Source organism: Esox lucius, chromosome 9 (assembly GCF_011004845.1).
Source record: "Esox lucius isolate fEsoLuc1 chromosome 9, fEsoLuc1.pri, whole genome shotgun sequence".
Classification (NCBI taxonomy): Eukaryota; Metazoa; Chordata; class Actinopteri; order Esociformes; family Esocidae; genus Esox; species Esox lucius.
The window spans coordinates 14736045-14808133 of NC_047577.1; the positions used below are offsets into that span (position 1 = coordinate 14736045).

The 72089-nt window shown below is 42.5% G+C and overlaps 3 protein-coding genes across 6 annotated transcripts; 1 reads left to right on the forward strand and 2 right to left on the reverse strand.

The window, feature by feature from the left end:
• Window positions 1–4000: 4000 nt before the first annotated feature.
• On the reverse strand, window positions 4001–12008 carry LOC105012297 (C-X-C motif chemokine 11-like). Of its 2 annotated transcripts, XM_034294072.1 has the most exons (5): window positions 11812–12008; window positions 5647–5731; window positions 5194–5311; window positions 4984–5067; window positions 4001–4689 (listed from the first exon to the last, which is right to left on the reverse strand). In XM_034294072.1, exons 2-5 carry the CDS (start codon window positions 5717–5719, stop codon window positions 4635–4637), a joined length of 330 nt encoding a protein of 109 aa, XP_034149963.1. In that variant the 5' UTR covers window positions 5720–5731; window positions 11812–12008; the 3' UTR covers window positions 4001–4634. The 2 variants fall into 2 exon arrangements, with proteins under 2 accessions (XP_034149963.1, XP_010871325.2); XM_010873023.4 differs by lacking the exon at window positions 11812–12008 and having other exon boundaries at window positions 5647–5734.
• Window positions 10201–11975, reverse strand: LOC105012296 (C-X-C motif chemokine 11). Of its 2 annotated transcripts, none has more exons than XM_010873021.4 (4): window positions 11727–11975; window positions 11276–11399; window positions 11049–11132; window positions 10201–10754 (listed from the first exon to the last, which is right to left on the reverse strand). In XM_010873021.4, exons 1-4 carry the CDS (start codon window positions 11797–11799, stop codon window positions 10700–10702), a joined length of 336 nt encoding a protein of 111 aa, XP_010871323.1. In that variant the 5' UTR covers window positions 11800–11975; the 3' UTR covers window positions 10201–10699. The 2 variants fall into 2 exon arrangements, with proteins under 2 accessions (XP_010871323.1, XP_010871324.1); XM_010873022.5 differs by having other exon boundaries at window positions 11276–11393; window positions 11727–11900.
• Window positions 12009–50991: 38983 nt separating the features above from the next.
• Window positions 50992–58107, forward strand: caly (calcyon neuron-specific vesicular protein). 2 transcript variants are annotated; one of them, XM_020049480.3, is made up of 5 exons: window positions 50992–51368; window positions 53935–54170; window positions 54565–54684; window positions 54824–54937; window positions 56627–58107. In XM_020049480.3, exons 2-5 carry the CDS (start codon window positions 54042–54044, stop codon window positions 56864–56866), a joined length of 603 nt encoding a protein of 200 aa, XP_019905039.1. In that variant the 5' UTR covers window positions 50992–51368; window positions 53935–54041; the 3' UTR covers window positions 56867–58107. The 2 variants fall into 2 exon arrangements, with proteins under 2 accessions (XP_019905039.1, XP_010871317.1); XM_010873015.5 differs by having other exon boundaries at window positions 50992–51302.
• The last annotated feature ends 13982 nt before the right edge of the window (window positions 58108–72089 follow it).

A 72089-nucleotide genomic window follows, 5' to 3' on the forward strand; every position in this document is an offset into this window, starting at 1 on the left:
ACCTGCGCGTGTGTCCATGCATGTGTGCGCTGACACTAAAGGGAGCGTAGCAGCACCAGAACTCTGGTCTCAGTTTATCGAGGATCCATACTCTCCCACACTCTTCAGCTCCCTCTGACCATCACAAGGCCTTTGATTTCCCACGGGTGAAAAGCCCAGTTCTGATATTCCCCCTCAAAGTCTCTACATCAAAGTAATGGTCAAAACTCAAGACATGCTGGCTCAGGACTCATCACACAACAGGGTCCTAAAATGGCGTCCTGTTCCCTTTGAACAGGGCTCTTCTCATCTGCAGTGCACTACCTAGAGAACAGAGAGCTCTTCTGGAAGATTCCAGAACTGGGCTGCCGACTTTTAGAGGGAAGTTTTTCGACGTCCCATTCTGAAGGCTACATTTTCTTGATTTCATTAGATAAATAAGCATTTTTTAGTACAAAGGTAAAATGAAGTTGTGTGGTGACACTGTTCAAATCAATATTATAACTTGAGTTAAGTGAAATAAATGCACTGCTCAAAATAATTACTTCCCTGTTTTCCAAGTTAATGTTTCATGTCCTGTCTTTTTAATTTCATCTGTTCCAACAGTTGAGGCATCATGCACACATTTTTTCTATAATCCTATTCAGCTCTTGACTTCCTTGGAAATTTGTCATTTGTTTCTCGGCCAGCCACTGCAGATGTTCAATAGATAATTTTTTCTGATATTCTCCATCTTTGGGTAATTTCTGGAGTCAAGTCCAACAGTGGCTTTCAAATTTTACATCGAGGTGAGATTGGAACTTTGGACTGTTCTGTTGGGGGACTTTTAGGGGCAGAATTGGCAGATATGATAGTTACGAAGGTTCAAGAACAAATAAGACATCATAGTAGAATATTGGGATGTACTGCAAAAGGAAAAAATGCCAAAATAGAATCCTGAAAATTGTCTGTCCGTTAAGATTAATTTGGTTAATTATAAATGCAACAAATGTTGGTCCCAGGAACTAAACTAAATGATCTTGTGCAAAAAGTTTGTAGAAATGGACAAGAGTACCAATGTTTATGTGCCTGTTAGTGTGCATTACTTCTTAGCCAAGTTAGTCCATTCAACTGACAGGTGTGGTGTATCAAGAAGCTGATTAAATAGCGTGATAATTGCACCTTGTGCTGGGGACAATAAAAGGCCACCCTAAAATGTTTTGCCACAAAACACAGTGCGGCAGTACCGCATATGCCACCAATGTAAAATATGCATACTTCCTTGTTCAGTTCACCTAGAGCACAGAAAGCTTATTAAATGTCCCTTGTAGTCTCTCCCTGTCTTTGGTAACCTTATAAAAAAAGTTTAAGCAAGCTTTAGCGCCAGTAATGTGCACAGGGTTTAGGTTGTTGGCCTACCAGGACAATTGGCTGGTGGTAGCCTAGTCACAAAAACAGGGGTGACTAACACCTCAGAGTCGCATTCTTATGCTCAATCTCAGGGTTTTACTGTAAACGAAGAGAGGAGTTGCGTATTCTTTTTCCTTAAATTGCAACCACATGTACATTTCCAAACAGAACAGGAATGAGTTTCGCTTTACCTTAGCTAACTTGTGGGGCTGTAGTGCATTTTCACATCTGCCTCTGTCAGTTGTGGTAGATGGCATCTATGATTGCTGTCATTTCCAGGGGCTGTTATGGTTGCGAACAGATCACTTCTGATTGGTTCTTACACGCTTGAACAAATCGCACCACCTACATCGGAGGCGCCGGGCACAGTTTTTACTGGGTGCTGTGATGTGCACAACAGATGCTTCTGTCAAGTGGTGGGCATTAGAGGTCTTCTTGGATATTCAGATGTAGTCCAATTATTCACACCACTGATTTCAATAATTCCTCATTTAATTCAAAATACATTGAAAGTGGTGAAAAGGTTGTGTTCACAGGTGTTTTGGTATGAAGACCAGAAATTCTCCACTGCTGAAAGAGAGACATAAACCCCATTGAACTTTGCTGAAAGAAAATCAACTTTGAACAAGCCCATATCCTTTCTGGGAAAATTGTCTATGGATAGATGATGCACAACTGGAGCTCTTTCAGAAAGGCTGATCAGCAAAACACACAACTAAATTAAATGTTAAAATAACACCCAGTCTAGTCAATGTGGGTGATGTTTGGTAATGTTGTGTGGTTGCTTTGTTGCCTCTGGTGCTGGGGCTTTTGAATGTGTACAAGGCATCATTAAATGAGTTGATTATCAAGGGGTTTGAATTTTTAACCCACAGCTGTTTCCAACAGTAGGCCGAGTGGCCTGCCAAGTAGTTCAGGAAACCTACTGATGAAACATCCATTTAACTGCAGTTATCTTTGCTAAGGATGTGCAACCAAATAATAAAGTCCTGACAGTGGCATGTATTCTTGGAAGGGAAGCCCAAATGACAAATAAAAACATAATTTAACATGTTTATTTTATTGTGTTTGTGTTTCAGAAGTGGAGATCATCCAATCTCACAAAACTACACTTCTCTGTTGAAGTATGTGCTGGCTATGTATTTGAAGTTGCCTGGCTAAAAACAGTTGAGTGATTGAAGCAAAGTTGCGTTTGCTAAACAGCCTTATGCTGAGCTCAACACAAACAAGTCCAAATGTCACTGGCAGAAATATATGTATATAACTCCTCAGTAACATTGTTCTCCCACAGTGGCTAGCTAGATAAAAGTTGCCTTTTCGTAAATAGCCATGATGATTTGGACACATGGTTTAAGCTAATGTTCCATAATGGCCAGTGATTTAATTATATCCTGTTGTGCCCAGGGCCTGGGGAAATGGGTGTTCTTGGCAAAAAAAAATGTGTTTCTCTCTTATGATATCACTGGTCGACAAGAAAACATAAAAATCTGTCAGCATCGCAAGGTAACATGCATCCCGTACGTGTTCCTCCGATTTGATGGCCTATAGCGGAATAATGCGAAGGCCTAGTGGTCGAAGAAACTGCGTTTTGCAGATGTCATCCTCACCTGGGACTCTGTGTAAGCTGCCGTTGTGCACGGACTTACTATGCCAGGTGCGCAAGCAGACATTTAGCTAGCTTAAGAGATGTATCTGCCCGTATATAAGTGGCATGTTAGGGAGATGCCCTTGGCTACATTTTAATATCTAGCGATCTGGCCAGAGGTCCATTTGGTGCACGGCAGCAGGGTGTGAAGCACAAAGGTTTTGTGTTCGACTCCCATGGGGACCAATATTGGCAACGTTTAGAATACCTCACTACTACATGAATGTTCAAAAGCTCTGGGAACAGGGCCATTGGTTCTCTACTTTAAAGCACAAATCATGTCTATGCCTTTTGGGACTCTGGCCTTCCCTTCTCTGTGTAATCTCGTTTGGGTCCAAGGAACGACGCTACGGAAGTGAAATGCCGTGTGCCAGATGTGTATGTTTCTCACATCCCAAGAGTTCCTGTTCTACAAACAGCTCTGCCTGCCTTGCCAAAGAAGCTCCGGTAGGGCACTATATGAGCAACATCTATCTCGTTTGGCATTTGACAGCAAGTGGGGCAAATCTGGGGCACTTTTCAAAGGGTTGACTCTGGTGCATATTTGTGCTGCAATGAGCTGGGAATCAAACAAACACTTTTTTGAGGATTTCTTGTCTCGATGTCACAGCTCCTAGACTGGCACATAATAATCTCTTCCTCACATTTATTCAGCTGTGCACCTTGATTGTGTAGGCACTCGTTATGTCATGCCTTTGTTCCCTGCTTCAGGGGAACCAGGCATTCCCTACTTATGGGAACGAGATACAGCACAATGAGAGCCACATGCCATCAAGGGATGAGTTGTTTGTCACCGGAAAGGCGGGGCTTCCAGTCTGGCTCGATCACTTATCAAACTTTGAAAGGCAGGATTCAATGTTCATTGTGTTGTATCTCTATCAAAATAAGATAATGTTGTTTTTGGGTTAGAGTTTGTTTAGTTATTTCAGTCACAGTTCAAATGAACATTTAATTAAGTTAAAACATACTGTGTGAAACAGTGTTGTATACATGCCTGCATTGTGTACATTTACAGTAGCAATCGAAAACATTGTTACTCTGTACTTCAATAAAGTGCATACTTTTAGATAAACAGCGGTTATTTGCATTTGTTACATTATTTTCCCATTTTATTTCCATTATTTTTCCATTTATATTTACAATGTTATTCATTTAGTGCCATTCATCAATCACAAGCACCATTCAATTTTTTTTGTTGCATTACAGCCTGAAATCAGGCTTTATTAAACCACAATATCAACATGAAAATAAAATCCTAAAAGGAAAGTGGTTCATGTTTCAACATGACAGTTAACCAAAGCAATGTGGATAGAGAATCTGTGGAATGACATGAAGAGGGCAGTCCATAAGCTGTTACCATGCAATTTGACTGAGCTTGAACAATTTTGCAAGGAAGAATGGCACAGTCTTGGTATGTAAAGTTAGTACAGACCTATTAAAAGACTGATGGCGGTAATCGTAATTCAAGCTAATGGTGGTTCCACCTATCCACATAGGGTATTTTACTGTTTTAATTAGAATTCAAAGTCAAAGTCAAGCATTCCATTCCTTTCTGCTTGTTTGGTCACATGACTTCTGGGAAAATCCATCCCAGTTTAGGCCTCCTCCTTCTCAGCCACTTTCACTCTTTTTTCTTCTTGAGACATCTTTTCTTTTGCTTGCCGTCCTTGTTTATCCTATTTGGAATAAAGAACAGTCGGTGTCAGGCTCAGAAAAGACTAATGCAATATTGTTTAGTGTGTGTCCAATGCTAATGGTCGTGCATGCAACTTAAGTACACATTCTACAGAATTCTGCTTTTCTATGTTTTAGTCTGCATGTCTGCAACTCATGGCACTGCTCTGTTTCAACATTGGATCTCTGTCATTGTCATTAGACTTTAATGTGCACCTATTGCAGTTATAACTAGAAGATAGGACTGCTGCCTATGCTTTTATACAGTGGTAATGATTGTGATTGTTTCATCTTACTTGTTCCAGCACTGGATAAAAAACCTGCCCTTCTGTCCCTCAGGGTTCAGGCAGCGTTTTGCTCCGTCTTCCTCTAGTGTTACACTAAAAAATACAAAACATATTTGCACACGATGAGTGCTTGGGTCACACAACTGAAATAAGTGCTTTTGTTTGTTAACATTGGAAGTTATACAAAAAGCATTCATATTAAATGTGTCCAGTACCTACATGACTTCAACATTGTCGCAATAAAAGGTATTTTCAATGATTTCAAAATCCACAATGGTTTCTGAGGTATGCATGATGGTTCCTGGACAAATGCATCTGGCTCCTGGAACATACTGAGCTGTTATTTGAGACATAAATATCATTAGCATGGTCGCACATTTCGCATCAAAAATATATTTTTGTAAAGACGTGTTTTCTAAATTGGAATTTGGATAACAAGTCATATGAAGGGATTTCTGCACAATGCTTGTTCTGACAAGAAACTGTAAATCCAGTTGCTACACTCTTATAGCCAGCTAAGTTAATGGTATTGGACATTCATAGGCATGTCAGTATACAGCTGGCTATAATGTTACAGTGACTGTACCACACAGCTAGTCAATCAGGTAACCGGTAAACCATACATAGCAGACAATGTGTCTCATATTATAGGAAAAGAAGTTGAGTTCTTACCTCCGTCGAGTTGTATGCAAACACCAAGCAGAAAGACCACCAAAAGACTGGAGACTGTAGGTACGAAGGCCATTGTGACTCTTAGTTTAGAAAGGTGAGATTATGTAGAGCCAAGCAGGCTGTAAGTTCCACTAGAAGTGTACATGAAGAAGTGAAGACTCGGTGGGATGTATTTCCCTTTTATACACTGCTGACAGGCAATTCCCAAAAAGACCATGTGTTTACCAGGTATTAGAGATAATCAGTCATTTATCTGGAATTTGTTGTAATATGGATATTTTCTTTTCTTGCCTAGATGTTTTCCAGGCCCATTGCCAATAACCAACCAGCTCTGCCTTGGGTGCCAATATTTTTCTGTATAACAACAATAGACAGGAGTTTTAGTAAGATAAAGTCATCCTGCAAACATGAATTCTAATGTGTAGTATTAATTAAATGGGAATACATTTTTCAATAGTGCTGGGGTGTGTGTAACCCGTAGTTGACCCTCGTGACCCTTGGATCTTGGGTTAGTTATAACACTTTGTTGACCCTCGTGACCCTCAGATCTTGGGTTAGTTATAACACGTTGTTGACCCTCGTGACCCTTGGATCTTGGGTTAGTTATAACACGTTGTTGACCCTTGTGACCCTCAGATCTTGGGATAGTTATAACACGTTGTTGACCCTCGTGAGCCTCAGATCTTGGGTTAGTTATAACACGTTGTTGACCCTCGTGACCCTCAGATCTTGGGATAGTTATAACACGTTGTTGACCCTCGTGACCCTCAGATCTTGGGTTAGTTATAACACGTTGTTGACCCTCGTGACCCTCAGATCTTGGGATAGTTATAACACGTTGTTGACCCTCGTGACCCTCAGATCTTGGGTTAGTTATAACACGTTGTTGACCCTCGTGACCCTTGGATCTTGGGTTAGTTATAACACGTTGTTGACCCTCGTGAGCCTCAGATCTTGGGTTAGTTATAACACGTTGTTGACCCTCGTGACCCTCAGATCTTGGGTTAGTTATAACACGTTGTTGACCCTCGTGACCCTTGGATCTTGGGTTAGTTCTAACACGTTGTTGACCCTCGTGACCCTTGGATCTTGGGTTAGTTATAACACGTTGTTGACCCTCGTGACCCTCAGATCTTGGGTTAGTTATAACACGTTGTTGACCCTCGTGACCCTCAGATCTTGGGTTAGTTATAACACGTTGTTGACCCTCGTGACCCTTGGATCTTGGGTTAGTTATAACACGTTGTTGACCCTCGTGACCCTCGGATCTTGGGTTAGTTATAACACGTTGTTGACCCTCGTGACCCTTGGATCTTGGGTTAGTTATAACACGTTGTTGACCCTCATGACCCTCAGATCTTGGGTTAGTTATAACACGTTGTTGACCCTCGTGACCCTCGGATCTTGGGTTAGTTATAACACGTTGTTGACCCTCGTGACCATCAGATCTTGGGATAGTTATAACACGTTGTTGACCCTCGTGACCCTCAGATCTTGGGTTAGTTATAACACGTTGTTGACCCTCGTGACCCTCAGATCTTGGGTTAGTTATAACACGTTGTTGACCCTCGTGAGCCTCAGATCTTGGGTTAGTTATAACACGTTGTTGACCCTCGTGACCCTCAGATCTTGGGTTAGTTATAACACGTTGTTGACCCTCGTGACCCTCAGATCTTGGGTTAGTTATAACACGTTGTTGACCCTCGTGACCCTCAGATCTTGGGTCAGATATAACACGTAGAGTTGACCCTCCTGACTCTCCGATCTTGGGTCAGATCACAATCTGTGGCCATACATTTCTGATCTTTTTCATAAAATGAGAATCTGAAAAATACTAACCGAATCTTCAGCAACATATACAAATAAAAAAGATTTAAATATGACTGATCATGAAAATAAAACAATCTTTTATTTATGGATAGTGATCATATGAAGCCATTTATTATCACATAGTTGTTTGGCTCCTGTGTAAATCATAATGATAACAGAAGTCACCCAAATGGCCCTGATCAAAAGTTTACATACCCTTGAATGTTTGGCCACACACAGGTGAAAATTACAATTAAAGATGAATTTCCCACCCCTGTGGCTTTTTAAATTGCAATTAGTCTCTGTGTATAAATAGTCAATGAGTTTGTTAGCACACATGTGGATGCACTGAGTAGGCTAGACACTGAGCCATGGGGAGCAGAAAAGGACTGTCAAAAGACCTGTGTAACAAGGTAATGGAACTTTATAAAGATGGAAAAGGATATAAAAAGATATCCAAATCTTTGCAAATGCCAGTCAGTATTGTTCAATCACTTATTAAAAAGTGGAACATTCAGGGTTCTCTTGATACTAAGCCAAAGTCAGGTAGACCAAGAAAGATTTCAGCCAAAACTGCCAGATGAATTGTTCGGGATACAAAGAAAAACCCACAGATAACCTCAGAAGAAATACAGGCTGCTCTGGAAAAAGAGGGTGTGGTTGTTTAAAGGAGCACAATACGACGATACTTGAACAAAATGAGCTGCATGGTCAAGTTGCCAGAAAGAAGCCTTTACTGTGCCAATGCCACAAAAGCCAGGTTACAATATGCCTGACAACACACTGTAATTTGGAGTGATGAGTCCAAAATAGAGCTTTATGGTCACAACCATAAGCGCTATGTTTGGACAGGGGTCAGTAAGGCCTATAGTGAACAGAATACCATCCCCACTGTGAAGCATGGTGGTGGCTCACTGATGTTTTAGGGGGGCTGTGACCACTAAAGGCACTGGGAATCTTGTGAAAATGTATGGCAAGATGAATGCAGCATGTTATGCACAAAACCTGCGCATGGGATGCCCTTGGACCTTCCAGCACAACAATGACCCTAAGCACAATGCCAAGTTGACCCTCCAATGGTTACAGCAGAAAAAGATGACGTTTCTGGAATGGCCATCACAGTCTCCTGACCTTAATATTATCGAGCCACTCTGGGGAGATCTCAAACGTGTGGTTCATGCAAGACGACCAAAGACTTTGCATGACCTGGAGGCATTTTGCCAAGACGAATGGGCAGTTATACCACCTGCAAGAATTCAGGGCCTCATAGAAAACTATTACAAAAAACTGCACGCTGTCATTGATGCTAAAGGAGGCAATACACAGTATTAATAACTAAGGGGATTCAGACTTCTGAACAGGGGTTCAGTCAATTATTTTCTTTTTTGCCACGTTTTGTTTTATGATTATGCCATTCTGTTATGACCTACAGTTAAATGTGAAACCAAAAAGAAATAAAAGACGTGTTTTGCCTGCTCACTCATGTTTTCTTTACAAATAGTACATCCAGCTCCAGAAAAAAGACCACTGCACCTTTTTCTTTCCTTTCCAAAAAAGTTGAAAAGGAAGGTTTTGAGTGTGGAACAGAAGTGTATAATTTGTAGTGGTCTCTTAGGAAAGAAAAAGTCCCAGTGGTCTCTTAATTTCTTCCGGAGCTTTATATTACCAATTCTCCAAGTGTATGCAAACTTTTGAGCACAACTGTACATTTCATATCATGTTCTTTTAGATTATGTTTTTAAAATTGCTATGAACAGTGTTACCATAAACAATTTTTAACTAGCTGGTGCCAGGATTTTCAGTGTGGGGACCAGAATTAGAAAAGTTCAGAATATCTCGCATCTACGTGGTTCAAAGCACAACTGCAAGACAACTATATAGTTTGTCTTTTACAGGACACTTGCATTCCAGTTATTTCCCTTAGCATCATACTCGTTTCCGTCCAAGGACAGACGCAATGGAAGTGACATGCCGTGTGCCAGGTGCGAATGTTTCTCTCATATACATGGACCAGACCCAGGAGTTCCTCTTCTACAAACAGCTGTGCCTGCCTTGCAGCTCTGCCTGATTTGTTGGTCTAGGACTGGGCTTAACCTGCATCTGTGAAACCAGCGTTTATAGTATTGTAAACACTTTTGTTCTGTACTTCAGTACAGTGCATACTTTTAGATACACCCATGTTGATTGCCTGTGTTGCAATTATTATTATTTTACCATTCATATTTATAATGTCATTCATAAATATGATGCCACCATCATCCATTTATCACAAGAAGGCTGTTATTTGTTTTAGCAATATATTAGAGTTTAGCCACTTTTTGGAAGTATCCTTTATGCACTTTGTGAATGTTTTGAAATTGGAAATGTGAACACATCTGTATTGCTTTATTTACAAAGGGCAGCATTTCGAACAGGTATCCATTTTCACTTTGCTAAATATGCTTGGTTTTTACTGCAGAAACCTTTTTAAAACACTGATTGTGACTTTATTAGTAGCCTGCTGGAAACCCAGTTTGAATTATATTAATGTAATATGATATTGGTATCACCGTGGGAATTTAAAAGCTTTGATATTTTAGAAAGTTTGTCCTCCACCAATGTACTCGTTATATTAATAGGTGTGTTTTATTTGATCTGGTTTAGTATATAAATGTAAATTGTTTTACAACAGGCTCTCCTTGAGTTATTAAAGCAATACATATGTAAATTGCGATATAATCAGTGAATCAGGGTAATTGTCTCATATTTGGAATATCTCAGTAGTTTATTACTCCATGGTTTCAGACATACACTACTACAGTCATTCAAAATATGCTGAGAGTTTAAAGACAGGATAACTTAGAGTTGTTTAAAAAAGAAAAGAAAGTTGTATTTGAGTGTTATAAAAAATATATATTTTTGAACCAACACAAACTATTTAAATAGCAAAATGAACATCAATTATAAATTAAAACTTTTAAATAAGTTATCCACCGGACTTCATAAAACATACATAGTGCTGAATACATTCAATCCTGCAACAGTACAGTCCATCTTCATAATATCGCACACAATACAAACATTTTCAAAGGATTATGGGAAGATATTATTAAAGGAATATCTCTTTTCTTTCATCCTTCCTCTCACATTCTTGTGCTCTCCTTCTCTGAAGGGCAGAGTCATGCATTCCATTCTGGTCACATGACTTCTGGGAAAATCCATCCCAGAGGGTCTTCCATTTAGGCCTCCTCCTTCTCAGCCACTTTCACTCTTTTTTCTTCTTGAGACATCTTTTCTTTTGCTTGCCGTCCTTGTTTATCCTATTTGGAACAAAGAACAGTCGGTGTCAGGCTCAGAAAAGACTAATGCAATATTGTTTAGTGTGTGTCCATTTCTAATGGTCGTGCATGCAACTTAAGTACACATTCTACAGAATTCTGCTTTTCTATGTTTTAGTCTGCATGTCTGCAACTCATGGCACTGCTCGGTTTCAACATTGGATCTCTGTCATTGTCATTAGACTTTAATGTGCACCTATTGCAGTTATAACTAGAAGATAGGACTGCTGCCTATGCTTTTATACAGTGGTAATGATTGTGATTGTTTCATCTTACTTGTTCCAGCACTGGATAAAAAACCTGCCCTTCTGTCCCTCAGGGTTCAGGCAGCGTTTTGCTCCGTCTTCCTCTAGTGTTACACTAAAAAATACAAAACATATTTGCACACGATGAGTGCTTGGGTCACACAACTGAAATAAGTGCTTTTGTTTGTTAACATTGGAAGTTTTAAAGTTATCCAAAAAGGAAAAAAAGCATTCATATTAAATGTGTCCAGTACATACATGACTTCAATTTTGTCGCAATAAAAGGTCTTTTCAATGATTTCAAAGTCCACAATGGTTTCTGAGGTATGCATGATGGTTCCTGGACAAATGCATCTGGCTCCTGGAACATACTGAGCTGCAACTGAGACATTAATATCATTAGCATGGTTGCACATTTTGCATCAAAAATATAATTTGTAAAAACATGTTTTCTAAATTGGAATTTGGATAACAAGTCATATGAAGGGATTTCTGCACAATGCTTGTTCTGACAAGAAACTGTAAATCCAGTTACTACACTCTTATAGCCAGCTAAGTTAATGGTATTGGACATTCATAGGCATGTCAGTATACAGCTGGCTATAATGTTACAGTGACTGTACCATACAGCTAGTCAGTCAGGTAACCGGTAAACCATACATAGCAGACAATGTATCTCATATTATAGGAAAAGAAGTTGAGTTCTTACCTCCGTCGAGTTGTATGCAAACACCAAGCAGAAAGACCACCAAAAGACTGGAGACTGTAGGTACGAAGGCCATTGTGACTCTTAGTAGCAAGAGGTTTAGAAGATGACAGAAAAGTGTAGTCGAACAGGCAGTAAGAGCCACTCGAAGCTAATGTGAAGAAGTGAGGACTTAGTGGGATCCATTTCCCTTTTATACACTGCTGGCAGACGCTTCCCAAAAAGTCCATATGTTTCCCAGTCATCCGAGGACAACTGGAATTTCCCAGTCCACCAGGGAGGGAATGTTGTACTACCCACAGTTAGAGAAGTGGGAGGAGGGGGCGTATGACGGCTCTGAGGCTGCTGGAAACTGAAGGCTTAACTCTTAGCTTTTCTAACTGTGAAAGTGAATGCCTGTTGTATGCGGTCAGCGTAGCAGGTCATACAGGCAGGGCTGTCTGTGAACCTGTTATTTGAGATAATTTACAGCAGGGCATGTGGATGCCTCAGAATTTCTAGGAACTGCTCTTTACGACATCTCAAATCGGGGGGGTCAAACGTAAGTGGTTCTTCTGAAGATGGTCTTGTATTTTAACGTCTGAGCGGTCAAAAAACAAAAACCCCAAACGGGACCAGTGGTAAAATAAATGAGCAAAACTGTGAGAAAGCAGCATCTCTGTCTTTTGTTTATAGCTTTCTTGTCTTGGTTTACACTGAGCACTGCAGTGTTCCAAGCCTCCCTGACCAGATATAATAACAAAGGCTTATAGAGAAAAAAAGTGTCAACAACTAACAATGATACATGGTCAAAATCCAAAAGGATCTAACACAGTATTTATTTCTTCAGCAAAATTTTTAAAACTGGTGACTGGGACAGTTAGAAAAGCTGGGACATTGGCTAAAAGCTTGAGGTTACATAAACAGACGTCAGGAGCTTGTGGAATTATAAGTCCGCAAATGATGCAACAATCCGCGTCTGGAGACGTCCTGACTGGGAAGTGGCTGTTCTTCCCTAACATTCCAGTAGCTCCTCTTAACCGAGAGGGATGTTCTTTACCTCAGGAAGGGGTTCAATCCCAGTACTCACCATCCAGACTGGAGTTGTGTACGGGGAGACAATTTCACCAGGCCACCCCAAGAGCTCCCATGACTCTCCCCAAAGCGTGACAGAAGAACGTCGCAAACACTAATAATAAGGTTACACTCCTTTGTCCCATTTTCTGTTTGGTTGTATTTTTCGATTATCTTGAGTTGCTTTTCAATGCTGGTTTCATGTTGTTTGCATTGCATTGAAGTTTGTGTGAATCGTTCCCACACAATATGAAAGTGCAGTAGTGTAAAATTCTTATGCCACCTGAGAAGAATTGTTTATTGCTTTTTACCTGTGTTGTGTTTATTTCTTCATAAAAACACTACGTAACAATAGAATAAATACAATAAACATTACAGCAATAAATGGACGTCCCTTTCAGCCAATGGTATAGGGTCCTGGTAAAAATGTATGAAATAAAAAATGCTAAACAATACACAGTTATTTAGATTTATTATGCTGTAACTTTGGAAGTAGCAATAATGACTCCAAACACTGCAAATACAATTAAGTCTGATGATTACAGTATTAGACCTCAAGAAGATACAAACAAGCAGTAACTATAAGCAGCCAAAGTCAAAAGATGAGTTATGGCAAAGTCTATAAACACTGTAAAGAATACTTGGAAGAAAATCGACCAAAGCAACTTGGTGTAGTTATTCATTCTAACAGTGGTCAAACTAAATAATGTCTTGTCTTAAAAACACAAAACAGTTACAGTGATTATTAATACAACATATTTTATTCATGTTTATTTGTATTTACTTCTAAGTTATGTCTTTTTTTTTCATGCCAAGGGGTTAGCTGTTCTAGCCAACAGTTACTGTTTAGGTCAATAGTTTCAATTTACAATTTACAACTCTCTATAGTCTTCAGTTTTGTGAAAACAGCGTGGATCAGACAGGATGGGTAGGGCCAGTGGCAACAGCGCTGAGAGCAGCAGTAGAATCATGATGACACAATGAACAGCTATGCATAATTATATCTCAAATGCAACTCACACTAACACATATCTGGATACTGGCACCCGTTTTAGCAGACTTGATGATGGTGATGATGAATAATGATTAATAATGACTGGGCTAAACACTCAGAATCTCTCTGGTGTTTAGGTTTCTATGGGTCTTACCAGGAGCCCATTTCCATTCTTAAGTCCTCATTTCAGTTCCTTGAAGAAAGTCTGTCAGAAGAATGAGTTGCGAATGAGCATGGAATACGGCCCACAGGGACCCCATCAGTTTTGCCTGGGTTTTCTGTTTTCTTTTTACTGTCAGATGTTGAACTAATTACATTCTAAGCTGACATTTTATTAAAATTATGTATAAAATTATAAAATCTATCACACTATCTAGACCAGGCAAAAAGAAAGCACATTATTTCTGAGAGATATAGCATTTCCTTAAATAAAAGACAGAACAACAAGATGCTGTTCAAATGCTATTCTACCATGCAATAATATGCTTGGTTTAAATGTAATCTGGCACCTCATGACATGAGTGTGTGTTGTGATCCCATGTTCAAAGTTGACCTGCATTCATGGCATGTCCGTGCAGTTCATTAGGATGTTGTTCAAAACAGCCCCACATTCCGAATGGCATTCTCTGATATGTACAGAATTGAATAAGACCTGATGATTATGGTCGACAGGAAAAGCTGGTGCATGTGTTGTTGCTTTTTGTAGAATAATGTACATTGTATACCTACATTACCCAAATAATGGGACAAATAACAGATAATCACACAAATTACATGAGACAATTCAACCGTTCATAGTATACACAATACGTATTCTGTTTCACATGCAGGGGAGTCATTTCATGTTGTTGACCACTGCATAACATTAACTTATATATAAAGGTTGGATGCTTTAGTTGAATCTGGGCCAGTTTTGGGAGAGATTGTTATTTATTGTGTGGGTGTGCTGCTCAAACGATAGTTATCAATTGTAAAATCACAAAAGTTATTTCCACTTGACCCTCCCATAGTTTATAAAAAATAATATACATTTGTATATGTGTGTATATATATATATATATATATATATATATTATACACTCACCTAAAGGATTATTAGGAACACCTACTCAATTTCTCATTAATGCAATTATCAAATCAACCAATCACATGGCAGTTGCTTCAATGCATCCAAACTGAATGTCAGAATGGGAAAGAAAGGTGATTTAAGCAATTTTGAGTGTGGCATGGTTGTTGGTGCCAGACGGGCCGGTCTGAATATTTCACAATCTGCTCAGTTACTGGGATTTTCACGCACAACCATTTCTAGGGTTTACAAAGAATGGTGTGAAAAGGGAAAAACATCCAGTATGCGGCAGTCCTGTGGGCGAAAATGCCTTGTTGATGCTAGAGGTCAGAGGAGAATGGGCCGACTGATTCAAGCTGATAGAAGAGCAACTTTGACTGAAATAACCATTCGTTACAACCGAGGAATGCCGCAAAGCATTTGTGAAGCCACAACACGCACAACCTTGAGGCGGATGAGGCTACAACAGCAGAAGACCCCACCGAGTACCACTCATCTCCACTACAAATAGGAAAAAGAGGCTACAATTTGCACGAGCTCACCAAAATTGGACAGTTGAAGACTGGAAGAATGTTGCCTGGTCTGATGAGTCTCGATTTCTGTTGAGACATTCAGATGGTAGAGTCAGAATTTGGGGTAAACAGAATGAGAACATGGATCCATCATGCCTTGTTACCACTGTGCAGGCTGGTGGTGGTGGTGTAATGGTGTGGGGGATGTTTTCTTGGCACACTTTAGGCCCCTTAGTGCCAATTGGGCATCGTTTAAATGCCACGGCCTACCTGAGCATTGTTTCTGACCATGTCCATCCCTTTATGACCACCATGTACCCATCCTCTGATGGCTACGTCCAGCAGGATAATGCACCATGTCACAAAGCTCGAATCATTTCAAATTGGTTTCTTGAACATGACAATGAATTTACTGTACTGAAATGGCCCCCACAGTCACCATATCTCAACCCAATAGAGCATCTTTGCGATGTGGTGGAACGGGAGCTTCGTGCCCTGGATGTGCATCCCACAAATCTCCATCAACTGCAAGATGCTATCCTATCAATATGGGCCAACATTTCTGAAGAATGCTTTCAGCACCTTGTTGAATCAATGCCACGTAGAATTAAGGCAGTTCTGAAGGCGAAAGGGGGTCAAACACAGTATTAGTACGGTGTTCCTAATAATCCTTTAGGTGAGTGTATATTATATATATATATATATATATATATATATATATATATATATATATATATATATATATATATATATGAAACGTTTCCAAAAATGTTTAATAAAATAAAATCTAGAATGTAAAGAAAAACAGACTGCAATGATTTGCAAATCATTTGAACCCTATTGTCAATAGAAAATTGTACAAAACAACACATTAAATGTTGAAACTGAGATATTAAATTTGATGCCAGCAACACGTTTCCGAAAGGTTGGGACAAAGGCAACAAAAGATTGGAAAAGTTGTTTAATGCTAAAAAACTAAACCTCGTGGAATATCACATAACTAATTAGGTCAATTGGCAACAGGTCAGTAACATGATTGGGTATTAAAAGATCATTCCAGAAAGGATGGGCCTGTCAGAAGTGAGGATGGGGAGGGGTTCACCACTCTGAAAGACTACGTGGGCAAATAGTGCAACAATTTAAGAATAACTTTTCTCAATCTAAAATTGCAAAGATTTTGGGGATCGGTACATAATTTCATTTAAAGATTTAGAGATTCCAGAGAAATCTCTGTACACAAGGAACAAGGCTGAAAACCAATATTGGATGGCTGTGATCTATCAGGCCCTTAGGTAACACTGCATTAAAAACAGACACGATTCTGTAGTGGAAATTATTGCATAGGCTCAGGAACACTCACAAAAACCTTTGTCTGTGAACAGTTTGTCGCTGCATCCACAAATGCAAGTTAAAACTCTACCATGCAAAGAAGAAACCATACATAAACATATCCAGAAACACTGCCGCCTTCTCTGGGTCTAAGCTCATTTAAGATGGACTGAGGTTAGGTGGAAAAATGTCCTGTGGTCTGACAAATCAAAATGTTAAATTGTTTTTGGGAATCATGGACGCTGCGTCCTCCGGAGTAAAGAGGTGAGGGACCATCTGACTTCAGCACATAGCACACAGTTCAAAAGCTAGCATCCGTGATGGTATGGGGGTGCATTAGTGCACATGGCATGGGTGATCATTAATGCCGAACAATATATACAGGCCTTGGAGCAACATATGCTCCCATCCAGACAAGGTCATTTTCAGGGAAGGCCTTGCTTATTTCAGCAAGACAATGCCAAACCACATTCTGCACATATTACAACATCATGGCTCCATAGTAAGAGTCTAGGTGCTAAACTGGTCTGCCTGCAGTCCAGACATGTCATCCATTGAAAACATTTGGTGCAATTTGAAATGAAAAATATAACAAAGAAAACCCTGAACTGTTGAGCAGCTGCAATCCTATGTCAAGCATGAATGGGAAAACATCTCACTTTCAAAACTACAACAATTGGTCTCCTCAGTTCCCAAGCACTTACAGAGTATTGTTAAAAGAAGAGGTGATGCAACACAGTGATAAACATGTCATAATCTTTTTGAAACATGTTCCTGGCATCAAACTTAAATTGGGCATGTATTTTTCCAAAAATTCTCAATTTCAACAGTTGATATGTTGTCTTTGTACAATTTTCAATGAAATGTTGGGATAAATGATTTGCACAACCAAGCCAAACCAATTATAAAACTATGTATTTTATTAGTCAGCAATAATGTGATTTGTTTTCTAAAGATCTGGCTAGCAAAAGAAAAAGTCACATTAATACTGATTTATAATCATCACTGTCCTTGATAGCTTATCAGTGTTTCCTGATGTATTTAGTCGGTTTTTCTCCAAATAGTGAGTAATTTAAACTGAAAAAGTGAATACACCCAGAAAGAAATAACACAGATCCTAGTACATAGAAAGAGACTTGAGGTCATATTGATGGGGTGCTTCTTCCCCATCCCAAACCATTTTGGGATGTAGCCTTTGAACTGGGATATTCCTGGGTGGTAGGCAGGTGCAAACTAACAAGAAATGTGATTCACTACTAGCTAGCTACTGTTCACTGAACTTAATGTTCTCCAAAGTTAGTATCATTGTCTTATTGATGCTGTCTAATGACTTGCATATGGTTTGGTCACACTGCATGTTATCACACAAATGTTGTAACTAGCTACACGACTGCAGAAAATGTGTTAAATAAAACTTTTTTGGAAGGAGGGCAATTCAGCATAACATAACGTTCTCAAATGTTGACGAATAGAGAATAGAGGTGTCATGATTTCTAGTGTGCTTGTTGGTAAGACATGTTTGTACTACATAGCATATTTCTACCTGAACGTTCATAGAAACATAGCCTACTGCTCAGATCACACTGTCCTCCCCCCTGTGCTACCAAAGAGCCCACAAACCTCCACAAAACCTAAATATCTTGATGCTTTTCCTTTTTTTACATTTCTTTGGAAATGTGTCATAGACAAAGAGAAGGAATGCATCATCTCTTTCCACTTGGCAGATACATGGGGAAGGATGCATGCCAACGAAGTGTTATCGCTAAAACACTCAAGCCCCAACACTTCTCTTACCACAGGCTTGCAACACTTTGAATAAACAGTTTAGCTTCACAGGCCAGAAAACAGAGGTGCATCATACATTTCTCCAGAATAAATATTGTCATTGCTTCGATTTCACAGTGTTATTTATTATGAATCCATTCTAGTATAATTATGATCCGGTATAAAATATATTTACAATCAGATACAGTATTTAATGCCGGGATTTACAAGAGTTATCATTATATCCAGAGTGATATATCCAGAGGCTACGGTGCAAGCTCTTTGTAGGCAAATCAAATCTCCATTGTCTCCAATGCCCATTCACTTTGTATTTGGTCATTTTCCATGTTTATGTAAGGAGACCCTTCAATTCTTGGCATGGTTGGGGAAACTCTGTAACATAGCTTGGCAGTCGATCAGAAAGTGAATTTTGTTTACCGTTAATCCATTCACCAAAAAGTTAACTTCAATAAACGTTAATCAGTTAAATCGTTAAAAATGTAATGGAGGTTAGCGATAGACGTTGACATTCATATATAATTTATTATTTTTTGTTCTCCATAAACATCAGTAGTAAATGTAGGGTATATTGTGTCAGAATGGTGAGTTATGGCCCTGGAGGGTGGGACTTCCAGATTGATGTGACAGGTGTAACTTTTCGACTTCCTGTATGACGTGGGTCAGGGCGGGACTTCTGGAATGATGTATGCCTGTCTGGTGACTTTGTAATTTATGATTACATTGATGTGTCCATGTTTGATGTTTTCCAACAACTGATGAGCAACCCAGACTAGTGTTATAACAGGTGGGTTATGTTTGATGATTAACAACTGGGTCTTAGGGTTCCGGAATGTAAAGTTCCCAGGCAATAAATAAGTGTTATATCAACGGCAAGATGATTGATGTTTAACATATGGGGTTCAGTAAAGCTTTACCCCCCCCCCCCCCCCCCCCCATGGCATTTTATGTTCTGACAAGGGGTACAACAGATGTCCAACAACTGGTGGGGTGGTAAACTTACATGTTTTACAATGGGCATGTAGCTTGGTGTTTTTTCATAAACACGGAATTACGTGTGGAAAGCTTGCTTTTTTGTGTAAGATATAAAGAAGGATTTCAGGACTTTTTGGAGAGTTTCTGCCCATTTTCCATTTTAACAAGAGATGGGCCTTATGATCAGATCTGCACTGCACTACATTAAACATTGCATGAGCCATGCTATTATTTTGAAGGAACAAGCAATACCTAGGCCAACCACTCATTATGACTAGGTTGATTTTATCATGGTTTGGGTTTAAAATATAGTTACAAATAAAAACAATGATTATGGTACATGTGTATGTATGAGCAATGGTAATTTTTGTATATATATATTTTTTTAAGTGAGCATTAACTTTTAAGTTGCATTATAAGGCAAAACGTTACCAAGTTACCTGGAAGGTAGTGTATAAATTTGCATGAAAAACTGTGAATCGCTGACAGGTAAAGATATGTAATTTCAGGCAATCAAAACATTTGCAAAGGCATCTTATGAAATTGTACAACGGGGAACAATGCAAGATTTTTTTCGTCACATTGGTAGAAATATTTAACAGGCAACGTTGGTTAAAAAACTGTAGTATTTGCGAGTTTGAGAATACCGCTTTGTGTTAGTGTGGGTGGATTCTGTTACTTCTGGGTAAGATGTGCTGCATTCTCGTAATGACCAACTTGTGAAAAAGATTTTTGATTGCTGTATTATGGTCTTCCCCTCCAAGAACTGCCACCTTAACGTGGTGGAGGGGTTTGAGTACCCGAGTGACCCTAGGAGCTATGTTGTCTGGGGCTATATGCCCCTGGTAGGGTCTCCCAAGGCAAACAGGTCTTAGGCGACGGGTCAGACTAAGAGCGGTTCAAAACCCCCTTAATGAAGAAAAACATTTTGAGTACCGTGACATTGCCCGGTATGGCGCAGCCGGGGCCCCACCCTGGAGCCAGGCCCGGGGTTGGGGCTCGTATGCGAGCGCCTGGTGGCCGGGCCTTCCCCCATGGGGCCCGGCCGGGCTCAGCCCGAACGGGCGACGTGGGGCCGCCCTCCCGTGGGCTCACCACCCACAGGAGGGACCATAAGGGGCCGGTGCGAAGAGGATCGGGCGGCAGTCGAAGGCAGGGGCCTAGACAACCTGATCTCTGGACACGGAAACTGGCTCTAGGGACGTGGAATGTCACCTCGCTGGCGGGGAAGGAGCCTGAGTTGGTGCGTGAGGTTGAGAGGTTCCGATTAGAGGTAATCGGGATCACCTCTACGCACGGCTTGGGCTCTGGAACCACACTCCTTGAGAGAGGATGGACTCTTCACCACTCTGGAGTTGCCCATGGTGAGAGGCGGCGGGCTGGTGTGGGTTTGCTTGTAGCTCCCCAGCTCTGCCGCCATGTGTTGGAGTTTACCCCGGTGAACGAGAGGGTCGTTTCCCTGCGCCTACGGGTTGGGGATAGGTCTCTCACTGTTGTTTGTGCCTACGGGCCGAACGGTAGTACAGAGTACCCGACCTTCTTGGAGTCTCTGGGAGGGGTGCTGGAAAGTGCTCCGACTGGGGACTCTATTGTTCTACTGGGGGACTTCAACGCCCACGTGGGCAACGACAGTGACACCTGGAGGGGTGTGATTGGGAGGAACGGCCCCACGGATCTGAACCCGAGTGGTGTTCAATTATTGGACTTCTGTGCTAGTCACAGTTTGTCCATAACGAACACCATGTTCAAGCATAAGGGTGTCCATCAGTGCACGTGGCACCAGGACACCCTAGGCCGCAGGTCGATGATCGACTTTGTTGTCGTCTCATCTGACCTGCGGCCGTATGTCTTGGACACTCGGGTGAACAGAGGGGCGGAGCTGTCAACTGATCACCACCTGGTGGTGAGTTGGATCCGATGGCGGGGGAGGAAGCTGGACAGACTCGGCAGGCCCAAGCGTACTGTAAGGGTCTGCTGGGAACGTCTTGCCGAGTCTCCTGTCAGAGAGATCTTTAACTCCCACCTCCGGCAGAGTTTCGACTGGATCCCGAGGGAGGTTGGAGATATTGAGTCCGAGTGGACCATGTTCTCCACCGCCATTGTTGAAGCGGCTGTGCACCGCCATTGACACGCCTGTGCAACATCGCGTGGCGGTCAGGGGCAGTGCTTCTGGGATGGCAGACCGGGGTGGTGGTCCCTCTTTTTAAGAAGGGGGACCGGAGGGTGTGTTCCAACTATAGGGGGATCACACTTCTCAGCCTCCACGGGAAAGTCTATGCCAGGGTTCTGGAGAGGAGAATACGGCCGATAGTAGAACCTCGGATTCAGGAGGAACAGTGTGGTTTTCGTCCGGGCCGTGGAACACTGGACCAGCTCTATACCCTCTACGGGGTGTTGGAGGGTTCATGGGAGTTTGCCCAACCAATCCACATGTGTTTTGTGGATTTGGAGAAAGCATTCGACTGTGTCCCTCGCGGCATCTTTTGGAGGGTGCTTGGGGAATATGGGGTCCTGGGTCCTTTGCTAAGGGCTGTCAGGTCCCTGTACAACCGAAGCAGGAGCTTGGTCCGCATTGCCGGCAGTAAGTCAGACTTGTTCACAGTGCATGTTGGACTCCAGCAGGGCTGCCCTTTGTCACCGGTTCTGTTCGTAATTTTTATGGACAGAATTTCTAGGCGCAGCCAGGGGCCGGAGGGTGTCAGGTTTGGGGACCACACAATTTCGTCTCTGCTCTTTGCAAATGATGTTGTCGTGTTGGCCCCTTCTAACCTGGACCTTCAGCATGCACTGGGACGGTTTGCAGCCGAGTGTGAAGCGGTGGGGATGAAAATCAGTACCTCCAAATCCGAGGCCATGGTCCTCAGTCGGAAAAGGGTGGCTTGCCCACTTCAGGTTGGTGGAGAGTGCCTGCCTCAAGTGGAGGAGTTTAAGTATCTAGGGGTCTTGTTCACGAGTGAGGGAAGGATGGAACTGGAGATTGACAGACGGATCGGTGCAGCTTCTGCAGTAATGCAGTCGATGTATCAGTCTGTCGTGGTGAAGAAAGAGCTGAGCCGCAAGGCGAAGCTCTTGATTTACCAGTCAATCTATGTTCCTACTCTCACCTATGGTCATGAGCTTTGGGTCATGACCGAAAGGACAAGATCCCGGATACAGGCAGCCGAAATGAGCTTTCTCCGCAGGGTGGCCGGGCGATCCCTTAGAGATAGGGTGAGAAGCTCGGTCACCCGTGAGGAGCTCAGAGTAGAGCCGCTGCTCCTCCACATCGAGAGGGGTCAGCTGAGGTGGCTTGGGCATCTTTTTCGGATGCCTCCGGAACGCCTTCCTGGGAAGGTGTTCCGGTCCCGTCCCACCGGGAAGAGACCCCGGGGAAGACCTAGGACACGCTGGAGGGACTATGTCTCCCGGCTGGCCTGGGAACGCCTCGGTGTCCCCCCGGAAGAGCTAGAGGAAGTGTCTGGGGAGAGGGAAGTCTGGGCATCCCTGCTTAGACTGCTGCCCCCGCGACCCGGCCCCGGATAAGCGGAAGAAGATGGATGGATATTATGGTCTTGTGTTTGTTAAATGTTGAAGAGATTAATGACGATATGGTGACAATAGCCAGTGTTTATATTTAAGCGGATGAGTTTGTCTTTAATAGATCAAATTAAATCACATGATGTCACTGCTGAGCGCACTAACTAACAAAAACAGCGTTTCTACCTGACATGAAGTATCAATATATTTGCTTGTCAAACGTCAACAAACATCTGAACGAGCTGGTTATGCGTTATGCTAAATTTTTATTGTGTCCGGTACAGTTGTAACAGGAAGAACAATGACATGTAACCAATGACAAAGTTAAGAGGTGTGACCTGCTGGAGGCGCCCCAGCTGGGATGTAAAGACAGTATTAAACCCTGCTGCATCCACAGAAGTCAGCTGTTGTTTCAAGAGCGGAGTATGTCGTTTACGTTGTAAGTACAAGTTATTTTATTTTAAGTAATTGATTTGAATTGTGTTGCAATTACAAACGCTAACAAATGAAACATTTGAACACAGCTGAACCTTTGTACTCTATTTACCAACCAAAAGATTGAGGACGCCCTGGCGATGATAAAGAGTACATCACCATAACGGCTTCAGTTACAGACACCCCACCTTCAAGGGATTTTTGTTTCATTGTTTTCTTTCATGCTTGAAAGCTGAAGGAAATACATATTTTACTGTCAATTTGTCAAAACAGTGATGTATGTAAATGTACATGCGACCATGAGGGCAGATGAATATAATGAACGCACGTTTGGTAATTTACTTGAAAGTGTTATGCAGAGTAATGATGTCATTAGGATTGATGAATCACTAGAGCTGGTGGTACAGATAGTCTATAACTGTGAGGATGGTGCACCGTGACGTAAAGGTCCAACACATTGCCACAATCACACCTAAAAAACTAAAGAAATACGCAACAAGAAACTTGCTCCCTGGTACACAGACAATACTAGAGCACTTAAGTAAGCCTCCAGATAATTGGAGCGAAAGTGGCGCTCCACCAAGTTGGAAGTATTTAGACTAGCCTGGATAGACAGTACACTATAATACAATATAACTGAGGTGAACAAAAACAATCCAGAATTTCTCTTTGATACAGTTGCAACATTAACAAAAAAGCTAAGCTTAGCAAGTGAAGTGGGTCTTCACTTTAGTTGTAATGAATACATGAACTACTTTGATGAAAAGATCATCACCATTAGAAGACAAATAACTGACTCTTCCTTAAATAATTATGGTCCTCAAAATCTCAGTTGTCCTAAAAATGTCCTGAACCTCCCTGACCAGGTGTCAATGGGGAATTGTTTGATACCGTATCGCTCGACACATTTACTAAATTTGTAATGAGTTCTAAACCCACAAACTCTCAGCTAGACCCGATTCCAACAAAATTACTTAAGGAGCTATTTCCTGTGCTAGGTCAGCCAATGCTGAACATAATAAATTGCTCCCTTTCCTCTGGATGTGTACCAAACTCACTAAAAATAGCGGAAATTAAGCCTCTTCTAAAAAAATCTAATCTGGATCCCGACATATTAAACAATATCGAACCTCCCGTTCCTCTCAAAAATCTTAGAAAAATGTGTTTCCCAACAACTGAATGCCTTCCTAGAGACAAATAACATTTATGAAATACTCCAGTCCGGTTTCAGATCCCGTAATAGTACTGAGACTGCACTCTGAAGGTAACAAATGACCTTCTAATGGCCTCAGACAAAGGTTCCGCATCTGTCCAGTTGCTTCTTGATCTTAGTGCTGCTTTTGACACTATTGATCACTCCCTTCTCTTAGAGAGACTGGAAACCCATATTGGGCTACATGGACATGTTCAAGCCTGGTTTAAGTCTTATTTATCTGAAAGATATCAGTTTGTTAGTGTGGATGGCATATCCTCTGACAAGTCAAAGGTATGCTTTGGTGTTCCTCAAGGCTCGGTTCTGGGCCCATTATTGTTCTCACTATATATGCTCCTTCTGGGCGAAATCCAGACAAATTAATAAATAAACTTAAATTAGTGCTGCACACGGCTGCTAGAATCCTAACTAGAACAAAACAAATTTGAACACATTACTCTTGTCCTAGCGTCCTTACACTGGCTGCCTGTTAGGGTTAGGGCTGTTTTTACTTTTTTATTGTTAACCTATAAATCAATACATGGACTTGCTCCTACTTACCTTGCTGAAATGATCCAGCCATACATACCTACATGTAACCTACGATGACAAGATGCAGGCCTTTTAATTGTACCTAGAATTTCTAAACAAACAGCTGGCGGCAGGGCCTTTTCTCATAGAGCTCCACAACTGTGGAATGATCTGCCAAATAAGGTTAGAAATGCAAACTCAGTGCAAATTTTCAAGTTTCTATTAAAAACTAATCTCTACAGCACAGTATATAATTAGGTGTAGCCTGGCCCGGGGGCGTGAAGGTGACCAGTAGGTTTGATACTGTCCACCCTTGCTGTCTTGCCAGAGGGGCTCTCGTTGCCACTGGGATGCCCTCCCTCCAATGCCTTTCGGGGGAAGAGTCACTGGCTTGTTGTTGACTCTGTATGCTGTATGCTGCTGGCAATACTCGTCCCTCATTCAGGGGGGTTGCGGTTGGTGGGTGTCCATGTGGTTGATGCTTGGCAATGTGGGTGGATTGATTTCCTGCCTGTTGGGCCCTGTCCGGGGCATCTCCCGGGTAGGGCCACAGTGTCGCCGGACCCCCCCGTCTCAGTTCCAAGGTGTTACGCTGCTTTATTATTGTGCTGGGGGATATGAGGAATGCACTTTCTAACCTTTCTCAGTCTCCTGCAGTTTTACATTTTAGGAGGAGATGAGGTCCTGGTCCACACCTGCGGAGTACCTGGTTTGGGGGCCGTTGCTGTCCCTGTCCTTGTCCACCTGGTCATACTTTTGACCTAGTCTAAAATCAAATAGACTCTGGATTTAGCCCAGAGAAATTTATAAATGAGTCCAATTGGACTCTTAATTTCTCACCCAGCACAGCCAGAAGAGGACTTGTCTCCCCTCTGAGCCTGGGTCCTCTCTAGGTTTCTTTCTAAAATTTGGCCTTCTTAGGGAGTTTTTCCTAGTCACTGAAATCCAACACTACTGGTGTTTGCTCCTTGGGGTTTAAGGCCGGTGTCTCTGTAAAGCACTTTGTGACAACTGCTGTTGTAAAAAGGGTTTTATAAATACATTTGATTGATTGATTGAAAGCACAAACACTGTTGATAGAGCAGATTATCAAAAAAAAAGAAGCCATTTACATTGGGGAGAACAAATATTTGATATGCCGCCAATTTCGCAGGTTTTCTTAAAGAAAAACTTTTTGTGATTTTTTTGTGATTTAGATTTCATCTCTCACAGTTGAAGTGTACCTATGATAAAAATTACAGACCTCTACATGCTTGGTAAGTAGGAAAACCTGCAAAATTGGCAGTTTATCAAATATTTGTTCTCCCCACTATATATGTTGCTGTGAATAATGATTCTACATGTTTTTCCGTTTGTTTGATGGGTATCTTGAACCCACAGTACACATATGCTAAGGCCCTGGTTAGTGGTTGTGAGTTACATACGGGAACTGGTTTAGCGTTAGATGATTGTGTGGCATTCACAGATACTGCTCGGGTTTCAAGAAAATAAAGGGTGTAAAATTGTTGTCTTTCATCGAACACAGGATGGTCACTTACAATGTTAGTATAACTACCAAAAATAAAGCCCTCAAATGCACAGCTAACATGTGTCCCAATTTTAACATGGATCTGGCAGTTGAATTAAATCATCAGTGTTTTATAAAACCCTCTAAGCCCGAGGACACCAGTGAACGCTGTATATTTTATGATTTTGAGACAATTGCCAATCCGGTGCAAATTTTGTGTGTGCAATAAGCTTTCAGTAGTAAATGTAGGGTATGTAGGGACATCCAGATTGATGTGACAGGTGGGCGGGACATCCAGTTTGTATGGTGGGACTTCCGTTGTGACGTGTGTTAGGGTGAGACTTCCTGTATGACGTGTGTTCAGGCAGGACAGCAGGAGTGACGTATGCATGTCCGGTGACTTTGTAATTTATGATTACATTGATGTGTCCGTGTTTGATGTTTTACAATGCCTGACGAGCAAAACAGACTGGAGGATTGTGCAGCGATCAATGTTTTGGTTGAAACACCGTTGAAAGCTAACAACTTAAACGCAGCTCAGCGATTTGGTAAGGAATTACAAATGAACCGCAGAGATGCAATCAACATGCCAGCCTTGGCACCGATGCAGAGTTTAACCCGAATCCATCAACTACACCAGGATATGTTGGTACGGGAATGGAAATTGGACAATGGTCGGATCGGTGGATACATCTTCAAACCAGAGCTACCGGAGGTGGACTGATCAAATGGTTTTTAATGCCAGATTATGGGGCACCATAATCTGGCATGTGTTTTATTTGGGTCCAAAAGTGTTTTATTTGGGGCCAAAACAAGGCCCACATAATACAATGGATATACTGTTTAAAGTTGTCGAGAGGTTGAAAGAGTATGACACTGTTAGATTGGAACTATTTCCGGAAAATGCCAGCGGGTTAGATTGTGACTGCGGACCGTTCGACTGACGTAAGACCTTGAAGCCCCGCCTTACGTTTACACTGTCCTCAACACAGCATAAAAACAGACAGACCGCCTGTGACTATCAAGCAGTCAGAAGAATTTACTAAACATGTCTCAAGATTACAACCAAGCGGTGATTGAAGAACCCAAGGCTGAGGACTGACTGTGTGACGCCTGGGATGACAACGCTGAAGCCCTCTCTGGAACCCCGGACCCCAACAGCTCGATTCCACCAGCAAACCCCACAAGAAACTACCACTGGATTTACCGGATTGGTGATCAGTTAGGTCCTCTTAATCTGTCATACCTTTCAAATGCTAACAAGAGTTATCACAAAATGGACAAACACCTTGCACCAAAGGTTTTAAAGATCATCAAAGCAACATTGGGTATGATTCTGGAAAACGTTGTTGAGGCTATTCTTCACAAAGCATGCATCAGATGTGAAGTGGACCACCCGAGCCAGACAAGACATTCTTGTCTCGATCTGCCTGATGATGACATTGTGGAGACAGTTTTAAAACCGTGACTGAAACATGTGTTAGTCAAGGCTCTGAACGCATCGGGCTTTCACGCAACGATGACTGATGTTCACACGGCCGCTGAGAACTTTCTGCATGAGCTCAGTGTCACGTCCTGGCTATGCCCCTAGCCATCTCTGCCCTGGGCTGGGGGCATAGTCAGGACAGGACAGGAGGTGGCACATCTAGCCACCTCCGATCCTTTTGGTCTCCCCAATTGGAGGCAGGTGTTGGTCGTTGCCTCCAGTTGGGGACCCTATTTATGTTCCTTGTTTAGCCACACCCATGTGGTTCATTTTGGTTTTGTCCCTGGATAGGATAGCCCACGTCACTGGTTGCTGCGTTTGTTTTGTCTTCTTTTGATTTAAACATGGATTATTTCCACTTCATTGACTCTGCGCCTGTGTCCTACCACAACCTCATCCGTGACACTCAAGTTGGAGCCAAACATAACACAGAGATTGAGTGAGAACCGGGATGAATACATGGACACATTTAATAAGGATGCTGTATGCGACGCAGTGGCGTCATGGTGCGACGAAAGCAAAGAGTCTGTTGTCCAATTAAATCACGAATGTGGAGGTATCTCACAGCTGCCAACACTCATTGCTATGTTGAGGTTTTTGAAGGAAATGTTAGATTCGTTCTCAAGAACCTGTATGGTACAACAATAATGTGAAATGGTAATCAAAGCTACAAGTTCTGGGTTGGGGATACCGTGAGACTCTCAAAGTTGAGAGGAGCGTTTAAAAAAGGCTATGAAAAAGGGTACACAGATGAATATTTTTAAATAACAGAATGTTTTCCGCTGGTATTTTCTTCAGAAACGTCAGCAGGGTTCATCTTAATAGACCGATGGTAGGTATGGTTGTATCCGTGAACTAAATCTTGAATAATCTCAACATAGCTATGAGTGTTGGCAGCTGTGAGATACCTCCACATTCATGATTTAATAGTTTTATTCAATCTCTCAACAATACTCGCTTTGACATCCTTTCCTGTAGCAAAATGCTTTATGTTGTACTTCTTCATTAACATTTCAAAATGTGAATTAAAACACTCCTTCCCCTTGTCTGTTTGGACTTTTTGTGGTGTTCTTCCTTCTTTGAATATTTCTTCAAATGCTTGCTTTACCTCGATAGCGCTTTTATTTCTCAGCAGGCGAATTCATGCGTATTTGCTTAATGCATCTATGCATGTTAACATAAATGTCATGTTATCGTTTTCCACACTGTAAACAAGCACTCATGTCAACCAAATCCAGCTGAAATTGTGAATTTGTATCATGAACAATAACTCTATTTCTTTGAAAATGTATAGCTACAGGCCTGTGTAGCGTGTAGGTATCCTGGGCGAGCAGCCAGTCATAGGCCTCGCCATTTTTGAGGATTTTCCAAGTACGCTCTTTTCAAACCCTCTCTATCCACATAAGCACCAGGATTTGCTAGGTCGTAGTGTATACTCTTCATAACCTGTTTAGACATCGTATAGCATTCGGGCAATAATGAGAAGTAATACATGTTTAACATCGTTTTATTTGAGTTTTCGAAATTACACATCCAAGAAATTCAGAAAAGTTACACAAACATTCAGATTTCTCATAGGATTTGTTTATGTACATGTTAACACGAGTTACCCATCCTTAGACAACAGACTCTTTGCTTTCGTCGCACCAAGATGCCACTACGTTGCATACAGTACCTTCATTAAATCTATCCATATATTCATCCCGGTTCTTGTTCAGTCTCTGAGTGATGTTCAGCTCCAAGTTGAGCTCATGCAGATTGTTCTAAGCGGCCACGTGAACATCGGTCAGCGGTGCATGAAAGCCTGATGCGTTCAAAGCCTTGACCAACACATGTTTCAGTCGTGGTGTTAAAACTGTCTCCACAATGTCATCATAATGGGTCTCAAAAAAAGAATCAGGCGGATCGAGACAAGAATGTCTTGTCTGGCTCGGGTGGTCCACTTCACACTGATGCATGCTTTGTGGAGAATAGCCCCAACAACGTTTTCCAGAATCCTACCCAATGTTGCTTTGATGATCACCGCTTGGTTGTATTCTTGAGACATGTTTAGTAAATTCTTCCGACTGCTTGATAGTCACAGGCGGTCTGTCTGTTTTTATGCTGTGTTGAGGACAAGGCAGGGCTTCAAGGTCTTACGTCAGTCGAACGGTCCAGGTGGGGGTAGAAATGAACCAATTAGTGACCTAGTTAGTCAATTAAGTACAAGGTGAGAGTGAAAACCTGCAGACACTCGGCCCTCCGTGGAACCGGTTTGAGACCTCTGCTCTAGAGGATTTTTACCACTCCGACTGGGCCAATGAGTATACATATAGGATTAAGCACATACGTGCTCTTTCTGCTGTAACTTGCCTCAGTGTGTTTGTAAGAATGACTCTGAGGTAAGTTTTTTGGCTAACTGTAACATGGATTTCTGAGGGTGACAGCCAATAGGTCTTTGGGTATGTGCACAAACTCCCTTGAAGATGTGCTTTAAATCATCTGAAAGAACTCTGCTTTAAATCATCTGGATGGATTTGTTCAAGTTACATGCCCCTGTATCTCATTACATTTCAGTTGTTGGTATTTTCTCCCAACCGGCCTATGTTGTCTGTGATGCAGTATATTATATGCCATGTGCCTTCAGAACATATTGCTAGCACATTAACTAGATTTTTCTGTCATGTCATGGATTGCAGACCAGTAATCAAACAGCCAGGAAGTGGGGGTGACACCGACTGGCAATAGAGGACTAACTGTCGAGATTACATTCCTTCTCTGTGACTCATCCCGCCTGAAGGTGCTCACACACAGACACCTAAACCCTGTGAGACGGCCTCACAAACCAATATGTCCCTTACATTCTTAACAGAACTGCCACAAAAAGAGATATTCAACAGCACAAAATGTGACGGTTCGCGTGGCAGAGTGTCAACCACATTCTGTTTTAACCGCAGATTAACCACACAAACTTATCATCCGGTGTTTTGGATAAATTGTATAAACTCCATGGGTTAGTCAGTTTTTTGTCTGACATGTTTTGTTTTTGTGCTCAGCTATTGGTATGTGGAGTACAAAAGAGTGGTATGATTCTAAAAGTATAAATATGGAATTGCCTTTTTATTTTATTTGATAGATAAATATATAGTCCTCGCCCTGATAAACTGTAATTCATGATTTTTTTTTTTGAAAAGACAAACTGCAGCTAACATTAGTAACAATCTATGGATGTTATGGGTTCATGTGAGCATGTTAAAGTAAGCCCACCCCTCACAATAGGATAGTTGGCTGCAACTCTTCCCAGTCAGCTAACAACCTGACTTCAGTACCAGACTTGCCAACCCTGAGGCATGTTAATGATTAGCACCACAAATTGAGTTAAGACAGCACAACACAACAGCACGGACCAATTTGAAGTATTTACAATTTCAAAATAGTGAATGCATCAGTGCAGGGCTATCTATCTTGTGGTCATAGACTGTTAAGGCTAAATCTTTCCATCTCTGTGGGGATGCCTAGTTGGGGCATTCTGTATCCATCTCTGTGTTTGCACACAATAAGGGCTTTCTCTATCCACCACTGTTGCAATTCTCCAATAGGGTGTATTCCCCCATATTTATATTCTGTCATAATGTGTGTGTGTTGCGTTTTGTTCGATAAACATTGGACTGGTCTTTATCTCTAATTTACAAAAAAGTCCATCTCTTGAATTTTATATTCATGGCTAACACATCTTATGTGCTAAACTGACTCTACTCTTCTTCCTGAGAAGCAATAATGCTCTGTTGAAACGTTGTTTATGAAATGCGTCGATTGAAGGAGTCGAGCAGGAAGGTGTCAAACGAGGGATACGTTTTATTCAGCCTCACAGGTACGATGTAAATATCCTGACCAAACAGCAATGGTCCCGAGGAAAACAACCAACGGGGCGGACCCGGTAAATACATATACATGATGCGCACGTAGCTCCGACAGGAAACACAATCACACACAAACACCTGGGTTGCAGAGGGAACATATATATACTCTGGGATAATGACATGTTGGGAATCAGGTGTGAGTGACTGACAAGACATGAGTGGTTGATGAGTGATGAATGGGCGGTGGTGTCAGAAGGCCAGTAATGTCGAACGGTGTAGACTGCCCGGGGGGGGTGGGGGGGGGTGGGGGTGCAGATGGCGTAGTCATCACAGTTTATCCTAAAAGGCTCTTGAAATCCTACAACATGTTTCCACATACAATTGTGGCACCTGGACGTTTGCCCATTTATACATTCTGCTTACTGTTATTGTTAGAATACATTATATACTGTTTGATCCGGACATATTTGGACACTGACACAATTTTTATAACTTTGGCTCTGTATGCCACTACAATGGATTTTTGCCATTGCAGAATATTCCACTACTTTGCCTTAAAAAAAACTCCTGGGATGCTTTCACAGTATGTTCTGGCTCATTGTCCATCTGTGAAGGGAAGTGCTGTCCAATCAACTTCACTGAATTTGGCTGAATCTGAGAAGACAATAAACACTTCAGAATTCATCCAGCTGCGTCTGTCTTCTGTCAATGTGCTATTGGAAGCCATGCATGCCCATGCCATCACACTGCCTCCACCATGTTTTACAGATGATGTGGTATGCTTCGGATCATGAGCCGTTCCAAGCCTTCTCCATACCTTTTTCTTCCCGTCATTCTGGTACAGATTGATCTTAGTTTCATCTGTCCAAAGAATGCTGTTCCAGGACTGGGCTGGCTTTTTTAGATGTTTTTTGGCAAAGTCTAATCTGGCCTTTCTATTCTTGAGGCTTATATATGGTTTGCACCTTGTGGTGAACCCTCTGTATTTGCTCTTGTGAAGTCCTCTCTTCATGGTAGACTTGGATAATGATATGCCTTCCTCCTGGATAGTGTTCTTCACTTGGCTGGATGTTGTGAAGTGTTTTTTCTTTACCATGGAAAGAATCCTACGATCATCCACCACTGTTGTCTTCCATGGACATCCAGGCATTTTTGTGTTGCAGAGCTCACCAATGCATTCTTTTTTTCTCAGAATGTCCCAAACTGTTGATTTGTCCACTCCTAGTGTTCCTGCTGTCTCTGTGATGGATTTTGTTTTGTAACCTAAAGGTGGCGTGTTTCACTGGCGTTAAGAGCTCCTTTGACCACATGTTGAGGGTTCACAGCAACAGCTTTCAAATTGTGAAAGCCACACCTGGAAACAACTCCAGACCTTTTACCTGCTTAAATTATGAATATCAAATGAATAGCCAGCACATGTCCATGCAACAACTTTTGAATCAACTGTCCAATTACACTTGGTCCCTTGAAAAAAAGGGGGCTACATATTAAAGAGCTCTAATTCCTAAACCCTTCCTCCAGTTTGGATGTGAATATCCTCAAATTAAAGATGAGACTGCACTTTAAGCTAATTAACTGTAACTTCAATATATTTTGGTAAACCGCCAAAATAACAAAACCTGTGTCAGTGTCTAATGACATATTTAACTTGTATTTAACAAGTACAATATTTCATAAACACGACAAATTCTTAGAATTACACTGAAACAGGAAATCACCAGATGTTGTACATTTTGATCGACCTGACCAGCATTGAATCCAGGCTAACCAGCTAGCTGGCTAGATTCATCTTTACCTAGAGAGCTGAAAACAAAGCCATACAGGTTATGTCCTGGAGTAACTCATATTGTACAATGTTGGGAAAGGTACAGACCCTCCATGGTCAGCACCTTACACGCAACAGGTAATGAGCTACATTAAGATGCCCTTATTAAAGGGGTACTTCACCCTAGGGGAACCTTATGTGGTGTGTATCATGTCCAACAGATTTCTAGGGCAGTCAGATGTGTTTCACACATAATGGGCCAGAAGGAGCGTGGAATGGTTTTTGCATGCCAAAGAACCCACGCAAAAATGTCACCGTGTGTACTGAACAGCGAGCGAGATCTGAAATGTACACAATTTATTTTAGATCTCACATTGAAATCTGCAAAAAAATGGTTAACTGAACCCACCATCAACATGTTTGCAGTGGTCAGTTCCTGGCCTTGAATCACATTGAAAATGTCTGATGTTTCTGGAAGTGGGCGGTCCATAAGCGTAGGCAGGCGGATTTCGCGGATCTGGAAATGATTTTCCTACTCAGGCTACGTTGTTTAATAAACATTACTGTAGATCCAGACCCTTAACCAATGTTGGAATGCTTGTCTAGGTTTGTCCTGCCTGGTCATCAGCATTCGTTTAGATCTTTCTTTAAATAGCCTAACCTTCAAGGTAAAAAGGGGGCTATATTTACTTTACATGGTATACATGGTATACATGAAAAGCATAGGCGATTTTGTTGATTCCTGTGATATCTTGCTCTTATAGCTGTCTAGTAACGCACTGCGATAACTCACTAACACATTGCAATAGCATTCTGCTGTAATATGGTGAATTGTGATTTTGCAACACTCCCATATGGTTTTGCAACAAAACCTCAAACATAACAGAAGACTGATTGATTACAGGACAAATCCAGTGATACTTATCACTAATGGAGTTCTTCAGACAGTATGACAATGTATTTTGTCAATATATATTACACTTGGTTCCTCTCTAAATGTTTTTTATACTCCTATATAACCAGATATCACAAACTCACTTCTGAGTCTGATGTTTTCATATTTCATTTGAGATTTTTTTCATTTCATTTGAGACCTCTTTTGTATTGTTCTATTCTAGGAATATTATCTATAGGGTAAATATTAACTACTCAATATTAATACCTACACTTCATCCTATCTAAAACCCTAAACCAAAAGGAAAGAATACCTATATATTTCACAATAGGTCAAAGGGCAGTTTAACTGGAGCTTAGCTTAGGTTTCAAAGAGTTGAGGTATTGCCTCAATTAGACCATGTAAAATAAGAGCTAAGGTTCGAGAAATGCTTAAACATAAACCGTACACAATGTTGCCCAGTACCACAACTGAACACATAACCTTTGCAGCCATTGTGGCTGGTTTTCAAAGGATGTATTTGTTTTGTGGCTCTTGACAAACGTCAAAGACATGACACACAGATGGTTTCCTGGACACTTTCTGCATCCTGCCAACTGCTTTCAAAATGAATGGACTCAATTATTTCGAAGTGTTTTCAACTATATATATTCTGCAGTCTATATGGAATGGCATGCTTACAGTAAGCGGTTTTCCTGACAAGAAAAAGGCCCAGAGGTTTTCTTGGGTATTCCTCATGAATCTGAAAAATACTCCGGGCTTTAATCATGTATATCATTTTAACAGTTTAAGAAAATACCTAGTTAAAAATTGTATTGTGTGTGATTTTGTTGTAGTTGTTCTTCCACTGCAGTAAAATATATGGGCACTTTGAATTTGATGAAAGCAACATGTTTTAATAAAGCTGGGACAGGGGCAAAAAAAGACTGGAAAAGTGGTGTAATGCAAAAAAAAACTACTAATTAGGTTAATTGGCAACACGTCAGTAACATGATTGGGTATAAAATGAGCATCCCAGAGGGGATAAGTCTTTCACTTTTCAGAAACATTTCACTGGCATCGAATTCAAAATGGGCTTGTATGTTGTCTTTTTACTATTTTCAATTAAATATAGGGATAAATGATTTGCACATCATTGCATTATTATTAGCATTTTATGCAGCGTACCAACTTTTTGTGAAGCAGGGTTGTGTGTCCTGTTGGCCAATATACTAGGTGTTGGTCACTCACATATTAGCCATTCAGATTAAATGGTCTGAAGTTAAAACTAACCTAATTGCAGAGAGAGTATTCTGACTTCCATTTGTTTATGACTACACAAAAGTTTTCCATCCATCATCTTCCGCTTATCCGGGGCCGGGTCGCGGGTGCAGCAGTCTAAGCAGAGATGCCCAGACTTCCCTTTCCCCAGACACTTCCTCCAGCTCATCCGGGGGGACACCGAGGCGTTCCCAGGCCAGCCGGGAGACATAGTCCCTCAAGCATGTCCTAGGTCTTCCCCGGGGTCTCCTCCCGGTGGGACGGGACCGGAACACCTTCCCAGGAAGGCGTTCCGGAGGCATCTGAAACAGATGCCCAAGCCATCTCAGCTGACCCCTCTCGATGTGGAGGAGCAGCAGCTCTACTCTGAGCTCCTCCCGGGGCGATCCTCTAAGGGATCGCCCAGCCACCCTGCGGAGAAAGCTCATTTCGGCCGCCTGTATCCGGGATCTTGTCCTTTCGGTCATGACCCAAAGCTCATGACCATAGGTGAGAATAGGAACGTAGATTGACTGGTAAATCAAGAGCTTCGCCTTGCGGCTCAGCTCTTTCTTCACCACGACAGACCGATACATCGACGGCATTACTGCAGAAGCTGCACCGATCCGTCTGTCAATCTCCCGTTCCATCCTTCCCTCACTCGTGAACAAGACCCCTAGATACTTAAACTCCTCCACTTGAGGCAGGGACTCTCCACCAACCTGAAGTGGGAAAGCCACCCTTTTCTGACTGAGGACCATGGCCTCGGATTTGGAGGTACTGATTCTCATCCCCACCGCTTCACACTCGGCTGCAAACCGTCCCAGTGCATGCTGAAGGTCCTGGCTTGAAGGGGCCAACACGACAACATCATCCGCAAAAAGCAGAGACGAAATCATGTGGTCCCCAAACCTGACACCCTCCGGCCCCTGGCTGCGCCTAGAAATTCTGTCCATAAAAAATTATGAACAGAACCGGCGACAAAGGGCAGCCCTGCCGGAGTCCAACGTGCACTGGGAACAAGTCTGACTTACTGCCGGCAATGCGGACCAAGCTCCTGCTTCGGTCGTACAGGGACCTGACAGCCCTTAGCAAAGGACCCAGGACCCCATATTGCCGAAGCACTCTCCACAGGATGCCGCGAGGGACACAGTCGAATGCCTTCTCCAAATCCACAAAACACATGTGGATTGGTTGGGCAAACTCCCATGAACCCTCCAACACCCCGTAGAGGGTATAGAGCTGGTCCAGTGTTCCACGGCCCGGACGAAAACCACACTGTTCCTCCTGAATCCGAGGTTATACTATCGGCCGTATTCTCCTCTCCAGAACCCTGGCATAGACTTTCCCGGGGAGGCTGAGAAGTGTGATCCCCCTATAGTTGGAACACACCCTCCGGTCCCCCTTCTTAAAAAGAGGGACCACCACCCCGGTCTGCCATCCCAGAGGCACTGTCCCCGACCGCCACGCGATGTTGCACAGGCGTGTCAACCAAGACAGCCCCACAACATCCAGAGACTTGAGGTACTCAGGGCGGATCTCATCCCCTCCCGGTGCCTTGCCACCGAGGAGTTTCTTGACCACCTCTGTGACTTCAGCCCGGGTGATGGACGAGTCCACCTCTGAGCACTCATCCTCTGCTTCCTCAATGGAAGCCGTGACGGTGGGATTGAGGAGATCCTCGAAGTACTCCTTCCACCGCCTGACGACATCCCCAGTTGAGGTCAACAGCTGCCCACCTCTACTGTAAACAGCGTTGGTAGGGCACTGTTTCCCTCTCCTGAGGCGCCGGACGGTTTGCCAGAATCTCTTCGAGGCCAGCCAATAGTCCTTCTCCATGGCCTCACCGAACTCCTCCCAGGCCCGAGTTACCCGTCAGCTGCCTCAGGAGTCCCACAAGCCAACCAGGCCTGATAGGACTCCTTCTTCAGCTTGACGGCATCCCTTACTTCCGGTGTCCACCACCGGGTTCGGGGATTGCTGCTTCGACAGGCACCGGAGACCTTACGGCCACAGCTCCGAGCGGCTGCTTCGGCAATGGCGGTGGAGAACATGGTCCACTCGGACTCAATATCTCCAACCTCCCTCGGGATCCAGTCGAAGCTCTGCCGGAGGTGGGAGTTAAAGATCTCTCTGACAGGAGTCTCGGCCAGACGTTCCCAGCAGACCCTTACAGTACGCTTGGGCCTGCCGAGTCTGTCCAGCTTCCTCCCCCACCATCGGATCCAACTAACCACCAGGTGGTGATCAGTTGACAGCTCCGCCCCTCTCTTCACCCGAGTGTCCAAGACATGTGGCCACAAGTCAGATGAAACGACAACAAAGTCGATCATCGACCTGCGGCCTAAGGTGTCCTGGTGCACTGATGGACACCCTTATGCTTGAACATGGTGTTTGTTATGGACAAACTGTGACTAGCACAGAAGTCCAATAACTGAACACCACTCGGGTTCAGATCAGGGGGGCCGTTCCTCCCAATCACGCCCCTCCAGGTGTCACTGTCGTTGCCCACGTGGGCGTTGGAAGTCCCCCAGTAGAACGATAGAGTCCCCAGTCGGAGCACTTTCCAGCACCCCTCCCAGAGACTCCAAGAAGGTCGGGTACTCTGCACTGCCGTTCGGCCCGTAGGCACAAACAACAGTGAGAGACCTATCCCCGACCCGTAGGCACAGGGAAACCACCCTCTCGTAAACTCCAGCACATGGCGGCAGAGCTGGGGAGCCATAAGCAAACCTCTCACCATGGGCAACTCTAGAGTGGTGAAGAGTCCATCCTCTCTCAAGGAGTGTGGTTCCAGAGCCCAAGCCGTGCGTAGAGGTGATCCCGACTACCTCTAGTCGGAACCTCTCAACCTCACGCACAATCTCAGGCTCCTTCCCCGCCAGCGAGGTGACGTTCCACGCCCCTAGAGCTAGTTTCTGTGTCCAGGGATCGGGTTGTCTAGGCCCCCGCCTTCGACTGCCGCCCGATCCTCTCCGCACCGGCCCCTTATGGTCCCTCCTGTGGGTGGTGAGCCCAGCCGGGCCTGGCTCCAGGGTGGGGCCCCGGCTGCACCATAACGGACGACATTAAGGGGGTTTTGAACCGCTCTTAGTCTGACCCGTCGCCTAGGACTTGTTTGCCTTGGGAGACCCTACCAGGGGCATATAGCCCCAGACAACATAGCTCCTAGGGTCACTCGGGTACTCAAACCCCTCCACCACGTTAGGGTGGCAGTTCATGGAGGGACAAAAGTTTTCCAACCTAGTATAATTATAGTTTCATGGGTGGGCACAGGATCTTCCTTTATTCAATCTACTGTTATATACCGATCTATAACAACATGTATCTGCAGTGAATTAGCTAGAAACAAGGTACAAATGCCAACAGTTGAATGGTCCAATTTGTTTCCTTTTCTTTGTTTCTGTAGTAATTTTTCTACTGTATGTGACTGCTGCTATCCATTGATCGAATCTCTTTCTGTAAAAAAAAATAATTTCTGGAGCCTTTTTTCAGTCGTTGGACTCCAAAGTGAACATATGCCAGAGACTACAGCTCAATTACCGGTGTGCTCCATTAAAACCTTCTCTACTCTTCTCCCATCAGGAGAAGTGTCCTTACAGCAGGAGAGTTTCCTTTACAAAACAGAACCGATGTCATTAGCATTGTTAAACCAGGTAGAATTGCAGGAAACAACTAAATGTTTCTTGGTTCATCAGAAGAAACCAAACTATTGTGGTGGTTTATTAAATAAAGGTTATCTAAAACTATTCTGGTGGTGTATTTAATAAAGGTTATCAAAAACTGTTGTGGTGCTATATTTTATGAAGGTTATCTAAAACTATTGTGGTGGTGTGTTTAATAAAGGTTATCTAAAACTATTGTGGTGGTGTGTTTAATAAAGGTTATCTAAAACTATTGAGGTGGTGTGTTTAATAAAGGTAATCTAAAACGATTGTGGTGGTGTGTTTAATAAAGGTTATCTAAAACTATTGTGGTGGTGTGTTTAATAGAGGTTATCTAAAACTATTGTGGTGGTGTGTTTAATAAAGGTTATCTAAAACTATTGAGGTGGTGTGTTTAATAAAGTTAATCTAAAACGATTGTGGTGGTGTGTTTAATAAAGGTTATCTAAAACTATTGTGGTGGTGTGTTTAATAGAGGTAATCTAAAACTATTGTGGTGGTGTGTTTAATAGAGGTTATCTAAAACTATTGTGGTGGTGTGTTTAATAAAGGTTATCTAAACTATTGTGGTGGTGTATTTAATAGAGGTTATCTAAAACTATTGTGGTGGTGTGTTTAATAGAGGTTATCTAAAACTATTGTGGTGGTGTGTTTAATAAAGGTTATCTAAAACGATTGTGGTGGTGTGTTTAATAAAGGTTATCTAAAACTATTGTGGTGGTGTGTTTAATAAAGGTTATCTAAAACTATTGTGGTGGTGTGTTTAATAAAGGTTATCTAAAACTATTGTGGTGGTGTGTTTAATAAAGGTTATCTAAAACTATTGTGGTGGTGTATTTAATAAAGGTAATCTAAAACTATTGAGGTGGTGTGTTTAATAGAGGTAATCTAAAACTATTGTGGTGGTGTATTTAATAGAGGTTATCTAAAACTATTGTGGTGGTGTATTTAATAAAGGTAATCTAAAACTATTGAGGTGGTGTGTTTAATAGAGGTAATCTAAAACTATTGTGGTGGTGTATTTAATAGAGGTTATCTAAAACTATTGTGGTGGTGTGTTTAATAAAGGTTATCTAAACTATTGTGGTGGTGTATTTAATAGAGGTTATCTAAAACTATTGTGGTGGTGTGTTTAATAGAGGTTATCTAAAACTATTGTGGTGGTGTATTTAATAAAGGTAATCTAAAACTATTGTGGTGGTGTGTTTAATAGAGGTTATCTAAAACTATTGTGGTGGTGTGTTTAATAAAGGTTATCTAAAACGATTGTGGTGGTGTGTTTAATAAAGGTTATCTAAAACTATTGTGGTGGTGTGTTTAATAAAGGTTATCTAAAACTATTGTGGTGGTGTGTTTAATAAAGGTTATCTAAAACTATTGTGGTGGTGTGTTTAATAAAGGTTATCTAAAACTATTGTGGTGGTGTGTTTAATAAAGGTTATCTAAAACTATTGTGGTGGTGTGTTTAATAAAGGTTATCTAAAACTATTGTGGTGGTGTGTTTAATAGAGGTTATCTAAAACTATTGTGGTGGTGTGTTTAATAAAGGTTATCTAAAACTATTGTGGTGGTGTGTTTAATAGAGGTTATCTAAAACTATTGTGGTGGTGTGTTTAATAAAGGTTATCTAAAACTATTGTGGTGGTGTGTTTAATAAAGGTTATCTAAAACTATTGTGGTGGTGTGTTTAATAGAGGTTATCTAAAACTATTGTGGTGGTGTGTTTAATAGAGGTTATCTAAAACTATTGTGGTGGTGTGTTTAATAAAGGTTATCTAAAACTATTGTGGTGGTGTGTTTAATAGAGGTTATCTAAAACTATTGTGGTGGTGTGTTTAATAAAGGTTATCTAAAACTATTGTGGTGGTGTGTTTAATAGAGGTTATCTAAAACTATTGTGGTGGTGTGTTTAATAGAGGTTATCTAAAACTATTGTGGTGGTGTGTTTAATAAAGGTTATCTAAAACTATTGTGGTGGTGTGTTTAATAGAGGTTATCTAAAACTATTGTGGTGGTGTGTTTAATAAAGGTTATCTAAAACTATTGTGGTGGTGTGTTTAATAGAGGCAAGCCCATTATATTTCCATCCAAGTCGATTATCAAAAAATGGGATGCACACACAGCTCTGGAAACAATGAAGAGACCACTGCACCTTTTTCTTTCCTTTCCAAAAATGTTTTGAGTGAGGAACTGGGTTAATAAAATAATTTATTTCTGAAGCTGTATATTTGTGGCCCGTGTTTGTCAAAATCAATGTGCAGCCCAGAGAAAGGGCAGTTATTTGAGAATATATATCGGCCCATTATAATTTATATCAGGTTTTGGACTTTCAAGGGGAGCCTGGAGTGTATTTTGACCAATAATACCCCCTTCACACACAAAAAAACACCCATTCGGCTCATTAAACGGGCTTGTGGGCCAGATCCTGAACCAGATAGGTGAGACCAACACTGGAAGACTGACACTGTGCTGCCACCTGTTGGTACCCACAACAACAACACCTTGAACCAGACAAGACATTTTGTGGACATTCCAAGTGGAGTTAGTCATTTCTGGATCATTTGAATTTGGTCAAATTAAAGGATGAATCGACATTCAAATGTATACATTCTTTACCATTGCCTGTTCAAATAGTCCGGTAATAAAGGTTTACTAAAAATTGTAGTCCTGTGTGGCACATTTTGTTGATTATGGCAACACTACCATTGATTCTAGTTTTTAATCCCTCAGACATCTGTTTAAATGACACATACAGTGCCTTGCAAATGTATTCAGACCCCTGATCAATTGGTTCGTATTATTAATTTAATTACAAATTGTGCATGAAGGTTTAATTTTGCTTGATATTTTATTTTAAGTAATTTTTAAGTAATTAATTAGCATTTTATTGCATGACATAAGTATTTGATACATCAGAAAAGCACAACTTAATATTTGGTACAGAAACCTTTGTTTGCAATTACAGAGATCATACGTTTCCTGTAGTTCTTGACCAGGTTTGCACACACTGCAGCAGGGATTTTGGCCCACTCCTTCATACAGACCTTCTCCAGATCCTTCAGGTTTCGAGGCTGGCGCTGGGCAATACAGACTTTCAGCTCCCTCCAAAGATTTTCTATTGGGTTCAGGTCTGGAGACTGGCTAGGACACTCCAGGACCTTGAGATGCTTCTTACGGACCCACTGGCTGTTGCCCTGGCTGTGTGTTTCGGGTTGTTGTAATGCTGGAAGACCCAGCCACGACCCATCTTCAATCCTCTTACTGAGGGAAGGAGGTTGTTGACCAAGATCTCACGATACATGGCCCCATCCATCCTCCCCTCAATACGGTGCAGTCGTCCTGTCCCCTTTGCAGAAAAGCATCCACAAAGAATGATGTTTCCACCTCCATGCTTCACGGTTGGGTTGGTGTTCTTGGGGTTGTACTCATCCTTCTTCTTCCTCCAAACACGGCGAGTGGAGTTTAGACCAAAAGGCTCTATTTTTGTTTCATCAGACCACATGACCTTCTCCCATTCCTCCTCTGGATCATCCAGATGGTCATTGGCAAACGTCAGATGGGCCTGGACATGCGCTGGCTTGAGCAGGGGGACCTTGCGTGCGCTGCAGGATTTTAATCCATGACGGCGTTGTGTGTTACTAAAGGTTTTCTTTGAGACTGTGGTCCCAGCTCTCTTCAGGTCATTGACCAGGTCCTGCCGTGTAGTTCTGGGCTGATCCCTCACCTTCCTCATGATCATTGATGCCCAACGAGGTGAGATCTTGCATGGAGCCCCAGACCGAGGGCGACTGACCGTCATCTTGAACTTCTTCCATTTTCTAATAATTGCGCCAACAGTTGTTGCCTTCTCACCAAGCTGCTTGCCTATTGTCCTGTAGCCCATCCCAGCCTTGTACAGGTCTACAATTTTATCCCTGATGTCCTTACACAGCTCTCTGGTCTTGGCCATTGTGGAGAGGTTGGAGTCTGTTTGATTGAGTGTGTGGACAGGTGTCTTTTATACAGGTAACAAGTTCAAACATGTGCAGTTAATACAGGTATTGAGTGGAGAACAGGAGGGCTTCTTAAAGAAAAACTAACAGATCTGTGAGAGCCGGAATTTTTACTGGTTGGTAAGTGATCATGCAATAAAATGCAAAAATCATACAATGTGATTTTCTTGATTTTTGTTTTAGATTCCGTCTCTCACAGTTGAAGTGTAACTATGATAAAAATTACAGACCTCTACATGCTTTGTAAGTGGGAAAACCTGCAAAATCGGCAGTGTATCAAATACTTGTTCCCCCCACTGTATATACTGTATATACTATATACTATACTATATATATATGTGTTTGAAAATGTTAAACTGAATATGTTGCATAAGTATTCCACCCCATGTACTGTGGAAGCTTCCAATTAACAAAGAGAAAAGAAATTGCCCAAACAAGGACATAGACCGATAAGCCATAACATTATGACCACCAGCCTAATATTGTGTAGGTCCCCCTTTTGCCAACAAAACAGCACTGACCTGTTAAGGCATGGACTCCACTAGACCTCTGAAGGTGTCCTGTGGTATCTGGCACCAAGATGTTAGCAGCAGATCCTTCAAGTACTGTAAGTGGCAAGGTGGGGCCTCCATGGATTAGACCTGTTTGTCCAGCACATCCCACAGATGCTCGATTGGATTGAGATCAACAACTTGAACTTGTTGTTGTGTTCCTCAAACCATTCCTGAACCATTTTTGTTTTGTGACAGGGTGCATTATCCTGCTGAAAGAGGCCAATGCCATCAGGGAATACAGTTGCCATGAAAGGGTGCACATGGTCTGCAACAATGCTTAGGTAGGTGGTGTCAAAGTAACATCCACATGAAGGGCAGGACCCAAGGTTTCCCAGCAGAACATTGCCCAAAGCATCACACTGCCTCCAGCGGCTTGTCTTCTTCCCATAGGTCATCCTGGTGCCATGTGTTCTCCAGGTAAGTGACACACACACTAGGCCATCCACATAATGTAAAGGAAAACATGATTCATCAGACCAGGCCTCCTTCTTCCATTGCTCCAAGGTCCACTCCAGTTATTCACTTCACCTGTCAGTGGTAATAATGTTATGGCTGATCGGTGTAGTTGCCTTACCATTGACTTTTGTGAACTATTAAATGTGTTCTCAAATGTTCTAGATGAAAACTCCACCATGTAAGGATTATTGGTAAGGCTGTGAATCTGAAGGAAAATGAAGACAAAAGTGCATTCCACAGCAGTTAGAGATGAAGTAATATAAAGGCATGGTTGAGAAAAGGTTACAGAATTATCAGAGGTGGAGGCTGCATCACACCACTGAGGCACTGCCAAAAAAAGGACGTCCCTCAAAACGAATTGCTCAAACAAGTAGATCTGTGAGAGTAAATCAACTATCAAGCCAACTATCATTTTGAATGAGCTACAAATTTCAGTGACTGAACTCAACCATAACAATAGAATGTATTGGAGAGTGACAAGAAAGAGACTTACTCAAGAACTACCATTTGAAAAAACATTAGGGTGACATATAGCGCTGTCGGAAAGTATTCAGACACCAATACATTTTGCTAGGTTACAACCTTACTCTAAAACTCTAAATGTTTCCGCATCAATCTACACTAAATTCCCCATTATGACCAAGCAAAAACAGAGATATTTGCAAATGTATAAATTAACAAGAAAATAAAGCAGGCAAGCCTAGTTCAGCTGGCCCATGAATTAAAGGGATGAACGTTTCTCAAAACTAGTTCCCTACATTAGCTAACTTCCAAACCAACAACAGGTATAACAGGGTTACATTCAACATGTTAAATTAGAAAAAGATTATAGTAGATGGCTAACTATACAGTAATAAAAACGATTACTTCAATAACATCACGCCAAGTGATGTCACGCCACTCCATTAAGCATTGTGTTAAACTGACTAACGTTTCTTATTAAGTTTAGTTCCACCACAAATAACATCTATGGACTGTATGGCTTTTGCCATTGGCTGTTTTAATAGCTTATTAGCCAGTTATAAGCCTACTAGTATTTACTTACAACTTGGAATAGTCATAAGAATTGAGCAATTGCTAGCGAGACAAGATTAACTTGACACTGCCAAAGCTATTTAATTTCATGGCACAACAAAGTTCGTTTTTCTTTCATATGTGAATGACATTGATACAGTAACTGTCCATTCAGGGGACGATAACTTACTTTTCTGTCTAGTGAAAACACGAGACAATCGTGGAAACTCTTTTACTGCACAAGGGTTTGTGGTCTATATTACTCCATAAAGCATACACAGATGCGTACTTCGAAAATCAACCAGAAATAGTCGCAATATAAACAGCTTTAATTTAGGCTTACTATAATGTAGCTACGGAAGCTTGTAGCCAGCAAAGTTTTAGGCTATCCTGGACAAATACTAATGACTACTATGCTCGGTCAGTAGCAAGGATCTGACCCCTGTCCACCACGTGGCAGTCTGCATCTCAGTCAGAGTCATCCAGCCAGTCAGGCAGGCACTCAGTAAGAGACATTCGCTCTTCTTGGCCTGCAAAGCTTATGCGGTCCACCAAAAACAATAGTAATGCCCTATTTACAAGTATTCAGACCCCTTCAGTTCGTTTTTGTAGAAGCACCTTTGGCAGCGATCACAGTCTTCTCGGGTAGGACGCTACAAGCCTGGCACATCTGTATTTGGGGAGTTTCTCTCTGCAGATCCTCTCAAGCTCTGACAGGTTGGAGGAGAACGTGGCTGCACAGCCATTTTCAGGTCTCTCCAGAGATGTTCGATCGAGTTAAAGTACAAGCTTCAGCCACGCACAGCTAAGGCACTCCTGCATTGTCTTGCCTGTGTGCTTCAAGTCATTGCCCTTTTGGAAGGTGAGCCTTCACTCCCGTCTGAGGTCCTGAGCGCTCTGGAAAAGGTTTTTATCAAGGATCTGATGCTTTGCAATCAGGCCAGAGTTCAATTTTGGTTTCATCAGAACAGAGAATCATGTTTGTCATTTCGTTGCCGTTGTACATTTTACTGAGGAGTGGCTTCCGTCCGGCCGCTCCACCATAAAGGCCTGATTGGTGGAGTGCTGCAGAGATGGTTTTTCTTCAGGAAGGTTCTCCCATCTCCATACAGGAACACTGGAGGTCTGTCAGAGTGACAGTCGGGTTCTTGGTCACCTCATTAACCAAGGCCTTTCTCCCATTGAACGTCTTCCATTTACAGTGGGTATAGAAAAGAATCACCCCCCTTTAAAATAATCACATTTTGTTGCTTTGCAGCCTGAAATGAAAACGGACACAAAAACAATTGGTTTTATTCAGCTGTATCTACAGCTTTTAACATCCAAGTGAAAGATATAATACCAACTTGTCAGGAAAAAGAATTACAAATTAAAAAACAGAATCACTGAGTTGGAAAAACAATCACCCCCCTCCTAAAAATTACTTGTAAACCCAACCAGGTGTAGTTAAACACCTTCTCAATAGCACACAAAGCCAATTGACTTTCAACTGTGATCAGCTGTGGTCATTTTGATTAGCTCAGCATGAAACAAGCTTTTCCTGGAGCATTTCAGTCCTTGGTAGTGCAACTGAAGAAAACAATCAACTATGGGTGGCAAGGCATTGTCAAAAGATCTCCGAGATAAAGTTGTGGACAGGCACAAGTCAGGAGATGGATACAAAAAAAATGCAAAGGCTTTATGAGTGCCTAGATGCAAAGTGAAGTCTATTATTAAGAAGTGGAAGGTATTTGTTACAACACAGACCCTCCCTGGGTCAGGACGTCGCTCCAAACTGGATGAAAGAAACAGGAGGAAACTGGTCAGAGAGGCTACCAAGAGGACTACAGCAACTCTGAAGCAGTTGCAGGAATTCATGACAAAGAGTGGTCATTGTGTGCATGTGACAATATCCCAAATTCTCCACAAATGTGGCTTGTATGGGAGGGTTGCAAGAAAAAAGCCCCTCCTCAAGAAAGGCCACATGCAGTCACGACTGAGCTTTGCCAAAACGCAGCTTGAAGATTCTAAGGCCACGTGGAAAAAGGTCAGATGAGACTAAAATAGAATTATTTGGCCTCAACGCCAAACGATATGTCTGGCGAAAATCCAATACAACTCACCAACCAAATAACACCATTCCTACAGTAAAGCATGGAGGTGGTAATATCATGTTATGGGGTTGTTTCTCTGCAGCAGGGACTGGATGGGGCAAAATACTGTCAAATTCTTGAGGAAAATCTGTTGTTCTCTGCCAAAAAGTTGTCAATGGGAAGAAGATTTACCTTCCAACATGACAATGACCCAAAGCACACAGCAAAACTGACCACACAGTGGTTGAAGGAGAAAAAGGTGAATGTCCTTGCATGGCCTAGTCAGAGCCCGGACTTAAACCCCATTGAAAATCTGTGGAATGACTTGAAGACAGCAGTCCAATAACGGTCACCATCAAATTTAACTGAACTGGAGCAGTTCTGCAAAGAAGAGTGGTCAGATATTGCAACGTCTAGATGTGAAAAGTTAGTAGAGACATATCCCAACAGACTAAAGGCTGTAATTAAAGCAAAAGGTGGTTCAACAAAATACTGACACAAGGGGGTGATCCTTTTTCCAACTCAGTGATTGTTTTTTTATTGTTTTTATTTTTTTCTGACATGTTGGTGTTATATCTTTCACTTGGATGTTATAAGTTGCACAGAGTAAATACAGCTGAATGAAACAAAAACTGTGTCTGTCTTCATTTCAGCAAAATGTGATTATTTTAAAGGGGGGTGATTATTTTCTATACCCACTGTAAGAATGATGGAGGCCACTGTGTTCTTCGGGACCTTCAATGCTGAAGACATTTTTAGTGCCTATCCCCAGACCTGTGCTTTGACAAAATCCTGTATTTTTTGCTTGGTCATTATGGGGTATTGTGTGAAGATTGATGAGGGGAAAAAAGTATTTAAACATTTTAGAATGAGGCTGTAACTTAATAAAAAATGTAAATAGTGAATGGGTCTGAATACCTTTTGAATGCATTGTAGCTGCCAAAGGGAACTACTTCCAGAGAACCTGCTTCAGTCCGCTGAAAAATTAAAGCTTGGGAAGAAATTCACCTTTAACTTGGACAATGATCTGCAGCCCAAAGCCATAGAAATAATGGAGTGGCTCAAGAACAAAAAGGTTAGTGTCCTACAGTGGCCCAGTCAAAACCCTGATCTCAATCCTTTTGAGAATCACTGGCACTATTGGAAAATGGCAGTCTGTAAGCGTCGTCTAACCAACCTGAACAACCTGGAGAAAATCCAAGAATTGACCAAAATCACTCTCACACTATGTGTAAAATATCTCCAACATGGTGTTCAAAGCTGGCACGATGTTACCAAAAGACTTAAAGCTGCTATGTTATGGCAAGGTGACTCTACCAAATGTTTATTTGCATGGTGTGTAATATGGTGTTTTGCTTTTCTAATACAAATATCTGTCACCTTACAATAATTCATTTGAATGTCAATGTTTTAAAATAGAAATACTGTACAGAATTACATTTTAACATACCAACTGTCACTCACTAAAAGAAGAAAATTGGTTGGGGGTCTGAAAACATCTCCAAGGCACTGTTTTTACATGTAATGTAATGTTAACATCACTCTACAGTAGATGGCAGTATTGTTAATAAGTTGGGATTCACAGAGGTTTAAAATCCACTCCATGTTCTAATACCTGCTGACTCAAAATAGACTCAGAGGATATGAGACGTACACAGACAGTGCATGTACATCTACAAATGCAAAATAAAATATTACTTAAAATTAAATTACCTTACATGATGATGCATTATAGCTGCCGCATGAATAGTATGGAGTCAATAGACATAATCAACTAATATATTTACTATGTATCATGAATGCATTATTGAAGCTACATAACATTGCAAAATACATAGAATTTGTGTACATGAACTAAAGGTAAATGCAAATATTATTTTAATATTGCAATCCCTTTGTCATGATTCTTACTTCACGTCTACTAACTAAAATATGTGTTCCTTTGATATAATTCAGTCATCCATTACGCATACAGAATTCCACTTCCAGGTTACATTTTGTTTAACCGGCAACACTCCATCTGTGATTCATGTGTTGTGTTCACAATACACAACCCCAGTCTACCCAAACACAGACTCTTTCTCTCTTACACACACAGACACACACAAACACACACTCTTCCTCTTTTTCTTTTTTAACTGTAAAGACCATAACCTAATTGATTCTCATTTTCATTATGTTCTCCCAGGGTCCTCACTCACTCCGTCTCCCAGTGAACAACTAAACCTGAGGCGGCCGAACAGAACAGTCTGTCTGTCACACTGTGAGGCTGACACGACTCTCCCGCTAAAGAGGAAGAAATAGAGGGTGTGCTTTGAAGTCACACCCCCGCAAAGCAAAGGTCAAAATAATAAATGTAGGCCCAATTGAAGGGTATGCCGTGGGGGGGGACAAAAGGTTTCAAAAGGGGGGCACATTTTGTATTTTTGGTTGAGCAGTCTCTCACAGTGCCCTAAAAGCATGATAAATTCATAGAATTGGGCAGAACCAATGAAAGAGTGGCAGGGGTCCTTTGAGGAAGGATTTTTTTTTTTTTACTTGGCAGACAGGCCTAAGTCCTGCATCCTTCTCGTTTTGTCGGCCATCAATCTTTCTTTCATCCCGCCTTTGCCTTGCTCTCTGTCTGTTTCTCTTGCTTGCCTACTCTCTTAGAGACACTTTCGCACGTACAGAAACACACAAACACACACGCGCGCGGTCTCTGACAAAGATGATATCACTCACACACAAACACAATCAATCTCTCTCTCAACACAAACACAAAGTGTGTTTTCACTTTTTCACTTGTTTGGAATCTGCATCACCTTTTCACCTCTATTGAAAAGGCATAATTAGAAGCACTGATACATCACAGAGCCATCATATAGACAGGCACGGCAGCTGTTGCATGTCACAGTGTGGCCATTGTTGATCACAGCAGGTCACGTTCATTAATGTCCCTCTTTGAGGAAATACAGGGACGGTCACGTGAAGGCTAACGTATGGGGATTTAAATGAGCACGTTTTGTGCAGGTAACGTTTGGTTGGATTAAAATGTCCACAGGATCATGTCGTCGTTTTCAATAATTGAATAGTTGACATGTTGATCATTCATACAGATTAATGACTTTGGTTCATTTATTGGCCTTGTATTGGTTTTGAACAAATGTAAAATAGCTAGTCCTGTATACATATCACTGAGTCAGTTCCGCAGACACAGAATAAGTCTATTTCTGGACTCAAAATTAGGTTTAACTTAGGTTTTGTCTGCGAAACCGGCCCATATAGAATAACGTTGGTTTTCCAAACAATGCTCATAAAATATTTTCAACTACTTAATATGTAGGTGCAGCGACATTTTGTCAAATGCAATACTAGCAATGTGTCCAATGTAAGAAGTATCGTCAACATGTTGATCTGACTGCGTATGGCTCAGGAAGATAAGGAGCACTCAAGGTTTTGTTGGGATCCCACTTCCCGTATAGCCTACCCTTTTTTCTTTTAGGCCTACCCATCTAAACATGTTCACGTTTACAATAACATAGCTGGTATAAGTTACTAAATAAACGCTACATTTCCTTTGCTTTATCAGTCCCAGAATCTCGCAGCCACGTTACATTCTGTAGCGCATCACGTCAAGGCGCCAATTACTCTGGAGGACGCAAAGAGTAGCCTACCGAATTACATGCGCAATCCTTCCGTGAATCAGACATCACCACATTATCAGAACGGTAGGCTATTCACCGACCTCTGCTTTTATGTACCCCGCGACACAACCCTACTCATCATCCCTCAAAGTAAGTTATTATTCTCCTTAGGCTTTAGAGTGTTGAATATTTTGTCATTGTTTATGTGGGTAGTAAGCTATAGGGGCTTTGTCTGCTTTATCGTGCGTGCATAAATACGTACGTACGCGGTTTATATTAATGGCATTATTCTGAGGTCACTTCCAAAAAAAGTATTGCATGTAAAAACTAAATAGATGTTTTATCCACCTATTCGCGTATCAATTATAATGCAGTCTGATGCGCATTGCGTGATGTCCTACCGCTGATCCCCGCGCTATGATCTGAATCGAATGCTTGAAATGAGGAGCCAAAGCTTGAGTTCCAAATTTTCAAATATGGCATTGTCATTTACGATAGGGAGTCTGTGTTCAAATGAGCCAACGTATCAATCTTGTAATGCAATGCCTTTGCAGGCTATCCTAGAAAGAAACTGCTGGGTCTCAAGCAGGCTGTACCATGAAATAGGGTTTAGGGTTACGTGTGGTGATTATAGAAATACGTCTTATTAAATTACATGTTGTGATAGCTTTTGTAAGTCACGTCCGTTTTTGTCTTGTTCGTATTCAGGGTCTTTGCCCCGGTGCCGTTGGGGTTTTTAGCCCAGTCTCAGCCGCAGCAAACGTACTCTTTTCAATGCAGCAAGTTGAGACAGATGCATTTGAGGAACGAGATAAGATTGGCGAGGCCTAGATACAGTAACAATATAATTATATATATATATATATATATATATAAATAAATATATATATATATATATGTATATATATACACACATATATTTAAATATATACATGTGTATATTGTGTATTTTCTGCATTCATATCACACATCGGTTTTTCTTCCATATAGCACTTCCAAATCAAAATATTCAGAGCCGATGGACATAAATATTAATAGGCTAGAAGAGATGAGGAGACCTGATTGTTTGTTGTAAATGCCATCCACGTTCACCTAAACCTTGTTTCAGTGCTTTACTGATGGGGGGCCATATTTGACAGCTTCTCCCAGCTCATTCGGCATAAACCAGGCATCAATCAGTCAACTGCATCACCATGGCAGCCACACCTTTCCTGCAATCAACAGGCTGAAGACATCGGGCATTATAGCCGCCCACTCGCACCGCATCGCAAAAACAGACAGGCTAATGGAACCTGTAGGACGTGTGTGTGTGTGTGTTGTCTGCCTCTGTTCGTGTATGTTTGGCGTACGATTGAACCTGCGAAACAAATGACCTCTGCCCTCTTGTGCCTATTGTCATTATGAGTCATTCTCCCGGCGGTACAGGACGGCCAGGTACAGGGAAAAGGGTGTTGCGTTTCACTGTGGGAACAGCGGATCCTGGCCGTGTACTGACACGTCTAGATGATTCAGCGATTGAGGAGGAGGGAAAGCATGTTATCACGTTGTTCAGACCCACACAGAGGACATGATGCTCGTACGGCATCTTTACCGCTGTCGCCGCTATACGCACCCACTCACACAGCTTATATGAGGCGCCTAGGAATAACTGATCTTGTGAACGCTGTGAATTCTGCACCATGCTGAACGACATGGATAGGACTTGGTATTGAAATGCACACAATGTAGACAGAATGGTTGCTGAGTAAGCCTAGACAGGCTGAAATAAAACAAGGTTTGTTGGGCTTTTAGGCTATTTGAGTCATGGAAAGGTCCCCTGGAGGGTAGATTGTTGATGTAAAATTGGCTTTTTGCATGGAACAGCGTCATTGAAAAAATTATTTGGCGTGTTCATGATTTTTGGACCTTTCTTAGGCCTCAGAAGACTTCATAATATTTTATCTGTGGTTTCAACAAAGAATACGTTTGTTTGGTATTTTATGATATGGTTATGATGTTATATAATAAGGATTTGACAAACCCCCCCCCCCCCCCCCCAATTTTTTTTTCCAACATTTCTGTTTTCATTTTCCAATATTCAGAAATGTGTGTTAAAGTTACTGGAACTGAACAAACTAGTCGTATCTCAGGTCAGGGGTCGAATTTCCAATTACTGAATATGACACCCAAAGATGAAACATTGTGGAGAGGCATGGATGACGGAAAATGGATGAAAAATGCCAGCCTTAATAAATAATTTCTAAATTCTGCTTCTAGATACAGATACCAAATGTGTCAACAAAACGTGCTGCACGGGACCATTCTATAGAGCAGACTGTGTAAAAATCCAACAAATCGAGTGTTATATTTTCGTCAGAAGAATCATAAAAGCCATCATCACACAAACCTCTTTGTGTTACAGAACATAGCCTAATCAGAGGCATTTACCTCGGAACAGATAATCATTTTAACATTATATTCAATTTCAGTACTAACTGCACAGTCCTACACAGTCAACCAGTGGATAATGCAGGGACACCAAATAGGCATTATAAGGTTTCTGTTGTGTGCCTCGGCTTCGAAGGCTTCGTTTACACAAGCAGTCCACTTGTGATATCTTCTGGATCCGTCAAAAAAAAACATCAGATGTGAAACAGCGGAATTGCGGTGTGCGGCAAGACACGGTCTGCCAGCGGAAGCAGCCTAATTATTCACCGCCATCTGTATTCCGATCCAGATCGTTCAGATCGTCGTTGAGAAGAAGAGCCGGGCAGATCTGCGTTACCCAGCGCCGGTTCTTCGCCGCTGTTTTCGTCTGTGTGCAGATAATTTGGCCGGGTCAGAATGGTGAAGCTGGGCAGTAACCTGGCTGACAAGCTGGATAAGGAACACTCTGTGGACGACGGCTTTGATAACATACCCCTCATCACCCCTCTGGAAGTGAACCAGCTCCAACAGCCGTATACAGACAAGGTAATAACTAGTGAGTGTGTGTTTGTGTGTGTGTGTGTAGTACGATGTGTGTGTGCTCTAGTTCGACCACAACAAAGCCTCGGTCCAACCAACGGAGCTCGTTGCTACACACGTTCCGTTTGTTGCACGTTACGTTTCTTACACATGTCCCGTACTTCCTGTCGCGTGTTAACAACGACCTTCTGCACGTTCTGTCCATCCATCCCTTCCGAGCTGGCCGTGGGTGCCTGGAGTGGAATTCTCTCTTGTAGCATCGGCCTTACACAATCTCTTCTCACACACCCGCACACAAGCGCAGAAACACAATGCTTTTTATTGACGAGGCAGACAGAGGCACAGGTCCAGCTCGGCGATCTGAGGGTGGTTCGTGCGTTGTGCTGCTCTTCCTCCGCAGGTAATTGTGAAGACCACGACGGAATATCAGCTGCAGCCGAAGAAAAATAAGAAGCTGTACATGCCCGGCGTCAAGAAGCTCAATTTTAACCTGTACAACGAGGTGTCTGAGAAGGTCAAGGTAAAGGGTTATCTGGGTTTTTATAGTACATACTGTACGAGCACACACTTTTTCCCAGTATTACATTTGCTGAAGTAGTACTCTGGCCAGAGTGCTGTGTTTCATGGACCGCTCGTGTGTGTATATGTGTGTGTTCCAGCTCACTGGCTTGATCCTCATCACCCTTGGATTTCTGGCGTGTCTTCTGTTGCTGGTCATGTATAAGGCTCTGTGGTACGACCAGCTGACCTGCCCCGAGGGCTTCCTTCTCAAGGTAGGTAACACACATAAACAGTCTGACTGGCTTACTGGGCCTGTGGGCAGATTTGGATTTCTTTTTTTTTTTATGCATTTTTTTAAGTCCCAGACAAGGAGTTCGCAGCCGATCCCAATCTTTTCCTCCCCGGGGGCCGCCAAATCACATTCAGTCGCTCTTGTGGATCACCATTCGCTGAGACACACTTATTTATTTAACAGTGTGTTTTAGTGCAACTGCATGAATTAAATTAATAGATACAGGCCTATTGATGTTATTATTATTAACAAAGCACATTGTCAATAATTATGTAGAATTGCTTTAATAATTTATCTTTAAAACTATACATTTTTGGCGATTAAAGTCTTTTACATGCGCTGACCATCAGCAGTACCACCACATACCACCAGGGGTCCGCGGACCACAAGTTGAAACCCAAGAAGAGGTGGTTCGTCCTGTTTTGGTCACCTGCAATGTCTCTCAGAGGCTATAGAGTATTTTGAATGAGTTCTTATTGCCGCCTCCATGTACATAATATTTACATACATTACAACTCAACCGATGCACCTGTATTCTTGGTACGCCATATTTTCCCACCAAAGACTTCTAAAGGATTCACCCCCGCTCTTTTTGTCTCTCTTCTCCGGGAACATAAAGCCATTATCTACTCATGACACCTTAAAGGCATCGTGTACTCAAGGCAACGCTCCACGCCTGTTACGCTCTTTAAATGCCCCCTGTCTTTAAAGAGAGAGAGAGGCAAGGTTTTCTGGTCAGGCAGTAGATTGGGACGCCTGTGAATCAGAGAGGGGCCTTTAATTAAGGCTGAGCGTGACTAAACTGTGATTAAAGGCTTAAGACGAGAGGAAGGGAGGGAGGTGGGCAGAGGGGGCCTTCCGGCAAATGCTTTTGAAGTTAACGGGTACAGTGTAGCTCTCAGCGTTTTTCCGCTGCTAATGTGTTGTTTGACACATGAAAAGAAGGAGGAAAAAGGAGAGTCTCCGCTTAGCTGAAATGCATATAGCGCCGAATTGTTGCGTGAGGTAATTGTTCGCATTACCTGGCAGGTAGTCTCTCATATTATCTGACATGGGCTTGTTCCGTGGGCCAGTTCGACTCAAGGGAAAACTCTCTCAGAGAAAAAACTCCCTTGAAGTCTTTCCTTTCAGGGACAGCTTGACAAATTGGAGGCGGTTGTTCATTCTCCCGTCGACTGCGTCCGTGTTCATTTATCTGAGGACGGCCCCGCTCTCCTGTTGCCTGAAATGGCACGGAGCTGGCATGTTGAACCAGGGCCTGTCGAAAGTCATATTCCGCGCGGGGACACTGTTCACGCTCGCCCACGCCGCGGAAACAAAACTCTGCACCGCGTGACTCACCTCTAATAAGTAGTGTCAGTGAAGGGTGAGGCGGTTGAGTGTGGCTTGCCCTCTTCGTGTACGGCGCTCCACCACAACCCTTGTGATTATGATCGTCGGAAACCCAGCTGTGTTCAACAGTAAAAAGAGGCTACATCACCATTCGTTAACCCCCCCCCCCCCCAACCCCCCGACTCTCCCGTCTCCCGCAATGCCTTGGTTAGTTTTCCAACAGAAACGCTTAGAGAAGTGAGTTAAAAGCCTGTTCACTGGGAATAGCCTGCGTTACTCCCGGCCGCGAATCGACTGTGTTGACCCGAACCCCCTGTCTTCCTCCTCCGCCGCGCAGCGCAGGCACTGCACCCCGGCCGTGGCCCTGGATCCCTGGTACTACACAGAGACCCAGCGCCAGGACCCAGGAACGGCGCCTCGCACCAGCAGTCTCTACACTGCCCTGGGTTCCCTCAACCAGGCCAAGAGGGCCGGCGCCATCGTCCCCGAGCTTCCCCCGTCCCCTTGGTTACCCGTCATCAACGCCCTGAAGCAGGCTGAGAAGGTCAAAGAGGAGGCGGCCCGTTCCAAGGAGTGAGGGAGAAAGGGAAAGCAGAATTTCCACGAGGATGGGACAGGGAGTAGGAGACGAAGATATGAGGGAATTTTTGATTTCCATTCCCAAAAGGATAGGGTTAGGAAGAGAGAATTGAGATGGAGAAATTGGAGAAATAAAAGTGGTTATTCACTCAGTGGTGTATTCTGGGTAACATTCGGAGTGTCTGTTTAGGTGTCAGCGAATGTGCCTCATTCGCTGTAAAGTTCATCCCTGTGGTGTTATCAGTGACTGCCAATGCCTTGTTGGAATGTGTGTGTGTGTGTGTGTGTGTGTGGTTGTGTGTGTGTGTGTGTGTGTGTGTGAGAGACAAGTGAGAGTAGGAGACGAGAGGTGAGAAAAGATAACGTGCGTGTGAGGAACTTTGGAGAAGTGAACATAAAAAGATTCAGTGCAATTATCACTAAATTCTCCTCATCAGACAGATGCTTTTCAGGTTGTTATCTTAATTTATTCTGAACTGAATGTAGAGTATCAAGTCATTAGTAAATGCAGTCTAAAAATGATTAGTGCTACCTATCTAAATCTGTTCATGTTCTACAGGGAAAACCTGGATAATATTGTGTTTTATTTAACCTTTATTTTAGCAGGGGAATATTGCATTTACTGTAGTGAAATAAACCGTATTTTTCCTATTCAGGCAATGCACATAGCGTGCATTACTTTTTAAAAATGTATTTAAAATCTGATTGTCAAAAAGGGTTGACTACTTGTGTACAAGGATCCGGTGTAATTTATTGCAGAGGTATTTACATAGCTTTCCTTCAGATGATTTTGAATGTAGTAGAGTAAAAGCTATACAGTTCTAAATGTTTCAATATAACAGTAACTACCTGAATTATCTGTGTATTTTGTGTTTTTTAGTATTTATTTACCTGTCTATTTATTTATTTTATAAGCTATTTTTCAATGTCTTTTGGTTTGGGTGAAGAGTTGTCAGCATTTCCGTTTGAGATTGAGCCTTTTTTTTGGATGAAAACGATATATTTGAATTCATATAAATTTAGCATTCGGCATTATTCATATTAACAATGGAAATTTGCTGTATTTTTACCATGCTTCATATTGTAAATATAAATGTGGTCCTTGGTGTGTCATTATGTCACCATTCACCACCCAGCCTTTATAAACCTCATCGTGTTCTGAGTGCCAAAGGGTTATTTCAGATCCATCTGCTCTTATGTCATCAATAAAGTGTTAAAATTTCTTGTTCATAAACTGGGGCTTGTTGTTATGGCTTTATTATTGTTTATAGAATAAAAGCTAGGTTGCAATGCTTTATTAACTGTTTCAGTTTGACATTTACCAGCAATTTACAGTGTTTCAGTGGAGTACATTGCAAAAGCAAAAAAGGGAAGAAAAAAAACCTGAAGTGTTTAAGGAAAAATCACTTAGATGAAGAGCAAAACAAATGTCACTGACCTAAAATCCAAGGAAGAACTGACAGTGTTAATTATTTTCCCTGTTCATTTCTCATATATGACTGGTATGCATAAAATGCAAAACATGACATGCCTCTTTTCTTAAAACCTCAGCTTAGCTATTCAGAATTGAGCCATGTCCCTTTGGTTTCTCTCTTTCCGATTGTCTCTCCATCTCTCCTTCACTCTCTTTCCTATTTCTGTAAGGCGCTCTGCTGTGAGGCTGTCTGCATCTCATTTACACTCACATATTTTCACACCATTGCTCTAAGATGTGTGTGGATTTATGCATGTTTTGTATGCGTGTGTTCGTGTGTGTGTGTATGTGTGCATGTGTGCCCAGCCACGCTTGTTAATTAAATCGACATTACGCCCAGTTTAGGCTGTGATGGGATTTTTTTTCCTCTCTCTCCTGCCTCCACATGCAGTTGCTGAGTGACATTCTTTGGAAGCCGCTTGGCCTGGGGCATGGAACTACATTAGTGTTAAAAAGTATTTATTAGGGCATTTACAGACCCCATGCTTGGTCAAAGAATAGCAACTTATGCCAAGAAGGCTGAGATTCGGAGCTGGAGGGAAAATCATATAAATTCTGCTGGGTAGTCACGTAAAGGCCGCCAGTCCCGTTTCCCTCACTTTACAACATCAACAGATCTCCACAGTAAAATAGCAGGTTGGCTTTTAATTTGTCCTGACTGTTTGGAGGCTCCACATTCCCCAGTAGATTGCGAGAAGGTCTTTGCCAGAAGTCATTTAGGCATTAGCCTGTAATGTTAGCCATAATCAAATTCCTCTGTTTTTTTCTTCTGATGTTACACAGAACGGAGGAGAATGTGATTGTGTGAGAGAGAGGGGGTGACTAAACGTGTCAAACGTAATACTCTCTCTCTCTCTCTCGACCGCTGAGGAGAAAATGGGTAAAAAAAAAAAGATGGGTAGACAGGAGAAAGGAGGCAGGTAAGATGCCATGAAAACAGAATAAACAACCAATAGAAGGTAAGAGAAAGACAGAAGAGAGACAAAAGAGACATACTGAAGAGGGAGATAGAATATAAAGACAAGAGAGATGGAAAAGAGAGACAAGGGTCAAAGGCAGAATGGAAAAAAAGGAAGAGGGAGTTTGAGAGGGAATGAGATAGAAAAGGGAAGAGCAGAACATAGAGAGAAACAGGAGGAGAATCTGAAAGGGAGCGAGAGGGAGAGAGGAGCAGACAAGGGTCCGCCCAGCCTGGGGGTTGAGGTCGAGGTTGACCTGAGTCTGTGTGTGTTGTTGTGTGTCACAGTGGGTTCCCTCTACACTGGCGCCAGATGGGAATGTCACACAAACACACATCCTCCACACACACACACACACATATACAAACACACACACACACAGAGACCTGGCTTTGATGATGATTGAAACACTATCCACGCAGCATAGTCCCTGTGGCATGCTGTTCTAAGATGGTATCGATGGGACTTTATCATAACTTATCACAGTGTTTTATTTCCTTAGCATTGTTATCTAGCTGAAAGGTTATTAGATGACGGCGAAATAGCCGGTGATACTGAGGAGGAGCAGAGGTTTGTAATTAGGGATCTGAAATGAGTTAAGGCCTTCAGACACCGGTCAAAATGAGTGCCCTCTACAGAGAATGTGGTGCCATTGATGACATACAGCAGAGTTAGTATGGGGGTTTCTGAGGTATGCTGCCCCCTAGGGGAAGTACCTAGGGGTTGCAGAATGGAATTCAATGTAGGAGAGTTCTCTGCGTTCCCTCCCCTGGTCCATTTAATTTGACCTTTGACTTGAGGCAATAATATTGGCAGTCCTGGATCTCATCAGAATAATAAGGCAGGTTGTGTTATGATGGTGGCATTTGTCTCAACTCACTGTGACACGACTTGAAAAATATCTTGGTAGGATTAATCGACTGTTTTGTTTCTTTGCTTTTATTAATTGACCGTTACCTGGTGGAGTTGTTCACAGTCGGTAGCTACAATGGGAGCAAAACGATCCGTTTCAGTTGTCTAACTCACATTAAGATCAACAAGATGTTGGACTTCTAAAATGACTCAACAGCCATGAAATTAGTCATGTTTGTTATCCTGCCTTGCCGTGAGATACCCTAATTCCACGACATCTCGTAGGTAGGCAATTATGTCGACCTACAGAGAGGTAGGTAGCTAGATAGGCCCAAAAGCTGTGGTCCAGACATGGCATCAAAGCTTCAAAGACAACAACAAGCCTCGTTTTGCTTTTGTTCCGACAATTTGGGAGAAGAAATATTATCATTAGTCATAGACCAAATCATTTTACGACATCCTGTGATTAAACTTTGGACTAATGGGCTAATGAGACAAATGGGAAGTTCAATGGAGGGGAGTTGGTTCCCATTACCGATGGCATCTCCAGGAGAGTTTGAAAAAGGTTCAGAAATGCACGCATACACACAAACACACGCTCCGAAAAACACACTTTTCCTCGTACACACGCACACAGGCTGGTTTGATTTAGGTTCTGCGGTCTCCAACCACTCAGCAAAGCATCAGACTATTTCTCAGACAAGAAAAAGACAGAGAGAGACACAGCAAGAGAGAGAGGGAGAGAGAGACAGACACACACTGAGAGGGAATAGAGCAGAATGTATCCCAGTTAGTTCAGTCTGACCGTAGGCTGCCTGCCTGCGCCTGCAAAGCTTCAAGACCCAACCATCCAAATTGGCTTTAATCTGTGTTTTGCTTTGCCCATTATCGGCCCAGCAGAGCTGCATGGCAAATGGGGATGAATGGAGTTTCAATGGGGTTGGGATAGTTTGGTTGAGGGGAAGGTCATGACATGATTAATGTTGATCTATTGAGTCCATGACTTGGCAAGCCTTAGAGGTAAGACGGGATAAGTTATCGACTTACATCCTGGCCGACCTCTTACTCATCGTTGGACAATAAAAGTGTGATGCATCAGAAGTTCAATAGGGCTATTAGACTATTATCCAGCATCCTCAGGTGAGGATTACCCCTACAGTAACCTGTAATACAAACATATTGAAAGGAGCTCAGTAGGCTAGACTGATTTATATGATCAAATAGAGGAAACATATTGAATGGAACGCTATAGGGTATCTTTATTTATAACATGAAACATGTTTTTTCTAATACCATAGGCTACCTATAGGTAAATATATGCAGACATTGTGTGTGTCAGTGTGGTGTTGGGCCCCACAAGCCACCAGAGCAGCGTCAAAACACCTTGCCATATATTCTATGAGTCTCTGGAACTCTACGGAAGTGTTGGAACACCGTTCTTCCAAATGATATTCCCTCATTTGGCGTTTTGATGATGGTGGCGGAGAGCGCTGTCTAACACGTGGGTCCAAAATCTCCCCTAGGTGTTCAATGGGGTTGAGACCTGGTGACTGCGAAGGCCATAACATGTGATTCACATCAATTCCATACTCATCAAATCTTGATACAAAATTGGGGTCAACTGGGCCCGCTCAGAATCTGTATACATGCTACAGGATGTTAACTGTTTAACTGTATCATGCAGTACACCTGTATGGAAACATCTACATTCGTTACGTTCCTCCACTCATTTATTCAGGTTTTCCCTTTAATTTGTCACCCATCTCTATGCATTAAATAACACAAGATTTGTGTATGTTTATACTATGAATGTATATATATATATATATATATATATATATATATATATACATATGCATAAATATGTATATATATATTTAGAGAAATAAATATTGTAACTCAAATGCAAGCAAGCTAATGTTACATAGCTATTTCTGTGACATCAAATAAACCAAACATATTTAAATGAGTAACATCCTGCACAGGAAAACATGTTTAAATGAATGCTATAGGACTTGCAGATCTATAACACCGAGCACAGAATAATATATTTTATAAAGCTCTGCAGTCTAACAAAACTATTTAATGTAGCCCTACAGAACCAAAAGATTACATCAACCACTGAAACCATATTTCGTATCAGCAGCTCGTATGTTCTATTTCCCCACATCAAACAGAGCATGGAGCTCCATAGGCTATCTACGACATCAAGCCCCCGGTTTACGTTCAGGCTTTAAGAAGGCTTACTGTCCACATTAAAACATGCTGTCTGATCTGCTCTGTATAAACAAACAGGCTCCAGTCAGGCCATACAAGAGGACAGTTTTTCCTTAATGAAAGTCATCTCCTGGAGGAGTAACTCGGAGAGGTCCTTAGGCTCTTTGAGTCGGCACAGCACCCCTCTGTGAGCTTTAGGCCTGGTCCCGGTGAGTCCCCGCTGGGGCCCAAAGGCAGACATCGTGGCGTGGGACCCCAGGATACGGCCAATGAGGAGCCATAGAGGGGCCGCATGGGGCCCGGCACTGGGCGTTTAGCGGTCGGGTGGACCGGACCATATACCGCCACAGAACCCTACCGGGACTGGGTTAGCTCTGACAGCAGACAGCAACAGCACTGGGATGGGTATTAAATAGCTCCAGCTCAGTAGGCCTCAAGACCTCGGCGGTTGGGGGAAACCCGGATTTCACCGCTTGATTCTCCTATCTGTTTCATTGGTGACACAGTAGGAAAGTGTCCTGTTATTTACCGAAGAGGATGAAAATGTCACTTCGGATTTGGACTGGTATAACCAGGTTCCTGGTTTCAGTTATAAGATAATGCACTGGAATGCTGGGGTCTAATAGTAAAATAGTTCGAGTAACGAGAACCGTAAAATGTATAGTATCACATCACATAAAAGTCCTCTAGTTGTTTATTGGAGCGTCTGTTTGGGATGGAAGCTTAGACAATAGGGGGATGGTGTTAAGCATCACATAGACAGACAGACAGACCCACTGACAGACAGCACAGACAGACACAGACACACACGTGTTCACAGCCGACTATAAATCACTGAAAACACTGTTACATGTCACCAACTCATTGTTCAATGCCAGTCTGTCATTTTTTCTTGCACATTTACACTCCTAAAATCGTTTCATGGTGGCCACAGCTTGAGCGTGAGGAAGAGAGAGAGAGAGAAAAAGAGACCTCTATGTGAGGTGCAATAAAAAAATGAAATGATGAACAACCGTCAACAAATAATGACAGTCGCCCATAAAACTGCAAAGCGAGGCCTATTGGCATAAATCCTTTATTTTTTTCGGAGTTGAGGGAGAAAGCCAAGAATAAATTGTCTGTCTGTAGTCATTTAAATTCAACATTTAGCAGTGATTTATGTGTAGAAGAATAGCATTATGAGCAAACATTTTCCAAGTGCAACAGCTTGCAGCAATTTGACATTATATGGGGAGAAAACCACTGAACTAAATATTTGACTAGGTTCCATAATGAAATGGATATATTTATACATATTAAATTGACTCAAAGGTCAGTTACGAATGCTGGCTTTAGGAGACTTAGGCATGATCCTCAGTGTCCTCACAGTAAACATTTTTACAAAGGCTGCAGGGTGCAGAATTAAAGTTATTATGGCTAAAATACTCTCTCTGGGTCAGGATTATTATTTGATCATTACCGATTTGAAGGCCACAAGTGAATTCTGATGTCCTCCTTGGAATTATCCATTAATGAGCTGGAACTGGAATATTTAAATAACAGATTTGTTGCCTACAATAAAAAAATATGAGATAAACGTTGAGATGATTTGTTTTTCCATTAGGATCATGTCAGTGTTCTATAGCGTCCTGCGTCATTTGTTATGTTTACTCACAGACCAGTATATCCCCGTTGTAAATCGTGCTGCTCCAGTGATTGTAAAATGAAATGTACTCCTTGCTAATCTAATTAAAACACATTGGGTCCCAATGTTACCACATCACAACGTATTGTTTCATTTTTTTGTTCAAATTGTATTCGTAGGAGTTTTCCCGTGTGTATTCACAGAAGTAATGTCTCACGGTCATCACGCTGAACCTGTGCAGCTACGAAGGTTGTTCTGTGACCGTATTTGAATTAATGTCACCGGGAAAATATTTTAACAACTTACAAATGGGGACTGTGCCCAAACACACACACACACACACACAAACTAAAACACACACAGAGTGTTAGAGAGAGGAAGACACAGCTTTGCCATTAATTGACAGTGTGATTGAAACCTACTGGCATGTGGGAGCAAATACAGCAAATTCTTAGACGTGGAAATTAGAGGGGCTCAAGGGTGTCGCGGCTACAGATACATGTGTTACCCTGTGGTCTTCCTCTCTTCGTCTCCCCACCTCCCTAATTTTGACTCTTTCCTAATCGATGCCAAATGGCACTTTTTCCAGTGTTTTCCTTTCGAGAGACATAGAGAGGGAGAGGAAGGAAGTCATTGTTTTTCAATGAGAGCCTTCCATTTTCAGTTTTTACAACCCCCCCCCCCCCCCCCCCCGTCACATTTCATCCCCCCAACACACAAACTCATACAATTACTGGGGCTTTCATGTCCCACAGACAGCGGTGGCAGGGTGGGGAAAAAGGGGCAATTGCATGTAATTAAGAGGTATTTGGTGGGGGGGGGGGCGGTTCTCATGGGTTATGGCTGTTAATGTGTAGTATGGAAGGGCGACAGATTAGGAGCGCTCCGTGAAAGAATTGTAATTAAAATATCACTGTTTTTTAACAAAATCCCGTCATGGTCTACAGACTTTTGCCGACTATGTAAGTATTTTGTTCAACCTCTGCTTTCATCTGGATGTGTGTCGATGTCCAGGTCATACTCGCATAATGTATTACCATAATGACTTGTTAAATCCCAAATTGCCCACTGCCCCTTACACTCAGCCCTTCCGTTAAGTGTCCAAAAGCTGAGGGAGTGAAAATGATTAAGGGCGCAGGAGCTAATTAGACTCTCAGGAGTTCTTTTCCAGCGGGTTTGCATAGATGCCGGCTTCATGAGCGAACTGGAATCCCATAAGGCGCTGCATTATCTTAGAGTATGCGCAATTTCACACCAAAAAAGTTGGAGAGGCGTGTCTAAGTACATGACACGTGTATTTGTTTATGCCTGAGGCCTGATGAAATGCCTGCTAAATGAAATGTTTAACAGTTATTGAGGTTTTTATCTTGTAAAACAACCGGAGGGATTTTGTTCATTTGAAATCCATGCTTGAGAAGTGGAACATGACTTGCATTATTCAAGTCACAAGTGCGCCTCGCTGAATGGTTTATTGATCCCCTCGCCACTTTTACGCCCTCTGAGATTCATCAGTAGCGCGTACGAGCCCTTGGGATTCATAGAGTCCCGCCACATTTAATCATTTCGGTTGTCCAACTTAAATCCTCTCCCCTTTTTACATAACGTGAAGGGGATCACAACGAAGTGGTCGAGTGGTCAAGGAGATGTCAGTTCGGTGGCAGGCATGTGGAAGAGTCTCCTTCTCTCCCTGATAGCAGGCCTTTGTCATGGACATGTCCCTCAGCAGAGGTTTTGAGATCTTTTGTTTTGTACAGGGCGGTCCCAGGGGTCTAAGCCACTGCCCTCGGTGTGTATGTTCTGCTGCAGAGCGGGTTTGAATCGGCCCTACTGTCCTCTCAGCAAAAATGTTCTCCTTTGTTTCAATTCTTTCCTGTTAAATAAACCGCGTCAAAAATATTTCTTTGAGAACAAAAGGCTGCTCCTGAAATCAGGTGCTTGTTTATGCTCCTCCAATCCTGGATTAAATATTCTTTTTTTAAGTTGACCGGAGAGGACAGAGAACGGGGGACAAGTTGAGGACTCTTGTTTGAGAAAAACCCACAGACAAGTTGTACAGAGAAAGCGGAAAGCCCAGGCCTGTCTAACTTAATGAAATGAGGAGATTGCAGGGGCAATCCCCAAAGCCTAGCACAGCTGTGTGAGAATAGTGACAGCGCACACACCTGCACATCATTCAGTGTAGTACACAGTTTAAAGGGACCAATTTTTCGAGCTTCGGTGCTAAATCAGATCCACTGGCAAAAGAATAAACACAGAAACATATTGCTTAACTGCCTCACGCAATACATTCATTGCAAATAAAGAATTTAACAGATCTTTCGCTTTTCAGAAAGATAGATGGCCTTTAGTATTGGGAGGAGAATTTGTCTACGTTAGAAGAAACTTTCGGACATAACTCAAATGTTTTCGATATTCCTAGTAACAGACAGTCAGGAGTTCTCATTGCACATTGCTGTCCTAATGGTTTTTCCAATGTCAAGGACCTGTGTAGGCATTGTAAGGACCACAAAAGCTTTTCTTGGGCCATATTCAGTATCGCCTGAGGTGTTTGCGTAGATGGATGAACTGAAAGCACCATGTTGTATTTTTACCCTCTCATTTACTCCTAATACCACAGTAAAAGAGTTCCACACTTGACTCAGCATATGCTAGCCATTATTAATTAGTCATTAGTTGCCGGCGTTTAGGTAATAGCAGAGGAGAACAGTAAAAAAAAAATAATAATTGGACTCGACACCCAAGGCTGTACAATAAACATTTACTATGTGTTTGTTTTTCAACAGGCGTTTACTTTTGGCTGGTAGGATCCGCGGGCACTGTGAAGCCAGGGCACGACGCTGTCCGATTCATGGTCTATGATTTGAAGAAGAACATTAGTCCCTTGAGCACACTGCTTGTATATTTTTGTACGAAACTATAAACTTGTGAAAGGCACTTACGTAATCTATCTGTCCATTTACCCTGAGTAATTCAATGCTCAACCTACCCCGCAGTGTATTGGCACTGTATTCACTGTATACAGCGTACTGGCACTATATTCCCTCAGGACAGTGTACTGGCACTATATTCCCTCAGGACAGTGTACTGGCACTATATTTCCTCAGGACAGTGTACTGGCACTATATTTCCTCAGGACAGTGTACTGGCACTATATTTCCTCAGGACAGCGTACTGGCACTATATTTCCTCAGGACAGTGTACTGGCACTATATTTCCTCAGGACAGTGTACCGGCACTGTATTCACTCAGTAGTCACTAAATATATTGTATTGCAATGACTGAACAAACATGAATGCCGAATCTACTCTGTCTCCTGCAGACTAGAACAGTGGCTCTATTGCTTCCAGCTCTCTGCTCATCTGACATCATAAAAAAGGGTCAATTTTTCCCTCAATTCCCAGTCAGTGGAGTCGTTTAGTCTGACGGACAGGGCCCGTTCTCCGTAGAGATACTCCCAGCAGACTAACAATGAAATAAACCAAACGGGGGAAAGAAAAGAAAAGGGAGAAAAGAGGGGTCAAAGAGGATTAACCTAATATCTCCACTAGCTCATGTCAAGGAAGGTCTTTTTAGTTGTTCTCCCTTTCACTCTGTCTCCCTCTAGCTCTCTCTTTCCCTTTCTCTCCATCTCTTCCGTCCTCTCTTTCTCACTGCATCTCTCAATTTTCCTCTCTCCCTACTATACCTCTCTCCCCCTTTCTCTCCCACTCTCTTTCTCTCCCTCTCTCTCTCTGTGTTTTCTTATTCTGTCTCTTCCTTCATTGTGTGTAGGCCTATCAGCCACGGCTACTGTCATTTGGCCGTCGCTGATGCGGCAGAAAAGCGTCTGGGTCACAAAGTCAGCTGGCACCAGAGCTAATGGGGCAGGTTTGTCACGGGGGGCCCTCTCATGCCGTCCAGCGGGCCGACAATGGCCTGCCTCTCTGTAACCCGGGCCGCACGATGACAGGCCGATCGGCGGGGGACAATGCACTGTAATTTGTGAGAGCCTCACCGGAGAGGTGGATGATGGGTAATTAAGAGGAAGACACTGAGAGACTCCACTGAGGGTCGGAGCGGCTCGATGACAGGAGAGGCTGGTGATTGGCTGCGTGGGAGCTGATGGGGGGGGGGGGGGGGGGGGGGGGGGGCGGCCGCCCCGGTTCGCCCCCCCCCCCCCCCCCCGCTCTGTCCCTGTCTGTCTCGATCTTCCCCGGATGAAACAAGCCTGGCAGACAGTTGCAAACAAGGGCCTTTGACTGGGGCTCAATGGGAGCTGGATGTCGGAGAGGTTCGTTTGGAGTTGCGGGGGGGTTGTTGTTAATGGGGGCGAACGACAGTCACGTTTGTTACGTCATACGAGAGGCCGACTGCTTCACTGTTTGCCAGTTAACGTCGTCAGATGAGGTGCGAATACGAAAAAAGGAGATTAATATTAACATAACGGCCATTTCTGCTCCCTCAACAGAAGTCTACGGTGGGTTAATTAGGTACACCCGTGCTGGGACTCCACGAGCGGTCCGTTCAATCTCACGCCGAGGACGCTCTGTTCAGTTGAAAATGTTGAGTTAGCCACCAAGTTCCTACAATCGTTCTGAGACAGTGCGTCCTTCATGGCAGAATCATCCTGCTGGATGTGTCCACGTGACAAGGGGGAAACTGTATCCGTGAAGGGACGCGTCGGGTCAGCGACAATGTTCAGACACACTGTGTCATTCAAAGGTTCCCCACTTGATATGAAGGAACCTGACCTGCGCCAGGAAAACCTTCCCCCGGGCCATGACACCACGGCAACCAGCCGGTGCTGTTGACCACGGGAAGGGCGGGTCCGTGTTTGCGTGTGCCAAATCCTGACCCCGCAAAATCAGCGCGAAACATCAGAGGCTGGGATTCGGCGGATCAGACGGTGATTTTCCGCTCCTCAATTGTCCAGTGTTGGTGAACACTTGCCTACTGTAGCCGCTTGTTGTTGTTTACACTGAGTGAGTGCATCATGTGCGAATGTGTGCTGTTGTTAAAATGGGAAATGGAAAGACTTGCACTCACAGGCATTTGTGCTACGTCTGTTTTAGCAGCTGCAGTACTCAGTGCCAGTGGGTTTCCGTCGACGGCTTTAGCCGAAACCTTCTGTCGAGCACAGCGTTTCCTCTCGCTGTTGAAAAGCTGCAGTCAAAGCAGTTGGGTTCAGGTGAGGGGTAGGAATATTGTCTGAGGGCCCACCAGTATAATCTGGTAACACTGCATAGCGTCGGGTAACATTGAGGGCTTCCAACCCAATGCACTTGGGGAAGGCGTCCTGCGAAAGCCTTTACATTTTAAATTTATCGGCCTCCTCATTAGTACATGGGACCAAACCACAGAGCGTTGCCTCCGGCTTTAGTTCATTCCCATGGAACTTCAAAAACCCCTAGCTATATCAGACCGGCTGGAGCTAGGAGAAGGACATCTTTCCCTTACATCTCCCTCACAGTCTCTAAATCACAGCCTCTAGCTCCCGGACCTACGAAAGAACCTTGCCGGAGTCGCTGACTAATTGATAACGTTACAATCTGAAACCTTTTCAGAAGAGGGTCTTAAATGGAAACATAGGGGAGGAAGACAGGATGCTGTCTTGAGGAGACTGACGGGGGTCGGGGGGGGGGGTGGGGGCAGCCTGGGCTTTTGGATTCTTTGATCTTAGTACTTGTCTGCCATGCTGTTTTCCTTCAAGGCTTCCTGGTTTGTTTCAGTAGACACCGGGCCAGGCCCCACTTTGGGGGAATAGGATTGCTAATGGATCACTTTAGGGAGGCCTATTCTATATGGCCGGGCTAAGTGTTATCATCTGGGGGTTAAAGACAGTGACCGCAATGCCAGAGAGCTGGGCTGGAGATTTTCTGACAGACTGGACAGAGTAGATAACCTTCTCTTGGGGATTACAGTAGAGGTTTGGTGTGTGCGTGGCTGTCTGCGTGTCTGTGTGTGCGTTGCGTGCGTGTGTTTTCGAGTGTGTCCATGCGTCCATGCGTCCATGCGTGCATGCGCGTGTCAGAAAAAAAAAACCTGTCTTCTTAATCATTCTGGGAGACTTTCTGCTTCAGAAAATCACTGTTAACTCGGGACGTTCCGAACCAGATTCTGTCATTCTGTTGATTTGTCAGTCAGTTGCACAAGACAGAGCCAAAATCAGGCGGCAACAGATTTCAGAGGTTAAGGGTGACCCCGACCCATTGGGTTAGAGGGGTTTATCTATCCACGGGACCTGTCATTTCTTGACTGCCTGAAAAGAGTAGCAGTCCATAAGATAAACGGCCGGGGAAGAAAGAAACATGTCTCTTAAAACGATCGTTATCTGGCGCTGCTGGTTTTCTGTTTAACCAGTGCACAGAAGGTGTGATTGACAGGCAGGAGGCTGCCTCTAATTGGATGTGATAGATTCCATCATTAACTTAATTGACATCTGCTTTTGATTACTCGGAAGCGTCAATCTCACCTACAGTTCTAATTTGGTCATCTGACAAATGTGTTTATTATCCTGACAGTTAAGATCATTGGAATTTAGAAGAGAATTTGATGAATACACCACAACCAAAATAACTTCAAAGTGGTAGTTACATATTTAGATTTTTGTTTCCATACCTCGAAAGCTGTGAATGGAGAGCAGCGATTATATATAAATATCTAAATATTTATATATAATTTTGCTGAACAATTCCTTTAATTGATAAGAAATAGTTCATCAGAAATAGAGATGACATCAACACCTTTGGTACACACAGGAATATATCACTTAAAGTGGGGAACCTGTTGTAAAATAGTCAATGCCATGTGTTTCAAATTGGCCATTGGTTATATATTGGTTTACAAGAGGTGGCTAGTAATCGGCTCAGTGGCCTTTCACAGACACACACATCCACACACACACCCACACACACACCCACACACACACCCACACACACACCCACACACACATCCACACACAGATCCCCATGACACACATGCATGCATGCACTCCCTGTATTGATAAAGCACCAGGGAATTCTTGGTCAATTAGTTTGCCACACCAGAATTCCAGCAGACAGGCTGGCCAATTAAATCCTTTGGCCGCGAGTCATGTTATAGGGCTTTTCCTGTTTACTTCCTGGTTAGGGTTAGCTGCAGTTATTTCCAGACCACAGCACCTAGTTCCACAGGATTTTACATTCAGAGATCGGCATTTTTGAAGAGTTGAAGCGGAACACATTCACGGTGTTGATAGAGATTGATTCAGGAAAATATGCAATAGACAAGGAAGCACTTATCACAAATGTGATAGTACATTTTAGCTTGTCATTTATAAATAATTTCATCGTTATGTTGTTTCACTCGTCACTGCACCACTGACTACTGGCTCATTATGGCTTTTTTTATATTTATTTATTTTAGCTCCATACATTTTTTTTTAATCTGTTTTGCACAGAAGCTGAAAAAGTCCAGTGTTTTCTTTAAGTTCACCCTTTTTTCTTTTATATGAAAATCCCACAGGGAAAAAAAAATGCGTTCATTGTTTTTTGAGTCGCAGACCTTTATTGTGAGCTCTTTTGTTCTTGGTTGGAGTTGCAAATTGTTGTTTTGCTGTGACGTTACGCAAACTGAGCATGGAAATAACCACTGTGGAAACACATTGTATATAAACTCCAAATGAGAACGAGCTCCAAATGAGAACTTTGGAGATGAGCAGTTTTGAACAATACAGCTGAGTCATGGCTGGCATTCATGTGTGTGTGTGTGTGTGTGTGTGTGTGTGCGCATGTTTTTTTGGGTCTCAAAATCTGCAATATTTTAGAAAACATGCCAAAATATATTTAGATTCAAGAGATGATGAGGACAAAATAAAAAAACCAGACCTGCGTTTCTTTGAAGGCCTGGGACACTATAGAATATAACATATTCTCCAACCTACAGTAGGGGAACATTTGTCCCATGACCGAACCACTGCACGCAATCTCTTTTAATTATAACTGACCTTAACCAAAATATGGACTTCATCTAACATCATAGAGACGTGATAGGGACGTTACAGCTCGTGGTTATTCCGATGGTTTATCTCTATATTCATCTATCATTTTCTAAGCTTTTGTGATCCAGACATCGCTTG

Bases quoted from the DNA above. Each gene is read 5' to 3' on its own strand.
- LOC105012297 (XM_034294072.1), bottom strand. From the start codon at position 5,719: ATGGCCTTCGTACCTACAGTCTCCAGTCTTTTGGTGGTCTTTCTGCTT. The intron at 5,068-5,193 runs GTAGGTACTGGA...TGTATTTTTTAG, and splicing joins TGCGACAATGTTGAAGTCAT to TGTAACACTAGAGGAAGACG. The intron at 4,690-4,983 runs GTAAGATGAAAC...TATTCCAAATAG, and splicing joins TTTATCCAGTGCTGGAACAA to GATAAACAAGGACGGCAAGC.
- LOC105012296 (XM_010873021.4), bottom strand. From the start codon at position 11,799: ATGGCCTTCGTACCTACAGTCTCCAGTCTTTTGGTGGTCTTTCTGCTT. The intron at 11,133-11,275 runs GTATGTACTGGA...TGTATTTTTTAG, and splicing joins TGCGACAAAATTGAAGTCAT to TGTAACACTAGAGGAAGACG. The intron at 10,755-11,048 runs GTAAGATGAAAC...TGTTCCAAATAG, and splicing joins TTTATCCAGTGCTGGAACAA to GATAAACAAGGACGGCAAGC.
- caly (XM_020049480.3), top strand. From the start codon at position 54,042: ATGGTGAAGCTGGGCAGTAACCTGGCTGACAAGCTGGATAAGGAACAC. The intron at 54,171-54,564 runs GTAATAACTAGT...CTTCCTCCGCAG, and splicing joins AACAGCCGTATACAGACAAG to GTAATTGTGAAGACCACGAC. The intron at 54,685-54,823 runs GTAAAGGGTTAT...TGTGTGTTCCAG, and splicing joins AGGTGTCTGAGAAGGTCAAG to CTCACTGGCTTGATCCTCAT.